A 72,089-nucleotide genomic window follows, 5' to 3' on the forward strand; every position below is an offset into this window, starting at 1 on the left:
GTGTATAACTAAATATGGGCATGTGATCACTTATCGGGTATGTTATAATACTAGACAAGAAATATTATTAAAATCATTTACAAAAATATTGTCTAACAAAGTAGAAGTTTCGATCGTGACTCTGGTGGGTTTACTAATAACAGGTGTAAATGCATATGAACTCATAAATTGTAGAAGTTCAGATGACTGTAACGAATCGTGTAAAAAATGATCAATGTTAAAATCTCCCATTATGTAACAGGATTTGTTTTCATTAACAATTTGAAAAAGCATTGGTTCAATATATTCTTTAAAAGAAAGTATTGACTGAGATGGTGGTCTATAAATAATGCCCACAATAACATTGTGTTTATTAAACTTCAGTTCAATAAATAATGTTTCAACTTCGTTAACAAATAAATTTAAGTCAGTACGTATTTTATAATTCAATGTATCATTAATGAAAAAACCAACACCACCACCAGTTCGATCCTTTCTTCCTTTGTTCACAAAATTATAACCATTTAAACTGAACACTGGTAATAAATTTTCATTATCTTTTAACCATGTTTCACTTATCCCTATAACAGAGAAATTAGTATTTATATTTGTTACACATGCATGGAGTTTATCAATATTCTTCTTAAGACTTCTTATGTTACAATGCATAAAGGATAAAGATGAAGTATTGCACAAAGGTAAGTCTTTTAATTCATAATATGATGAATCTAAGCATTTAATAGGGACATCGTCCATCAAGAATATGTATAGGTAATTGTACAAAGCTCAACCTTGCCTGGCTCACAAAAAAGCTGTGACCTATAATAACAGTTTGTATAGAAATGTACATTGAATTGCCTGTCGAGTAAAATGAATAATAAAGATGCATTAAATATGGCAAAATACAATAAAAAATGGGGAATTTGAATGTAACTCTAGATACAAAGAAGTAAATAACAAAAACAAAAACAAAACTTTTAAAATCCAAGATAAATGTATGAACACTAGGGTAAATGAGTATTGGTTGAAACAGTATGGTGAATATGCCATCTGAACAGTTTTTCTTGCTAGATGAAAACAGTTTGTAAATTGCACTGACCCCTGATACATGTAGATTATAATTTCAGCAAATCTTCTTTACAATGTATGAAGTGCTTGGCTGTACTGCCATTACTCTTTGTAGTCAGTGCAAATATGTGGCCATCGGATGACCATGCAGCTTGAATTTTATCACAGGTCTGTGTTGCGTGTAGAAGATCAAAGTTCTTTGATGTCAAGTCTTCATATACTGCGATTCCTGTACCTTTGAGTCGACTTCGGCTTTTTATCAGCATTTGACGAACACGATAAGAGCAGAGCTTCGCAATGATTCCATGATTCTTCTTTTTGTCTTGATGACGCTTACCAACGCGATGTGAACGATCGATCTGCTCAAGGCGAAGGTCAATACCCATCTTGTTAGCGATAGAAATCACAATGTCATCGGTAACTTCATTCTGCTTTTCCTTAACACCAAAGATGCGAATGGAAGTTCTTCGCGAATACTGCTCCAAATCGTTGACATCATGTTGCAGTCGGTTGATGGTGTTGGATTTTAACTCTAGTTGACTCTCAAGTGCAGCTAGTTTTTGGGCGTTGGAATCGGATAGATTCTTGACATCCATCATCAGCGATTCAAGCTTCTCATTCAGGTTTGAAGATTTGCGATCGAGATCTGATTTCATATCCCGCAGAAGCTTTTCAGATCTTCTCGAAGTTGCTTCAAGATCAGACATGTTGCTTTCTGATTTGCAAAGTCTATCCAGAGTTGGTTTCAACTGGTTCTCCACAGCTTCCGCAATGGCAGTGAGGAATTCCTCACTTGACAATATATCCTTAAGCATTTTGGTAAAGTTTTTAGTGCCAGCCATGATAAAGTAGCTAAATTCAGAGTGATAATGATGTAAATCAGATTAACAAGTAATGTAGGCTACCGTCTGACTACACTAAAGTGTAGACATAGAGTCTAGGCATTGATAGCCTACAATGTGCACATACGGTACATGTACGTGTGCAGTTTGCTTGTACTCGTTCTCCGCGCTCTGTGCACTGTTGTATTATCTGGGTTCTAGGCGGGACAAACCATATGGGCCACATCATGGGTTTTACATGGTACATATGGGCCCCAGTAGGCCCACATGATTCCCATATGGGCCCCAGATACTTTGCTATCTGGGATAACTCCAATTATCGGGTTTTGAAAATATACTTTCTTGTAAATGCTTTCACCGGCCTCGCACCGAGACCGTGACGTCATGTAGTGTTAGAAGTGGTGTAATATTCCAAGAAAATTTGTTATTTTCCAATTTCAGATTACGCATTTTATTTTTCGCTCCTATCACATAGAGATAACATAAATATCTTTTTCTGCAAGCTTTAATTGATGAAATCTACCGCTTTTGACAAGTTTTCTCGTACCACATGACGTATGTGAATGAAGGATATCGCGTTAGCACAAGAACGATATTTTCCGAAGAGAGTGGTACTGAATCCGCCGGAGTAGAACACGATCCACCGGCGGATTTGGTGCCAAAGAACAGTATCTGCCAGGCGCAGGATCCGCCGGTACACCAGCCGAGTACTATATTAGTGTAGTACTATACCGCTACCGCGTAATTTAAAAGCGATGTAGTGCAGTGCAGTGAGTCCAGTCCAGTTTAATTCAACAATACTTCAACATGGAGCCTAGACATTGTGCTAATGAGCAATGAGGAATTAGACCAGCTTTTGGACAATAAGGATTCTAGATCTAAATATACTAAAAATGTTGTAAAACAGGCGATAGATATATTCAGTTGCTATTGTAGGGCAAAGTCTCTTGACTTTGGAAAAGTGGAGACGGAATACTCGGACTCGGAGCAAGAGTTATGCGAGTGCATTGATCATTCTACGCAAAGGTGCGTGCGGCGGGGCAATGGCCAATGTTACGCAAAGAGTTCCATGATCACAATACGCAATGCCGTCTCCAGAAGCACTTTCTGAAAACAAAGGCAATGGATATTGTTAACAGTGTTGAATCTAGACGTGCAAACGACATGTTTGTTGCAGTCCTCCATAAACTGAAAGCTGAAGGAAAGAGTTCAATAACACGCAAGGATCCTATACCTATTTAGTAAGGACGACTTAAAAAAAAATAATGAATTCGCTAGCCTTGCGGACCATTCTACGTACTCCGAGAGATCTCCAGAAATGCTGTGTTTGTGAATCTAATGTTACACCTGTGTAACAGAGGCAGGGAGAATCTAAGTTAAGCCAAGGATCTAAGGACAGACTATTGATACAGTCATACAGATTCTAGCAACAGGATATATGTTTTATTTGCGAAGGTGCGAAGGATAAGTTGACAAAAAATCACAGAGGAGACAGAGATGATGACTCAAGGAGCCAATAAGGTCGGATGTATGAGACGAAGAATGAAAATTGTCCCGTTAAGTCGTTCTGTGAATACGGTATGTTTCGCATCTGAATTGTTATTTTCCGTTTTTTTTTGGCAACGACCAAAATCAAGTGCGCCTCAAGAAAATGTCAAACTTGGAAGTGGTCCAGGACCAGCTAGGTCAGTAGATCAAGACCAACAAATGTGCCATGGTATGCAGGGGCCGCGGAAGCAGGGGGGGGGGGCTTCAGCCCCCCACTTTTTTCCAAAACCATGTACAAAAACGTAAAAATGACCATACGATTGTGATTTTTTGCATGGTCAGCCCCCCCCCACTTTTGGCTCAGCCCCCCACTTTGAAAACCGTTCCGCGGCCCCTGGTATGATAATCAGGTGTTGGTAAGAATGCATTTGGGAACAAAATGAAAAGCATTTAAGCATTGAAGCTAACACGTGAAGGCCCTACACGAACCAATGCATTCGAGTCACAACTATCACTACGTTGGATGAGCAAACTAGGATTTTGAAGCCAGGCATATATCATGACGATTTCAGCAATTAAAAGTGAGAGCAGTCTTAAAAATTACTCTCGAGTTGACGAAGGACACAAACGACAAATGAGCTTGTGCTTGTCAGAGAAAGGTCAGTTGAAGGTTAGACTTTCTAGTCCAAGTAGAACAATTAGGTCTAAAGTTAGTGCTAGATTTGGTCCTGGATCTGGTTCAGCAAAAGAAAGATAAGGACCACCATGTACAGTCAGCAGGTCACCACCTAGTCCTGTTTCATCTCATCCACCACCAGAATCTGCACCTGAGAGATCCACATTGGGTCCTGGACCAATTAAGTCCTGGTTCGACAACAGAGAGATCACTGTCTCAGGAAAACCTTGCACAATTAGTAGGCCGCCATCTAGTCATGTTATAACTTATATTTCATTCCCAATTTTGTGCATCTGATGTTACGGCTCAGAATCAACATAGATCTCGGTCAGCCCTGTGTCCTGGACCTGACTCACAGTCCTCACCTCAAATAAAATTTGTATCAAACAAATTGGGATGTGGACCAGAAAAGGGTCGAAAAGTACCACTTCTATTAGTGTACTGTGAACATAATAAACAAGTAAAGACAATGCTTCGTCGTACCCTATATGTTGCGTTCGTGTTTGTTGTTATAACGTTGAACAGTTGGAATGTAGACTACCCCTAGGACTGTTTTCCTTATTGTTGCTTTTGGCTTTATCTCTGTTGGAATTGGAATCTTTGCAAGGAATGGATCCGGTAAGTACATGTACATTGTATATTTTGTTAGTTCTATGTAAATCTAGATCTAGTTTAATCTAGGCCTAGTTCTAGTTTCTCTACAAATTAGAGACAAGATTAAAAATCTCCATCATTTCAGGCTATCTAATATAACAGATATTAACTGATTTGGTGTGTAAAATAAACATTCTTTGGACCGCCTAAAGGATTTACATTTTCCCTCAGCGCTGCGCGCTTTGGGAAAATAGAAATTCGGCGGTCCAAAGAATGTTTATATTACACACTCCATCAGTCAATATCTGTATAATATGCTGTGCAAGAACTGTTTGTTTTTTAATATTGTTATACTACTTATTATTAGACTCTATTTATCATTATTATGAAATTCAAATCGACTTCCATAATCTATTTCGTTAGATTACCTCAGCATTGTCAATCATGTTGCTTTCTTGGCAAGTAATGTGTAATCCCCCAGAGCGCCATCTCACTAAAAAATACTTTCCTGTGGTAGCCGCCTTGTACCCCTCCTCAATCTAAGAAAAATGATACACATCAAGAAAATAATCATCAAATCTCCCATTTAGACTCCATAACCTTTGACCCTATTTATACACGTACTCTTCTTCAGCATATAATTACCATGATTACTAAGCTGAGAGCAAAGAGAAATCAGATAAACTCAATATTAAAGTATCTATTTCAGCCTTCATTAGTTTTTTTTACAGGTAGTGTGGAGGGTTAAGACATTTACACGAAAGTAAATTTTTGTAGTGATGATGTAAGTAACACATATATAGAGCAAGGGAATCGATCTTTTCCTATATTAAACTAAAATAGCAAAACAGACGACTGAACTATAGTTAACTTATAATTAAAAAAATCCTGCATGTAGGAAAATGAATAAAATATATGAATACTGTAAGAAAAGTAAAATTAGGAGAGACCAACCTCCCTTTTTCTGAAGTTTTCGTCCCGAACATGCATATACAAGACATGCTTTGCATTCTTTGGAGTTGACACCGGAATATACGGAGTGCAAATAACTCGTTTTCCAATGAATGCCCATGTGAAGAGGGCAACAATCCAGGATTCCGAGAAGTGGTTTAGGTAGATATCTAGGTCTCGTCGTCTAACGATGCATTGCAGACTCCCGTTGGTGGAGGGAATTGCCACAAAACTTTCTGAAGCTTTTATTCCAAATATGATGATGAAAATGTCAATGAATGAACAAAAAATGAAATTATTTTCAGGAACTCTTTATGAACCAATATTTTGTTGGCTATGTGGAAATTTAGGCCCCTGTCCCATTTTTTTTTTCGATCAGTTATGCCAATCGTAGTTACATTTTGTCGAATTTCAGACGTCTATGATGCCCATTGTGGGAAAACTTTGAAGACATCCAGTTGTCATGGTTCTAAAGTTGGGGCGGTTATTAATTGAATTGCAGTTATTTGAACTAATATTGAGTGAATACTAATTCTCATTACAAACAAAAAGAATTCATGTTAACGCTTAATAAAGATTTAAAAGTAATTAAATGGTATTTAACGGGGTACTCCATGCTGAATATAAAATGATTTGAAAAGATAAAGAAAAATCAAACAAACAAAACACTGAAAATTTGTTCAAAATTGGGCAAGGAATAGCAAAACTACGGTATTTTAAAGATTTACCTTATTCCGGTGAAACTGTTCTAGACATGTCTTCATAAATATTCAGTGAGTAAACTGATAATGTCATATTCCCACTTGTTCTTTTGTATTTTATTACATGAAATTAGGTTTATTCAAAATTTACCTCCAAGAACCAGATAAAAATGGACTGACAACTAATTTAGTGCATTCAATATTCATTGCTACAACTTATTTCATTATAAGAGAAACATAACTTTTTCACATGTATGAAAAAAATGAAACAATTGTGATTTCATGTAATAACATAAGAATAAGGGGAGTGGTGATGTGACATCATCAGCCCACCTAATGAATATCCATAAAGACGTGCATATAACTGTTTTCACAATATATTGCTTAACATTAGAATTCCATAATTTCATTATTTGTTATCAGATTCTTATGAAATTTTCAACATTTTGCTCTGTGAATTTTACGCTATTTAGTTAGATATCATATTTTTAGCCCGGAGTACCCCTTTAATAGGCATAACCTATTTGCGTGTTCTCTGTATCATTATCATAATAAGTATTGTCATATTTCAGTCTGAGTATGATGATTGTGCTTATTGATTGATTATATTTACATAATATTTGCCTCTCCCCCCCCAAAAAAAAAAAGAAAATCCACAGAAACATTTCAATTCAGTTCTTTATTTCATACATAACATAAATCAGATACAACACAACACCATATGAATAAATATGAAGAAGAGCCATCAAGGGGCCGTTTCATAAAGAGATACAACAGTTGCAACTTGCAATTATGGCAACTACCATGGTAACCTTTATTTTGATTAGCTGCTGAGCCCTGACTCCATGGTAGATGCCATAATGGCAAAAGTGCATCTGTTGTAACTCTTTATGAAACGGACCCAAGGTTTTGTGTATTTAGATCTCAGGTATACAAGTATGTCATATGAAATGAAATGATATTGTTTGATTTAATTGGCTTTGATATTTTCATTTAAACTGAAAGAAAATTTGAAAGGACCTTACCATTTTTGCGATAATAGGTGACGATTTGAGCAGATTCTGGTTTTTGGAACACACCACAATGTGGCATTGTCACTTTTACTGGTCTCTCAAAGGATGCATCAGAAGGCGACATCTTCAAACCAACGGTTATGATAGCTTCAGTTTCCTTCAGTACTGTTAGCAACTCGAGTGGAACCTTCTCAATCACATCGACAGTAATGTCCTCAGCACTGTAGGCTTCACCCGGTGGAATTTGAACTTCAATACCATATTCCTCAAGCCGAATAATGCCGATATCATCAGTGACATTCACCCGACTGTCAAAGCCTTGAACTGGGACTTCATCATGATGACCGCTCATTGACGAGATACGACCTTTCTGGTCATCTAAAGGCATTGCGGCTGACCGGTCCGGTTGTGAATCCGCTGGTTTTACCTCCCCAGATTCCATCCATTCAACTATGTCTTGCTCGGAGTATCCTCGTGTTTGAAATGAATATTGAAAAATATTACTTGTCATTGTATGCTTACTGTCCGATCAAGGATTTAATTTCAAAGGAATGTCCTTGGGATTGCATGATTCCATACTTTCATTTTTGATTCATTAACTATTCTTAAATAGTCCTGCTTCTAGGTATACGATTAAATTGCGTCATAATTATGATTCAAAGTCAACCATTAGCCGTTTCCTTTTTTGGAGGAACTTGTCAGATACAAAAATGAAACGATACTTTGCTAAGTAAGAATTATTAAAGAACATTTACCAAGATAGGAAGCCCATACCATGAATGCTTCCTACAATTTTTTTTTACATTTTTACCCTTTCGTAGGAGGTAGAGTGTCTTCTGCTTTAGTGCTGAGATCTGAAGAAGTTATGAAAAAAAATCTAGCGTATGCCATTTATTTTCTACTTGCATGGGGTTTTACAATAATGCCTTGATTGTTATTTATTTATTTATTCATTAAGATATCTTTATACAGGATAACAAGCTCAGATGACTGTTTTTCAACATGGTCCTGTTAACATAAAATAACAATGTACACATAAAAATGAAAGTGTAACTTGGGTTCTGTACGAGTAATGAGTGAATTCAATAACATTTAAAATCAGAATCATCACTAATACAATATTGTTCAAAGATAACATACACTACCAGTCACAATTCCCAGACTACGCCACTACGGCCTGCCTCAGCCAGAGAACGACAGAATCAGTGGATCAAATCTATTGCTCTCTGTCCGAAACAGGAAATAGTGATTTAAAGAATGGTGACTGGTACTGTATTCATTTTTTTTAATTGATGAAATGAAAAAAATATTATAAAAAATATAAAAATGTATATATATAAATATAAAAAATAGAAAACAAAAAATGCATATAATGAGTACCAGAACCCCAGAAAAGGTACTTTGCTTTACATTAAGATCTTAAAAATGGAATATAAAACTATATCTACCTTCTCCTGTATCACGTTCATGTTGCCTCCGAACACGTGGAAGTCTGAAAAAAAGGAATAATAATACAAGGTAAACTATAAACACGTTATAAGAAAGTTCATCTTTTAACCCTTTGAAATTTACGACCAACACGCCATGCTGCACTGGCACACACGTATGCACCAGCACGCGCAATCCCCACAAACACACACTCTCGCTCTCTCTCTCTCTCTCTCTCACACACCCATACACCCGCACGTGCTCTCACATGCACCCCACACACACCGGCAGAAGTGTAAAAGGGCGCAATTCTACACCATTCCGGACGTAGGACCTTCATATGTGAAAATGTGCCGGCTTCAGACAACAAGCCCTGTAAAATGTGCTCTCATTGATTAAGGTGCAACATATGTATAATACTAATTACAATCAAATAAAAGTATATAATTCACCAAATCAATTTATTTGCCGAAGCTACTCCCATTTGGAAAATATTCTTATATAGATATATGTATGTATTTTTTCGATTTGAATTTGAAACAAACATGTTCATTTTGTCTACTCACTACATTTTATATAACACAGTATCAATGTTTGCATTTCTTTCATTGACTGTATTTCCATCAAAGTTATAAATGTATCATGACTGTGTCTATGTTTAATGTAGTTATGTTGATATTTTTGTTGTTCTTTGTGAGGGATCCCCTTGCTTGACAAGCGTAATCTCTTTGAGGTGCTACCAGTTTTTTTAACCTTGAACATTTTATATTGTAACATCTGAAAAAATGAATTGAATTGTCAATCGGTAAATCACTTTATCATCATTTTGTCAAGCTTCTTTGGAATAAATATGAATAGATACGTATAACACATTGACAGTCAATACGTAACTATCCATAGTTATTCCAAGGAAGCTTACTATAACAGTCACTGTGATATACAACGGGTGACATTAGAGAACATGTATATCACTTACAAAGGAAAGTCAACTAAATGTAACCAAAAAGATTACACCAGAACAAAGAATACCTTGGCCGTCTGTCACGTAGACCTATGGGACTCGAGTATGATGCCACTCTGTGTATACTAAAATAAGCATCAGCTGAAATAAACATATACAAAATTAGATGAACGATATTGGTTCGTGGCTCCAAAATAATTCTTGAACAAACGAAAAATAGCAGAGCTCGAGTCATTCTAACGGACTTTTGGACAATTATTGTCACCTGGAAATTTGAAATAGTAAAGAGATATCCCATTACAAAAGGATTTAAAATGCTTGTTAACCATTTTTATTTCATTCGCAGTAAACTTTGAGAAATCTACACTCTATAAGCATTGCTCTTTCTACCATCGTTATTATTATTGGCTTTATAGGTGGTGGGGGATAAACCTATCTTTATTTGGCAGTAAACTTTGATGAATTCAGACTCTACAAGCATCGCTTTTAGGGATATACCATCAATTTATTTCGCCAATACTGTCATTATACACATAGTCTGGACTACTTAATCTTCATTATTATCATTATTAATATTGTCATTATTTATATCTTTTAACCGTTAAATACTTCACAAATGACAATGTGACATTAGTAAAATAAAAAATTACGAGTCCCTGATTCAATGATGTCACAAAGACGAGTCTAATATTAGACAGTGAGTTTAACCAGGTATTGTAATTTGATCTTTGGTACTAAAATGCCCTTAGCCTACTGACACTCTTTCCGCCAACCAAAAAGGGTGAACTTTAAGCAAGCATTGAAAAAAACAGTCCATGTTTCTTATCATTCAAGTTAGATGACGTTCTACTTTTTTTTCGTTCTATTAATTATATCATTTTTTAAATAATCACTTAAAAACTGAACTATTACAATAATTTCGAAATGGCTATGATAAAAAACCTATGGAAAAATTCCTATAGTTAACCTGGACATTAAAACTAATAATCTCCTCTATTTTGGTACCAGGTATTTCCACTGGCATGTTACGAATATTCCCATTTTTTAATGCAAACATCGGAATTATAAATTATTATTTATTATTGCCTATAAATAATGCATGCAATGATTTCCAAAACTTGTAAGAAGTCATTTGTTTTGCACTATGATCTGAGTCAGGATCGTCTCTCTTGAAATGGAATATAAAAAGATATCTACCTTCTCCTTCATCATGTTCATAATATCTCCGAACGCTTGGAACTCTGAACAAGGAAAAAGAAAATAATACAAGGATTAAAATGTAATAAGAGATGGTTCAACTTTAGAAACGTGCAACCAAATTACCGCACTGGCACACAATTACGCGCACGACTCCAACACACTCGCCCTCTCATTCTTTAACACACACATACCCGCATACTCTCGAACACAATGATGTTGCAATTCTACTATATTCTCGATGAAGAGGACCTAATGCCTCGTTCAGAATAGTAAGATGAACATTACACTTTAAAAAAATGTGCTCTCCTGTGGGCTTTGGCATTGCTATTTGCTAGAGGTGCTAGTTGAATTTTTTTTTTAGGGTATCATTTTTTTCATTTATAATCATAAAGACCAAATCACACGTCTATATAATATACCAAGTCAATTCATTCTCAATCTGTGAATCTCTTTATCCTCATTGTGTAATACGTTACTATTCATTGATTCCAAAGGGAAGTTAACCATAACAGTCATTGTAATACCCATTATACTGATTAGAGAGGGTATACAGCACTCATAAAGGAAAGCAAACCAAATAACTCAACATCTTGGTTCAGAACAATGAATACCTTGGCCTCCTGTCACGTAGGCCTATAAGACTCGAGTATGGTGTCATTCTGCGTATACTGGAATAAGCATCAGCTGAAATAAAAATGTAAAAAATAAGTAAATCATTATTGGTTTGTGGCTCAAAAAATTGTAATAATAAAGAGATATCCCATTTAAATATGATTTACAATTGATCTTGAACTGGATTGTTAACCCCTTTTTCGTACGCAGTAAAGTGTGAGGAATCCAAACTCTACAAGCATTGCTTTTTTGAGAAATACTTTAATTTTATTGTTATTCTACTGTCATTATACAAAAGTCGGGCCTACTTCGTGATATTCAGTTAATGTCCGTATTCGTTTTTATTTTTTGTATCATTATCATTGTTTTTATTATTATTTTTTTTTGGGGGGGTGGGGGTGGGGGATAAACTTTTGATTATTTAACTAGTGATAATATGACTATAGTACGAGACAAACAAACTTACGAGTTCGTGGAATGCCCTCTTCCTGGTCCTCTCGCAACGTGCTGATACTACATGAGAAGGATTTCAAAGCACACACACAATGGTAAAATACTTCTTACTGTAAATCCTAAGAGATCTCCTTCCCCATGGAACTGTTTCTCATACGTTCATATTTTTGTTCTAAATTACTTCAATGCATTGAATTATTCACTCTGTGCTATCTGATTAAAATCGTTCGCGCATAACATGTGAAAAGGCAAAAATAAAAATTAAGAAAATCTCGATTCCTCGCTTCTGACCTGCTTGATGAGTCGCTTCTGATACTAGGAGTTCTACTTCGTTGAAATTGAAATCTTTCCTCCCAAGGACCTCTTGCTTCACGGATGCTCGGGAGAGAAGGGATCTTGAGAATTCAAAGAAAGATATCGTGAAATTTGTCATTACACTTCGATATGTTAAGTAATAATAACAACAATAAAATCAGTACTTTCGAAATTGTTACAGGCATTTAAATATAAAATCAATCTCAGCAGTACAAAAAATTGTACAGAGCACTGTTAAAAAAACCGTGAGTTTACAGAAAAAAAAGATTTTACAGAAAGCAATAACAGAATCATTCTGTAAATTCATAAAACAATATTTTTTCTGCAATTTAACAGAACAGGTCTGTTAAAAAAAAAAAGGAAAAGGGTGTTTTATTTAAGGAAATTTGTAAGATTCCATACACCAAATACCACTTTCCTGGAAGATTACGCAATCTGGTGAGATTACAGGTGTTCTCGAGACTCTGCTGCAAGAACTTCTTTCATTTTAAGGATAAATTTTCCAACAGTGAACCTTAATTGAAGTAAACACACACAGATATCCAGTAACATTGCTAGTAAACGTAATGGGAGAAGGAGAGGGAAAGTAGGTGAGTGTGCGAGTGGGTGTCTATTCGAGTGAGGAAGCGAGTGTGCGTATCCGTGTGTGGATGTTCCAGATAGGTCTATCTACATAACTGTTGTTCGTGCATACGGGAGTGAGGTGTGTCCATTAGTCCGTTTATGGTTCGAGGCGATGTGCGTTTATAAATGAGAAGGTGCCTGTCGATGATCAGTGTAGCTGAGTGTAAAGGAGTAAATAAAGATATGGGCGGTGTGTGGGCGCTCTTCTACGAGTGATCTGATCTGATGAAGATGTGAACATGTGGGCGGTGTGTGGGCACTCTTTTACGAGTGATGAGGTGTGTGTGTGCGTTCTTCTACGAGTGATCTGATCTAATGAAGATGTGAACATGTGGGCGGTGTGTGTGCGCTCTTTGACAATTGATCTAATCTAATGAAGATGTGAACGATCTGTCTAAGAACAAACATGTTGGCAGTGGGTGTCCTACGATCAAATATCTTTAAGATGTCTACGCGTGGGCGATGTGTGTACTTCTTCTTCTCCTCTTTCCTCCTTCTTTTTCTTCTCCTTCCTTTTCTTAAAAAAATATTTTTCTTCTATAAACCATGTCTGAATCCTGATAGTTCTGAATTTTTTTCATTGTTTAAATGCTATGATTTTACCTTTTATTATCATAATTCTATACCTGTCGAGAACCCCACTGGAAAAATGCTTTCAAGCTTTCGTGGATCATCTTGTGCAAGCCCTTTGTTTTAAAATGCTTCTGTATATGCTGTGGTGACTTGCCAAGTAAAATCAATCAATTAAATCAGAGTGTATGTGTTCTTCTACGAGTGGTGTGGTCTTAGATGTACACGTGTCGGTGGTGTGTGCTGTTTTCTCAGATAGTATAGAGAAAACTGACACTTTGACTGACTGCACCCACTTTCCTATTGTTCATCTCACATGGTCTCATCATAGTTCGTCTACATCCATGCTCGTCTACTAGCTCTACATTTTTTTACCAAGGCTATACCCATTTCGGTTGATACCTTCTTGGTCGTGCACGACTTAGTTTATATGATTATATAAACTGTCTATGAACCAAATTTATAGTTTTACAAAGTGGAAAATAATTAGTAGACGAAGTGGAAATTAGGCCATCTAGGCATTGGACTAAATAACGGAGTACCATTCTACCTGCATGGGTAAATGCGTCTCTCTAGTCTCTGAGCTAAAGGTAGCCAGGCTATACCAGCAGACTGTTTAGGGCTAGTGTCAAAGTAGCTATCATCTCATATATACACTTATCCGGCCACTAACAGCTCGTCGATAAGTAAAAACCCTATTTTGCTTTCAAGTGTGGAGCATCATATACATCACAAGTATTTGGCTTTGATGAATCTGTTTCTAACACCCACAAATATTTCAATCACCTTTGTCCCAATGTCATAGAAACCTTCTCTTCGAAGAGGTCTTGCGCCACATGACTTGTCTTCAAAGATCTCTTCCATAGTTGAACCAACTGTTTCGTCTATCCAAAAAAAGAGAAAAAGATAACGTATTGATATCGTGTCTACAATTTATTTCAACAAAGCCTAGCAACACGCGTAATAGGTTTCCAATGATTCATGTTTCGTAGTATAGCAGAGAGAAAATGGGAGATGATTTCACAACGTTAGGTTCTTAATTCTTAGAATTTTAACCTATAATAAAATATTCTCTCTTTTCATGTTTTTTTTTTTCCTTGTCGATTAGAAAAAAATAGTCCAAGTCTCCCTTGACTACGCGAGTCATTTATATTATCACATTATTTTTTGTATGGTACTTCAAACCCTTCAATGGGTAGATATTGCATTTTAAACCATAAAGCGATACGGCGTTTATATAAAATAGCAAACCTAAGCTGCTAGCTTGCTTAACAGGAACGTCCGGCTTTCTTGAATTGGTCACAGATGACCACACCTCTCTCAGATGATCATCTGCTTGGGAGTCGGGATGCTGTAAGTGTTTCCAGTAGCGAATCATGATAATAGCAGCTCGTTGGTTTGAAGTATAAACCCCAGCTTCGACTTTTTGTCCTCTGATACTTGCTTGGATGCTGTCAAGTGTTTCGTAGGACAGACCAAGTGCTATTCCCAGGTGGTAGTATTTATCTGTGTTCATATCCTTCGTGATGACATCCTCAATCCCGGTGTCTTTTTCTCTGCGTTGAAAAATATACACATGGAGAATATTATTATGTAGATTGTGTCATTTCTCTATTCCTTCCGCACAGAAACATTGTTGGTACTAACAGTTGCCCCTGTTACAATCGGTGATGTCGAATAATACCCAATATTGTATCAACTTTTTACATCACAATATGAGAGATGTGAACATGGTGAAAGGCCTATTGGTGTTCTGTTAGCGCTAAGAACGACCAGTACTTGCCTGTAGACCTAATCACCTACAATTGAAATGCTTCGAATGATCAAGATATCTAAAAAGAAAATCCTAATTAAGTTTATATGTTTTATGCTTTAAACATTGAAAACAAATTCAGATTCAGATTCAGTTAGTTTCCCACTTTGAGTTGTTTTATCACAAAATTGGTCAACAACCCAGGGGCGGATCCAGCCTTCGCCAATAGGGGGGGGGGGATTTTCAGCCACATTTTTCCCGATCGACCGCTCGAAGTTGATTTTTGTTTGTTTCCTTGAATGGGTAGTCCTAATAGTCACTTCTAAGCTTATTCTTATAAATCAACAAAATATATAATAATCTCATAAGCCTTATTTAAATAGTGCGAGCGCGAAGCGCGAGCTATTTTTTTAATTTCATGTATTTTGTCCTAAGATTTAAACATTCTGGGCAATGTTTGTTATCCTAAACGAGATGTGTATCCAACTAAATAATTAATGCCAGCGCGAAGCGCGACCAGAAATTTTTAAAATACGTTTTGATCTGATAAAAAAAGGATATGTTAACGGCTGCTTGCAGATAGCCATGATGACGTTACAAATTTCCACAATCAAATAATGCAAGCGCGAGCTAAATATTTTGACATTTCTACCTGAAGTATGGAAATTCTAAGCACTAGTTGTAATCGTCATGAAAAGAAGAAGTATATATCTGAACAATTGATGCGAGCGCGAAGCGCTAGCGGAAAAAAATTGAGATTTACACCTGGAAATTGGACACTCTATTCATGTATTTCATTCATTCAAGTATTTTGCTTTAGAATATATATTGAGATATACATAACTCACCAATTAAATTGCGTGCGCGCAGTGTTAGCTGATACGTTTTGACAATTTTACCTGAATAGGGATATTTTGAGAACTTTATGTCATAAAGAAAAATAATAATTACCTGACAAATCAAATTTTGTGAGCGCGAAGCGCGAGCAGAAAATGTTAATATTCAGACCATAAAACATAAATTTTTACAGGGCACTTTTTAACGAGAGTATCGCTAAGGCGAGCACATAATATGCCCGCCTGTAACGCGGAAAATGGAGTTATTGGTCTAGAAGAAAAGTGGAATGTGGCGACTTCACCTTTGACCTTCTGACCTCAAAATCAATAGAATTCCTGGGATTTATGCTAGCATCATACACACCATATTATATGAGCCTAGGTTAAGTTAAACTGAAGTTAACGCGTTTACAATGACTGCAGAAGGGTAAGATGAAAACATGTCACTGTGACCTTGACCTTTGACCTTAAAATCAGTAGGCTTCTTAGGATCGATGCTAGTATTATACACACCAAATCATATGAGCCTAGGTTAAGTTAAACTGAAGTTATCGCGTTTACAAGGACTGCAGAAGGGTAAGAAGAAAACGTAACATTGTGACCTTTGACCTTTTGACCTCTAAATCAATAGGCTTCCTGGACTCTATGCTAGTATCATACACACTAAATTATGTGAGCCTAGGTTAAGTTAAACTGAAGTTATCGCGTTTACGAGGAAAAGTTAAGCGGACGGACCGACGCACAGTTTGTCATGCCCAGCTGAAAGACAACACTTTGAAGAATACTTCAGCAAAATATTTCATTCTGGAATTTGCATAAAGGTTGTTAATTTCCTACCTCAAATCGTAAAATGTGACATTTTGCGAAATGCCGCGTATATGGCAACTTAGTTGAAAAACAAGCTATTTCACAGGAAGTTTTTCATGTAGGAATCTGAAATGGCACCCACATAATTCTGATATATTCTTTTTTCCTGTGAAAGGGTTCAAAGTAGATAAAAGACACATTTCAGGAGGTTCATAGGATAATTATTCCTCGAAATAGGTGGATAATCCATGTTTTTTGCATTTACATTAGAAACGTTTAGATTTCCGTGGATTTCCGTTTAAATTCTATCATCATCAGTTTGCCAGATGTCTAAGCTTTAAGTCGATACCAAATTTAGCTGCCCGTTTTGGTCCGTTTTCATGTGAGAGCCGACTTTACTTGAAACAACACCTCAAAAACCTGTTTAAAAACGGTCATTTTTATACCGCGCAGTCATCGCAGCGCACCGTGTGGGGTGTACATTGCCGTTCATTTTTGCACGGCGAGGACGATTCCCCTTCCATTCCATGAAAATGACATGAATTCCGGGCTTAATGCAAACAAAATAAAGGTTGATAACGCATATAAGGGCTACCCGCCCCTCTTCCAGAGATAAAAGCTACTTGTAGAATAATTTCAGCTAAAAACCCTCCTCATAGTAAAACATTCGTGGTGTTATATACCCAAGTCTACACCGCTTGATAAAGCACGGTTAATATTTTTCAGATTTCTAAGTATTTTTTTTAAATCTAATGATCATTTTCATGCCATAAAATTATTTTCAGGATCTTATACACACTTTTAGGCATGTGAGAAGCATAAACCAACATTCACTCTGGTCAATCTTAAAGTAACGCATAACCGAAAGTTTATATACTGCACAGTGTTTAGCGTAATTTGTCTTTTCACAGATAGGTTTTAAGTAGCCAATCAAAATTTTGTATCAAAGTGTGGCTGTAGTGAGGTCGACAAACAAAAGACAAGCGTAACAAAGGCCTCTACAGGATTTCGTTGTTTTAATATGTCAATCCGATATCAAATGCGTACAATCAATCCAATCGAATTGGTCTTAAATCTATTAGTGCTTTTAATCCGTTGTTTTAATCCAATTCGTCCTTTTAATCCAGTTTGAACCAATTAGTACGTTTAATCCGTGAAAACTGTGGAGTCAATGATAAAGAAAAAGGAATCATAAATACCAGCAAATTGAAACATCTTAAGTTACCAATAGAGTAACATTAATTCTTTGGAAAACCTGAATAGCCTTGTCTCAACTAAATTCCAATATGTTTACTCATCATAATATAGGTTTGCTTGTTTCAAACTACTAACAGAATTCAGTTTTGTTCTCACTACAATTATAAGAATCAGGTATGAATCAACTATCATTCTTGATATATCATATAATAAATGTAGTACAAAATGTAGATTCATGTAATAACTAATCAGTCTTATTTGATTACAAATGGGTGCAATGAGCCTGCTATAGCTTGTACATACATGCACATACATTATACATACTACATACACATTATCATTTGTCATTATGAACCAAGAAAAAGATCTCTAAAATTTCACTTTATGCTTAGACCATAATCAAAAATACATAACATAAAACATTAAAGGGGAATCCAACCCAAATAAAAACTTGTTTTTATAAGGAAAAGAAAAATCAGACAAGTTGATAGGTGAAAGTTTGAACAATTTTGGACAAACAACAAGAAAGTTATGAATTTTTAAAAGTTGTAAATATTGGTAATCACTATACCCATGGAGACTTCAAATTGGCCGCATATGGGATGTCATAGTGATGTAAGGCAAGGACTACTCTTCCATGTACTCCAATACATATTATGGCTAAAATGTAATTCTTCCCAAAAGTTTTATTTCAAATTATATTTTTCTTTCATGAGGACATAAAACAATATACTACATGGGTTATATTTGGATTACTGCCCCAGGGGAATGGGTACTTAGGAGAAAACCACAAATCCCTGATAATAAAGTACATGGCCTATGGGAAAGTTGTCCTTGCCCCTTGTCATAATTTACTTACCAAGTTGCCAATTTGAAATCTACATAGTATTAGTGATTTCAATTTTAAAGCAGCTATAACTTTTGTATTGCTTGTCCGATTTCTTTCAAAGTTTCACCATTCTGTTTCATTTATTTTTCTCCTTCCACACACAGCATTTTATGGCTAAGGCTGGATTCCCCTTTAACTAACCTCTTTGCTTGCTTTCTCGAGTAAATTAAATGTCTTTTGAGCCAGGATGTTTCTGATTTTGAAGGGCAAAATCCTGGTCCCTCACACAACCCAATGTCCAAAAATCAAATGCACTGTCATGGTGCTATGTAGGTGTACTCATTGACTAAGGGAGTGCTAGATACAAATGTGTTAATCAGGTAGTGCAATAGTGAAAGTATATACAGAAAGTGCTAAATCACTTCTGCGCTAATTTTGGTGTGCTAATTTATAAATTTAGATGTACTTTCATCACACAAAGTGACGTCATATCGGCTTTAAATTATTTTCAGTCGATTCTACGCCCAAAATTACCCATATTCAACATGTTAAAGTAAAAATATAACCCGGAATATAATTTTGGCGCACTTTCAACTCATTCTGGCCCACTGTGCGACGTACAGACGGGCGGACACGTACACTGAGCGTGATATCATAGTACGTCCCGTAGGACCGGCGCATAAAAACAAAATAATGAAAGTTCGATTTCCGAGCTGAAATATGTTTTGTATATTGACTAAAAAATTTGATATTTTAAGCTCCATATGTAAATCACCTAAAAGGCAATGCGAGCGCGAAGCGTGAGCAAAATCTTTATACATGTATAGTGACATGACAATTTCAATTTGCATGATAAGTTTATTTTTCTTCGTATCAAATAATGTTTTATTTATTTCCCATAATATGTTGGTACATGTTATATAATGAAGTGCGATAATTTCTACAACTATCAACTATTTCTCATTTTGTTACCTGCTCTCAGTATCTGAAGCGGTGATTATCTCATCAAGTGTTGATTGCATGTCAGTCGAGAAATCTTAAGAATATAACACAAAATCGTGAGCAAGGTCAATTCCTTAATAACATAAAGATAAGAAAGATGAGGGAAATCTTTAAAGTAAAAAAAAAAGTGTTTAACTCGGTTTTATCAAAATACCTTGGCAGTATACCCCAGTATTGTACTGCTTTGTAAAAAAAATGAAAGAGTAATGCAGGAACCGGTTTATGATAAATATGATACTATATTCTAATTTTTAAACAGCCATATGAAAATTCTATAAATTCTGTTTTAAAAGCCCCCTCACACCTGACCGAATGTAGGCGGACGAAGGGTGACGAATGGGAAAAATGCACAAAATGCATGCAAATTCAACGAATTCAAATAAAATTTCTGTCAAATCATGCGATCAGTAACAATTGTCAAATTTTATCAACGAACGGTAAGCGAAGGATAAAAATGACATGCGAAGGATATCGATTTTTCTGTTCACCTCTTTGAGTAAATTGCAGCCGAAGGCGACCGAAGGGTTGATATAACCCAATAAGACGAACGAATAGTGAGAAATGGTTTGATATGGCGTGCGATTAGAAACGAAGACGAGGGAATAGATCGGGCGTTCTTGTACGTTTGTGTCATCGTGTTGCTTCATTAAGGGTTCTTTCGAGATCGGTTCACTTTGGAAAAAGCGCGATGAAAGACTATGCGCGACAATAACACACGAACGTTAAACGAACGATTACTGCAGACTAAATAAAAGATGCGAATTCAATCAGATGACTAACGATTTTTCAATTCGTCGAGAAATTTTAAATATGTTCAAAATTTCCGCGCAAATTTGAATAATCGCAGCTGTTAGATCAGAAGGTGTATGAACCCCAAACACGACGGGTAAATATGATTTACTATCAGTTACCATTGAAAACGATTTTAAAAAATGCCTTTCGCCAGCCATCGTAAGGCATATTTCACGCAATTCGGTTAGGTGTGAGGAGGCCTTAAGGTTTGGTATATAAATCGTAAGGAATAAGTAAGTTGAAGGAGTGAGAAGATGTATGAACCTGTTCGTATCGCCATGAACGCCATGCTCGTCGTTCGATCTCTATCGTTGGTTGACATTGAGATGTTAATCATTTGCATTCTGGTATTGGGTTCAGTCGTAATGGGCATCGAAACAAGAGTCTCCTGTCGGTTGAATAGCTCTTTAGCAGAGATGCTCTGGAATTTTGAAATCAAGGGGTATATAAAAGATCAGTTTAAATAATCTGGTGAAATTGTAAATATTGATGATAATTAAATTCTAAATGGTTTATCATTTGATTTTTTTCATATAATTTAGATCTAGATCATATTTTAGTACTAAACGCACTCTACAAAACAATGTGATAAGTTTGTAAACCAGTGCTATTCATTCAAAATATATTGGAAGAGACTCCAATAAAAAAAGAAAAGATAATAGCAATCAATGAATTCAATTTAATTTAGTGTGAAGTTCATTTTGCTACATCATAGGTTCTATCGAGTATGAATGAAATTAATGAAAAAATGAAAACAAAATAAACAAACAAATAAAATGAACTAGACATCAAAGAAAGCCAACAATTTCTTGTCCATTTTTTCTCTCTCTAATAGATAATAAAGCATGGGAGACATCAAATTTAATTCTCCTTGGAATTTTCTTTTTAAATAACTTTATTGTTAATATTTTTTAGAGTTGTAGGTCTCCAGTCCAAAGAAATTGCCTAGTATATATTCTATTCATCTACCTGTGTACTGGGATATCAGGCTAGTTGTAGATTATGAATGATTTATTGCTTTAAGCGTTGCTAATTAATATACATTATTTCATGGAATAGAAGGAGATAATGAATAATGAAGTCGTGAATGTAAATTACCATCTTTCTTCCATTGCATTCTATCTGTAGGTCGCTTGATTCAGGTGCAAGATCAAAACATCTTTTAGGATGTACCTGGCGGCTTAACAGTTGTTCCTCTTCTTCCTTTATTTTCTATTTTAAATGATGATTGCAATGGTAGCAGTAAACAAATAACAATAGCAACGAAAAAACTAAATTAGAATGATACCATATAAAAATAATTATAAGAATCATGATAAAATTATACATGTACAGTCTGTGATGATAATGACAATTATAATGAAAACAACAGTAGTTATTATAATAATAAAAATGATAGTAATAAAAATTTGATTAATGAAAACATTTACTGTTCAGGGTAAGTGCAAGTTGGATTACTAGAATTAATCGTGTCATCTGCTATGGCAAGAGTAAGGGGCTTATGACTGGGGTGGATTCCAAAACCTAACGATGATTATTCATGTTATATTTTGGGGTTGATGCGTCGATCGAAAGCACCAATACAGGATTATACGCACAGCAATATCGACGCCATTTTTGCTTTATATTGCATTTACAAAAGGGTTTATGAGGGAGGGGTGTTTCATGAAATAGTGATTTCTACCGATTGATTTGCTCTGGTCAGTCAGATGCAAGGAACGATAGTCAGTCAGTGAAAATTATTGACTATTCGTTTCATGATACGCTCCACAGGACGCGATTTTCTACAAATCATATAGATCATGCGCCCTATTATATTGTGTTGGTAGCGCAACCAAGGATTAAAAATAATCAAGGACCGGGGACCGTCGGGTGTCAGATTTTTTTGTCATCCAAAACTCGCCATTAAGTTGAGACGCAGCAATCTGGAACCTTATCTTCAAATAAGCCAAACATCATCAATTTATTTCATCAATACGGTCTAAATGAGATATGAATATGTTCATCAAATGATTTTTAAAAATAGTTCACAGTCGAGATGTTCTGTTTACCTCAGCAATGTAAGGTATGTCCTCGTGAATGTACATCCTTAGTGTTACATCATTTCCCTGTACCATATCAACGGGAAGGAAAGGGGTGCAAGCCATCAGTTTCCCCGTGGCGTGACGGTGAATATCGAATGGTACCCAAAGCTGTATCCTTCCATTGATCACAGAGTCGGCAGAGATGATGATTTCCATTTCTCTTTCTTTGATGACACATTGTGTATTTTCATTATTAGATGTCTTCACGCGATGGGCTGAATGAACAAATTATTTTTTTTAAACATCTGTAACAGCTGACTGATTTTACTAAACCGACTACGACTACTACAGGGCTAATTATATCCGTCATAATAATAATCTGAACAAGTGATTGGCCTAAATCCCGTCATGATTGTGACCAAAGATAGTCGCAACTAATGTCACGAAATTGGAAAAAATATCATGAATCTCGACATCTTGACGAAATACCTGATGGGAAGGGGGAAGCAACATGCTCCCTTTCAGACTCTGAAAATGGGGATAATAAAACAATAACAACAACTTCTGTTCTTTGGTGATTTTTCAATTTTATTTTCAAATTTCATTATTATTTTTTCATTGATTGATTGATTTTGTTTTTGGTTTTCAGAGTTAGGGAAAATCATTTCTAATATGGTGATGGCCAATGACAAAGTGCTGTTTTTTTTCCTTTTGCTTGTCAGAAGTTCGACGCTGCTGCTACATTGTAGCGTCCATCTTTTTATTTCTTTTTTTTAACATATACTCCAAATTCATCAAGAAAAGTATCAACCAAAAAGTTTAATTTCAAGCAGATATTTGCAAAATGCTAATAGTCTGTCACTTTGCTATCTGTTTGCATCTTGCCTCAGATAATAAATATAACTTAAAATAAAACACACCCACTTTAAATAAACTGCTAAATATATAGCATCCTACAATAAGGTACACTTGAAACATTAAATTAAAGACATAAAAGAATTTTACGTTTGTCAATTCTGCCAGGTGAAGCCGCCCACCCGCATTCAATGGATTTAAACCCCTTGGACTCCTGACTGACTTCTGGCAATAACACTTTATTGTGAAAGCGTAGACATTGACTTTATGTAGACTTACCTGATGTTGATTCAGTATGTTTCCAAATGATGTCAACAAATTCTTTATTTGCCTTCATGTGTGATGCGGCATGGGGGAGAGTTATTGTTATTGGCTGATTTTCTGAGTAGAGCCACAGTCTCGGGATATTGATTTCTACGCCACAACCTGTAAGAAACTCATCCTCTTTGATTGTTGGTGGATCCTCAGTAATCAGAGCAAGAGATACATCGTGACAAGAGCCAGCCTCCAATGATCCTGGTGAAATAACCATTGTGACGTCACAACTATCCAAGTATAGGATTCCACCTTCGTTACCAATACTGCGGTGAGTCTCTGTTGATCTTGGAATCGGTGGATCTTGTTATTAAAAAGGGGGAAATAAAATATAGTAGAACCAAGGGAAATGGTCATTTTGTCAGAGATTCCTGATTTGGGGCGCACGTTGTGGTCTAGTGGTTCTGACTCGCCTTTCAAACAGAGGGTCATGAGTTCGAATCCTAGCCATGGCGTGTTTTCCTTCAGCAAGAAATTTATCCACACTATGCTGCACTCTACCCAGGTGAGGTGAATCGGTACCCGGCATGATTAATTCCTTGAATGCACGAGCGCTGAAAGGCAGCTCGAGCTAAAGCCGGGGTAATGATAATAATAACAATGCGCCTGGGAGTAGATTGTTTCTAGATAGATGGCGATATACAAATGCATATTATCATTATCATTATTTTTTCTATATAATTATACAAAAGGTAGTACCATTTGAATGATTGATCACTAAAATCATTTATTGTTCGTAGTAGCGTCATAGGCTCTGATTTTCATTTGGTATCATTCTCCGAAACGATTTATATAGGGAACCTTTGGCAAGTTTTGCATTGATGACTGTTTAGATTCAATGTTATATAAGACATTTGACTCTCAGGTGAACTACTTACCGCGTGTATCAACATCTCCAAATGACCTGGAAAAGGAAGAAGAGGGAAAAATAGATTGAAACAAATTGTAGTATGGACTAATATATGGTACATTTTTCTCTTTTTATACATTTATTTTAGAAGGGCTGAGACCGAATATTGCTTTAAAAAATCTTATGTAAGTTATTCCTTAGGTTGGATTGACTGTTGTTTTTATAGACCAAAAAAATGTCAGCAAGAAGTACTGGTTTCATGCTATTATGTATTTTAAAGGGCTTTTTCGAAAATTGTGAAATTTTGTCAATTCTAATGGCACAGACCATTCATTCATATTATATTAGCACTTACATAAAACTTACTTCACCTTTGTTCATATACCAGTAATGATTTTGAATGGATTCAAGGTGATTCTGGCTATAAACGAAGATGTGCATGGGCTGGTGAGCGACCAAAAAGGAAATAAGAAGACAATGAATTTCCGCAGGCGATAATTCGGAGATGATTATTATGATAAAGACTCTATATTTTTTGTAATGCATACTTTTGGAAGTGCATGGGTTACTTATTACTTCCCTCACCTTTTGAAAGCCATTTGCTTAATACACTCATCCTTGGCGTACTGTGCTGGAAAATGCCCGTCATTATCCTTGATGCCATTCTTAGATCCCTCATTTATTAGGTATTGTATCAGAGCCTCTGATGGGGATAAGATATCGTCGTTTTCTTGCTGTATCTATTTTGACAAACAAGTGTTTATTCATTTTGGAGAAATCTAGGATATGGCTTTTCTTTTTTTTTATCACTCTAAAGTCCGAATTAATTATATTATGAAACTGTACATTTCACTAGGGTTTTTTTCCATTGATAATAACAAATCTGTACCATCCCAATATGTATATAGAATATATATATATATATAATTATCTGTATGATTATAACCAACTTTTTCCAGTAGCAAATTTCATATATGGAAATTGAATACGCTACCTGGTCCAAAGCTTCTGTCATTTCAACTTGTCTCTTCTTACAGTTACATAGTCTGATAGCAGTATGTAAGGGTGTGTGGCCATCGTTTGATGCCTGGTTTAAATCAGCACCTAAAGAAATCAACTCTTCAATGATTGATGTTAATCCAATTTCAATAGCAAGGTGAAGAGGTGTAACTCCTTTACTGTCGCTCTGGTGTATTACCGATGTGTCCTGTTAAACAGCAGAACAAAAAGTAACATGTTTACAACCCTGACACAATTATCAATGTACGAGTGTTTGGAAATGTAGAATCTTTGCGTGTCTTGTAGCCCTGAAGAAATAGTGCAAGTAGATAATCAACAAAAACTCATCATGCTCAAGTCATGTGCATTGAACAACAAAATGTCAACCTAAAATAATCGAGGGCATATTAGTGATATAAGATACAGGACACCTAAAAATCAGATGTCTAAACAATGGTTGTGAGGAAGCTAAAGGACTCTTTGTAACGACATATCACCATGAACTAGATGTATTAGAAAACTTTCTTTCTCTTTTTAAATTTACATTTGGCCTGGGCGTGCGGTTTTCCAAAAGTTCACGTATATTTTTTTATTGCTAAATAAATTATAAATTTCCCCTCTGTGTACCACAGTTAAAATCCCGACGCACTTGTCAAACAGTAATTAACCAAAATATGTGTAATGTATTACCTTATCAAGAAGAAACCCTGCAGCTCCAGCCATTCCTGATCGCAATGCAACATCTAAAGGTGACTGACCTCTTCTTGAACGTCTTGAACACAATAGGTCTTTCTGATCCAGTAGATAATTCACAACTGTTACATTTCCACTTTTTTTTTTATAAATGAAGAATTAAAATCGGGAAAATTGTATATCCAAAATCTTTGACAAACTTAAACTGAGGGATCACTTTTATAATGGATCTGATTTGATCGATGCATTTTGAGTGGGTTGGCATTAATAAACCAGTACTTGCTAATATGACTTTACCTCGACGACTTAATTTGACTCTACAATCACTAACATAATCTATTCTTAAAATTTTGACGAAGAGTGAAAAAAACAGTTAAGAGTAATAACATGTCGGTTATATCCAGTCGAAATTGTAATTAGTTAAAACATATCAATCCTACATCCATAACAGAAACAGTTTAAACACCTTTACATCAGTTTGATATCCTCTCTATATATGTAGTTTACCTTGCTGCAGCATAATGGAGGACTGTCCACCCTTCATTATCTGTTGTCTCTATGTCTGCGTTGTTATCAAGTAACATACGAACGCACTCGTCATGTCCTCCCCTCGCGGCAAGCATCAGTGGTGTGACACCATTTAACGTCTGTTACATTGTGATACGTAAAAAATGCAAGTTTAACGAGGTCTGTACAAATATACTTTACATGTATGAAAGAGTAATCAACAGGTTTTTTGTTTCTATACATATCAAGTATGGACAAACGGTTACCGCACAGGTGTAACAGGTTGAGTATGTGTTATTTAGTTTAGCTTATATACAATCATATCATATTTATTTATCTTCACTTTTATAACGTGTTATTAAAAAACCCCTGACACCTCATTAATAAAAAATGTAAGGGAAAAATATATCATGAACGCGCATAGTAATTATATATGGCTGGATCAGAGTATCTTCTTCCGAATAATTGAATACAATATTTATGTGGTATATCTTCACGCTTGGCTAATCAGTAGGTATTCTATGCAGTGATGTAAATTTTGATTTGCGCCAAAGTAAGGCAAGACTGCAATGAATGAATTCATATGCCAATTATGTCATAATCCTACATGAGTTAGTAAACGTATTTGCAAATCTCTTGTAAATGAAATTAAATTGAGAATTAATACTAAAAAGTATTAAATAAACTATTTTAATGCAAATTATTGAAAAGGTATTCTGAAATGGATTTTGATTTGACCCTTATAAGTTTATGACATCACTGACTTCTGAATTCATTAATTGCAGCCACGTCTTACTTTGGCGCAAATCACATTTAACATCACTGCAAAGAATACCACCTGATCATCCACGCGTAAATACATACAACATAAGTATGGTACCAAATTATTTCGGAGAAGATACTCTTTTAGGCCATATATAATAATCATATGTTAATGGTCTATTTTTCATTAAATTAATTAGGGATGTGTGAAGTGTTTTTTTTTTACTCACACGGTATATACAACAATGAACGATTGCCTGATTGGAAGAGAATTCTATATGCTAGATCTTTTTTTGCATTTCTAGGGATGAGATCGACACCACATTCTTCCAGTTATGAAACTGCTGATATGTTACAAGGCCATCACTTTTCACTGACTAAATATTCCATAGTAGAGTGTTTATGTAAAAATATTGCCGTCAATTATTGATGACGACATCAGTGAATTGATGACAGGAAGAAGTATCTTTCCAGGATTATACTATTTGAGCAGACTTTTGAGATTTTATTTGCAATATTCTTTTAAAAGAAATTACCAGTAGATACACCCAATCAATGGATCATACATAAGTGGTTTTAAGACTCTTTGTACTGTGGGTTTAGGTAGTTAGGTTTTGAAACGTGCATACACTTACCTGTATATTTGTACCAAAGGGGTTGTGACTATCTTCAACTTCATCGGTAATTCTGTTCCTCAGGAGATATTTCAAGCAGTCTAAGTGACCATTCGCTGCAGCAAAATGAGAAGCTGTCCAGCCGTTATTAACACGCGCCTCTATATCTGCCCCATGCGTAATTAAACATTGCGTGATTTTTAGAAAGCCTCTGTAAGAGACATAATGAAGAGCTGTTTCGCCATCCTTTGTGACTTGGTTAACATCAGCTTTTGCATTCACTAGATATTCAACAAGTTCAAAATGACCGTTCCATGCAGCGATATGTAATGCTGTGACATGGTCGATATCCATTATGCTGATATTTTCTCCATTTTCAATGAGATATCTTACAATATCTGTGTGATTATTCTGTGACGTTACATGAAGAGGTGTCCATCCATTCTCTTTCGATTTATTTACATCTGCCCCTGCATTCACTAGACATTCAACAATATCAAGATGACCGTTCATAGAAGCCAGATACACGGGTGACATCCCCTCATCATTTTCTGCGTTAATGTTTGCACCCTCAGCAATGAGATATTTCACAATATCGATGTGATTATTCTGTGACGCTGCATGAAGAGGTGTCCATCCATCCTTAACTGATTTATTGACATCTGCTCCTGCATTCACTAAGCATTTAACAACTTCATCAAGGTGACCTTTCATAGAAGCTAGACATAAGGGTGTAAAGCCTTCCTTATCCATTACATTCAGGTTTGCCCCCTCAGCAATGAGATATTTTACAATATTTATGTGATTATAGTCTGACCCCGCATGAAGAGGTGTCCATCCATCTTCAGTCGATTTATTGACATCTGCTCCTGCATTTACCAGACATTTAACAATATCAAGATGACCGTTCTTTGAAGCCAGATAGATGGATGAGATCTGATAATTACTTTCTGTGTTAACGTTTGCACCCTCAGCAATGATATATTTTACTATATTTATGTGATTGTTTTCTGACGCCACATGAAGAGGTGTCGATCCATCCTCTGCTGACTTATTGACATCTGCTCCTGCTTTCACTAGGCATTCAAGGATTTCTAAATGACCGTCCATAGAAGCCATGTACACGGGTGACATCTTATCTTCCCCTGCATTGACGTTTGCACCCTCAGCAATGAGATACTTGACAACATCTATGTGACCATTCTCTGAAGATAACTGTATAGAGGCACGACCGAAACAATCGACAGAATTCGGGTCGACTCCTTGTGATATGAGATATTTTACAATATCTATGTGATTATTCTGTGACGCCACATGAAGAGGTGTCCATCCATCTTCATCTGACTTATTGACATCTGCTCCTGCTTTCACTAGGCATTCAAGGATTTCTAAATGACCGTCCATAGAAGCCATGTACACGGGTGACATCTTATCTTCCCCTGCATTGACGTTTGCACCCTCAGCAATGAAATATTTCAAAATATCTATGTGATTATTGTGTGACGCCGCATGAAGAGGTGTCCATCCATGTTCAGTCGACTTATTGACCTCTGCTCCTGCATTCACCAGACATTTAACAATATCAAGATGTCCTCTCTTTGAAGCAAGATAGATGGATGAGATCTGATTATTACTTTCTGCGTTAACGTTTGCACCCTCAGCAATGAGATATTTTACAATATCTATGTGATTGTTTTTTGACGCCACATGAAGAGGTGTCCATCCATACTCATCCGATTTATTGATATCTGCTCCTGCATTCACCAGACATTCTGCTACGTCAAGATGTCCTTGCAGTGAAGCGACAGACAGTGGTGTAGCTCCCTTATTATCTAATGAGTTCAGATCTTCTACCTTGGTGATAAAGTATTTTACAACATCGACATGACCTCCATGCGATGCGTAATGTAACGGTGAAGGGTAATTGCTCTCAACACCATTGACTTTGGCTCCTTTCGAGATTAGGTATTTAATGATGTTTATATGACCTTTATGTGAAGCCTCGTCGAGAGCTGTCCAACTATACTTTCCTTTTTGGTTTACATCTGCTCCTGCATTCACCAGACATTTAACAATATCAAGATGACCGTTCCTTGAAGCCAGAGAGATGGATGAGATCTGATTATTACTTTCTGCGTTAACGTTTGCACCCTCAGCAATGAGATATTTTACAATATCTATGTGATTGTTTTCTGACGCCACATGAAGAGGTGTCCATCCATCCTCTGCTGACTTATTGACATCTGCTCCTGCATTCACCAGACATTTAACAATTTCAAGATGACCTCTCTTTGAAGCAAGATAGATGGATGAGATCTGATTATTACTTTCTGTGTTGACGTTTGCACCCTCAGCAATGAGATATTTTACAATATCTATGTGATTGTTTTCTGACGCCACATGAAGAGGTGTCCGTCCATCTTTAGTCGATTTATTGACCTCTGCTCCTGCATTCACCAGACATTTAACAATATCAAGATGACCGTTCTTTGAAGCCAGATAGATGGATGAGATCTGATAATTACTTTCTGCGTTAACGTTTGCACCCTCAGCAATGAGATATTTTACAATATCTATGTGATTGTTTTTTGACGCCACATGAAGAGGTGTCCATCCATACTCATCCGATTTATTGATATCTGCTCCTGCATTCACCAGACATTCTGCTACGTCAAGATGTCCTTGCAGTGAAGCGACAGACAGTGGTGTAGCTCCCTTATTATCTAATGAGTTCAGATCTTCTACCTTGGTGATAAAGTATTTTACAACATCGACATGACCTCCATGCGATGCGTAATGTAACGGTGAAGGGTAATTGCTCTCAACACCATTGACTTTGGCTCCTTTCGAGATTAGGTATTTAATGATGTTTATATGACCTTTATGTGAAGCCTCGTCGAGAGCTGTCCAACTATACTTTCCTTTTTGGTTTACATCTGCTCCTGCATTCACCAGACATTTAACAATATCAAGATGACCGTTCCTTGAAGCCAGAGAGATGGATGAGATCTGATTATTACTTTCTGCGTTAACGTTTGCACCCTCAGCAATGAGATATTTTACAATATCTATGTGATTATTCTGTGACGCCACATGAAGAGGTGTCCATCCATCTTCATCTGACTTATTGACATCTGCTCCTGCTTTCACTAGGCATTCAAGGATTTCTAAATGACCGTCCATAGAAGCCATGTACACGGGTGACATCTTATCTTCCCCTGCATTGACGTTTGCACCCTCAGCAATGAAATATTTCAAAATATCTATGTGATTATTGTGTGACGCCGCATGAAGAGGTGTCCATCCATGTTCAGTCGACTTATTGACCTCTGCTCCTGCATTCACCAGACATTTAACAATATCAAGATGACCGTTCCTTGAAGCCAGAGAGATGGATGAGATCTGATTATTACTTTCTGCGTTAACGTTTGCACCCTCAGCAATGAGATATTTTACAGTATCTATGTGATTGTTTTCTGACGCCACATGAAGAGGTGTCCGTCCATCTTTAGTCGATTTATTGACCTCTGCTCCTGCATTCACCAGACATTTAACAATATCAAGATGACCGTTCTTTGAAGCCAGATAGATGGATGAGATCTGATTATTACTTTCTGCGTTAACGTTTGCACCCTCAGCAATGAGATATTTTACAGTATCTATGTGATTATACAGTGACGCCGCATGAAGAGGTGTCGATCCATCCTCTGCTGACTTATTGACATCTGCTCCTGCATTCACCAGACATTTAACAATTTCAAGATGACCTCTCTTTGAAGCAAGATAGATGGATGAGATCTGATTATTACTTTCTGTGTTGACGTTTGCACCCTCAGCAATGAGATATTTTACAATATCTATGTGATTGTTTTCTGACGCCACATGAAGAGGTGTCCGTCCATCTTTAGTCGATTTATTGACCTCTGCTCCTGCATTCACCAGACATTTAACAATATCAAGATGACCGTTCTTTGAAGCCAGATAGATGGATGAGATCTGATTATTACTTTCTGCGTTAACGTTTGCACCCTCAGCAATGAAATATTTCAAAATATCTATGTGATTATTGTGTGACGCCGCATGAAGAGGTGTCCATCCATGTTCAGTCGACTTATTGACCTCTGCTCCTGCATTCACCAGACATTTAACAATATCAAGATGTCCTCTCTTTGAAGCAAGATAGATGGATGAGATCTGATTATTACTTTCTGTGTTGACGTTTGCACCCTCAGCAATGAGATATTTTACAATATCTATGTGATTGTTTTCTGACGCCACATGAAGAGGTGTCCGTCCATCTTTAGTCGATTTATTGACCTCTGCTCCTGCATTCACCAGACATTCTGCTACGTCAAGATGTCCTTGCAGTGAAGCGACAGACAGTGGTGTAGCTCCCTTATCATCTAATGAGTTCAGATCTTCTACCTTGGTGATAAAGTATTTTACAACATCGACATGACCTCCATGCGATGCGCAATGTAATGGTGAAGGGTAATTGCTCTCAACACCATTGACTTTGGCTCCTTTCGAGATTAGGTATTTAATGATGTTTATATGACCTTTATGTGAAGCCTCGTCGAGAGCTGTCCAACTATACTTTCCTTTTTGGTTTACATCTGCTCCTGCATTCACCAGACATTTCACGATGTCAAGATGACCTCTCCTTGAAGCCAGAGAGGTGGATGAGATCTGATTATTACTTTCTGCGTTGATATTTGCTCCCTCAGCAATAAAATATTTCACAATATCTATGTGATTATTTTGTGACGCCGCATGAAGAGGTGTCCATCCACCTTTAGTCGATTTATTGACATTTGCTCCTGCATTCACCAGACATTTAACAATATCAAGATGACCTCTCTTTGAAGCAATATAGATGGATGAGATCTGATAATTACTTTCTGTGTTAACGTTTGCACCCTCAGCAATGAGATATTTTACAATATCTATGTGATTGTTTTCTGACGCCACATGAAGAGGTGTCCATCCATCTTTAGTCGATTTATTGACATTTGCTCCTGCGTTCACTAGACATTTAACAATATCAAGATGACCTTCCTGTGCAGCCTTATGTAGTGGTGAAAACCCGTTATTATTTTCTGCGTTAATGTTTGCACCCTCAGCAATGCTATATCTTACAATATCTATGTGATTATAAAGTGACGCCACATGAAGAGGTGTCCATCCACCTTTAGTCGATTTATTGACATTTGCTCCTGTGTTCACCAGACATTTAATGATATCAAGATGACCTCTCTTTGAAGCCAGATAGATGGATGAGATCTGATTTTTACTTTCTGCGTTGATGTTTGCACCCTCAGCAATGAGATATCTTACAATATCTATGTGATTGTTTTCTGACGCCACATGAAGAGGTGTCGATCCATCTTCAGTCGATTTATTGACATCTGTTCCTGCTTTCACCAGGCATTCAACAATATCAAGATGACCGTTCTGACAAGCCAGATAGACAGATGTCGTCTGATCATTAAGTTCTGCGTTGATGTTTGCACCCTCAGCAATGAGATATTTTACAATATCTATGTGGTTATAATATGACGCCACATGAAGAGGTGTCCATCCATATTCTGCTGACTTATTGACATCTGCTCCTGCTTTCACCAGGCATTCAAGGATTTCTAAATGACCGTTCATAGAAGCCACGTATACGGGTGACATCGTATCTTCTCCTGCATTGACGTTAGCACCCTCAGCAATGAGATACTTGACAACATCTATGTGACCATTCTCTGAAGATAACTGTATAGAGGCACGACCGAAACAATCGACAGAATTCGGGTCGACTCCTTGTGATATGAGATATTTTACAATATCTATGTGATTATTCTGTGACGCCACATGAAGAGGTGTCCATCCATCTTCATCTGACTTATTGACATCTGCTCCTGCTTTCACTAGGCATTCAAGGATTTCTAAATGACCGTCCATAGAAGCCATGTACACGGGTGACATCTTATCTTCCCCTGCATTGACGTTTGCACCCTCAGCAATGAAATATTTCAAAATATCTATGTGATTATTGTGTGACGCCGCATGAAGAGGTGTCCATCCATGTTCAGTCGACTTATTGACCTCTGCTCCTGCATTCACCAGACATTTAACAATATCAAGATGACCGTTCCTTGAAGCCAGAGAGATGGATGAGATCTGATTATTACTTTCTGCGTTAACGTTTGCACCCTCAGCAATGAGATATTTTACAGTATCTATGTGATTGTTTTCTGACGCCACATGAAGAGGTGTCCGTCCATCTTTAGTCGATTTATTGACCTCTGCTCCTGCATTCACCAGACATTTAACAATATCAAGATGACCGTTCTTTGAAGCCAGATAGATGGATGAGATCTGATTATTACTTTCTGCGTTAACGTTTGCACCCTCAGCAATGAGATATTTTACAGTATCTATGTGATTATACAGTGACGCCGCATGAAGAGGTGTCGATCCATCCTCTGCTGACTTATTGACATCTGCTCCTGCATTCACCAGACATTTAACAATTTCAAGATGACCTCTCTTTGAAGCAAGATAGATGGATGAGATCTGATTATTACTTTCTGTGTTGACGTTTGCACCCTCAGCAATGAGATATTTTACAATATCTATGTGATTGTTTTCTGACGCCACATGAAGAGGTGTCCGTCCATCTTTAGTCGATTTATTGACCTCTGCTCCTGCATTCACCAGACATTTAACAATATCAAGATGACCGTTCTTTGAAGCCAGATAGATGGATGAGATCTGATTATTACTTTCTGCGTTAACGTTTGCACCCTCAGCAATGAGATATTTTACAATATCTATGTGATTGTTTTCTGACGCCACATGAAGAGGTGTCCATCCATACTCATCCGATTTATTGATATCTGCTCCTGCATTCACCAGACATTCTGCTACGTCAAGATGTCCTTGCAGTGAAGCGACAGACAGTGGTGTAGCTCCCTTATTATCTAATGAGTTCAGATCTTCTACCTTGGTGATAAAGTATTTTACAACATCGACATGACCTCCATGCGATGCGTAATGTAATGGTGAAGGGTAATTGCTCTCAACACCATTGACTTTGGCTCCTTTCGAGATTAGGTATTTAATGATGTTTATATGACCTTTATGTGAAGCCTCGTCGAGAGCTGTCCAACTATACTTTCCTTTTTGGTTTACATCTGCTCCTGCATTCACCAGACATTTAACAATATCAAGATGACCTCTCCTTGAAGCCAGATAGATGGATGAGATCTGATTATTACTTTCTGCGTTGACGTTTGCACCCTCAGCAATGAGATATTTTACAATATCTATGTGATTGTTTTCTGACGCCACATGAAGAGGTGTCCGTCCATCTTTAGTCGATTTATTGACCTCTGCTCCTGCATTCACCAGACATTCTGCTACGTCAAGATGTCCTTGCAGTGAAGCGACAGACAGTGGTGTAGCTCCCTTATTATCTAATGAGTTCAGATCTTCTACCTTGGTGATAAAGTATTTTACAACATCGACATGACCTCCATGCGATGCGTAATGTAATGGTGAAGGGTAATTGCTCTCAACACCATTGACTTTGGCTCCTTTCGAGATTAGGTATTTAATGATGTTTATATGACCTTTATGTGAAGCCTCGTCGAGAGCTGTCCAACTATACTTTCCTTTTTGGTTTACATCTGCTCCTGCATTCACCAGACATTTCACGATATCAAGATGACCTCTCCTTGAAGCCAGAGAGATGGATGAGATCTGATTATTACTTTCTGCGTTGATATTTGCTCCCTCAGCAATAAAATATTTCACAATATCTATGTGATTATTTTGTGACGCCGCATGAAGAGGTGTCCATCCACCTTTAGTCGATTTATTGACATTTGCTCCTGCATTCACCAGACATTTAACAATATCAAGATGACCTCTCTTTGAAGCAATATAGATGGATGAGATCTGATAATTACTTTCTGTGTTAACGTTTGCACCCTCAGCAATGAGATATTTTACAATATCTATGTGATTGTTTTCTGACGCCACATGAAGAGGTGTCCATCCATCTTTAGTCGATTTATTGACATTTGCTCCTGCGTTCACTAGACATTTAACAATATCAAGATGACCTTCCTGTGCAGCCTTATGTAGTGGTGAAAACCCGTTATTATTTTCTGCGTTAATGTTTGCACCCTCAGCAATGCTATATCTTACAATATCTATGTGATTATAAAGTGACGCCACATGAAGAGGTGTCCATCCACCTTCAATCGATTTATTGACATTTGCTCCTGTGTTCACCAGACATTTAATGATATCAAGATGACCTCTCTTTGAAGCCAGATAGATGGATGAGATCTGATTTTTACTTTCTGCGTTGATGTTTGCACCCTCAGCAATGAGATATCTTACAATATCTATGTGATTGTTTTCTGACGCCACATGAAGAGGTGTCGATCCATCTTCAGTCGATTTATTGACATCTGCTCCTGCTTTCACCAGGCATTCAACAATATCAAGATGACCGTTCTGACAAGCCAGATAGACAGATGTCGTCTGATCATTAAGTTCTGCGTTGATGTTTGCACCCTCAGCAATGAGATATTTTACAATATCTATGTGGTTATAATATGACGCCACATGAAGAGGTGTCCATCCATATTCTGCTGACTTATTGACATCTGCTCCTGCTTTCACCAGGCATTCAAGGATTTCTAAATGACCGTTCATAGAAGCCACGTATACGGGTGACATCGTATCTTCTCCTGCATTGACGTTAGCACCCTCAGCAATGAGATACTTGACAACATCTATGTGACCATTCTCTGAAGATAACTGTATAGAGGCACGACCGAAACAATCGACAGAATTCGGGTCGACTCCTTGTGATATGAGATATTTTACAATATCTATGTGATTATTCTGTGACGCCACATGAAGAGGTGTCCATCCATCTTCATCTGATTTATTGACATCTGCTCCTGCTTTCACCAGGCATTCAACAATATCAAGATGAACGTTCTGACAAGCCAGATAGACAGATGTCGTCTGATCATTAAGTTCTGCGTTGATGTTTGCACCCTCAGCAATGAGATATTTTACAATATCTATGTGATTATTCTGTGACGCCACATGAAGAGGTGTCCATCCATCTTCAGTCGATTTATTGACTTCTGCTCCTGCTCTCACTACACATTTAACGATATCAAGATGACCGTTCTTAGAAGCTAAATACACGGGTGACGTTCCCTTATCATTTTCTGGGTTGATGTTTGCGCCCTCGGCCATGAGATATTTCACAATATCTATGTGATTTTTCTCTGACGCCACATGAACAGGTGTCCATTCATCCTCATCCGGTTTATTGACATCTGCTCCTGCAGTTACTAGACATTTAACTACTTCAAAATGACCTTCATGTGAAGCAAGATGTACAGGTGTTCGCCAAACCACATTCTCTGCATTTAAATTTGCCCCTGCATCGATAAGGTTTTGTACAAGATCAATGTGATCATTCTTTGAAGCAAAATGAAGAGGTGTACGGCCATCACCATCGACAGAATTTAGCTTGGCTCCCTGACAAATGAGATATTTCACAATGCCTGCATGTCCCTTGTCTGATGCACAATGTAGAGGTGTTGCTCCACTCTTCCCCGCCTTATTTACATCTGCCCCCGAACTTACGAGACATTCAACCACATCAAGATGGCTGTTAGTTGATGAAATACAAAGGGGTGTATCGCCATCTGATGTTGCTTTGTTTAAATCTGCTCCATGTCTGACTAAACACTCAACCACATCTAAATGACCGAACTTTGAGGCAAGGTAGAGAGGTGTAAAACCATTATTATCACTCTCATTGACATCCAGATATTGAGCGAGATTCCGAAGACGACTCTGAGACTCATCTTGAGGACGATTGCCATCATTCCCGCTCTGCTTAATAAATTTATCCGTCACGTCAATGATGTATTTCACCAACTCGATGTGCCCTTCTTCTGAAGCGATGTGGAGCATTGTCTTCCCATTTGTATCTTCTACCTCTTCCTGGATTATATCAATTTCCTCATCCTCAAGAATAGATCTTGTCTTCACAACATCCCCTTCCTTCAGTGCTGCAATAAGCGCCTTGTTCATGATGTGATCAATTCCGGTCAATATAACTATTGCTATAAAAGAAATAATTAGGTAAGTCCTCAAGGATATCCTTCCTTTACAGCTGTGATAAGCGCGTTGTTCATTAGGTTCCCAATCTTGGTCAACGATTGGAGATGTATACCTTTAATAGCAAAGTATAGTCTTTTCAAGTAAAACAACCAGTTAAAACCATTTGGAGGAGTGTATTGTCAACTAGATCCACTTTCTCTCTCCTCCTGGTTGACACCTATGGCCCCATCTTCAAGAATGGATCGCAAGATCTAGCTCCTTCGCTGCTGGAATAAGCGCCTTGTTCAGGATTGTGATCAATCCCGATCAATGAAGAGATGTAGGTTCATCATCATCATCATCATCATCATCATCATCATCATCCGTTATAGTACAGTCCACCAGGTTGTTGTATCATCGTACTTGTGCGATGGTTGAGAAGCATCAGTTGATATAATCATGAAGTACACATATATATGAAGTTGTTTCATGGAAACTACAATTTAAAGCGATCTGAATGAGTGTCGCCCTTTTAAGAACGACTTTGTCTCTCACTGCATGGTTAACACAAATTTCTTCATCCTCGAGGATACTGTCTTCATAACATCCCCTTCCTATAGCTCTGATAAGCGCTTTATTCATTATTACTTTGTAATCAATCCGGATCGGTCCGGATCAATGATAGTAGGTGTATGACCTGATAACCGAGAAGGTTATATTGTAGGATATTGATGAAGTTTCCAATAACAGCTCTTTCTTTTCCTGGTTGGCACCGATTGCCTCAACCTAAAAAGTAGATCCTGTCTTCAAAACATCTGCCGTCACAGCTTAGATAGGCGTCTTATTCATGACATGAGGAATTCCTGCCAGCAATTCTTTTTTTTTAAGATGAAGGTGTAAAACTTGACAAACAAGAAGCTAATACTTATCCAGGATATTTGAATAAGATAGTTTCACGCAGACTTCAATCTCGAGTGATATGGTGAAAGAAATATTTCATGCACATGCTACCGCCCCAGGATTAATATCTGGTGACCATGATGACTATAATCTGAATACTATAGATTTGACTCCATGCCTGTAACGGTTCAATTTTGTTTAGATCTAATGTCGTCAAAATGGCAGAATCAGGAGAAGGTCTGAGTTCACAAACGTCGGTGATCGTTGTTTTAAAAAGATGTTTGTTCCTTGTAAGATATGGTTCAGTGTCATTAAATGCCTACTATCTTCTGAGTAAAATGTTCACATAACATTAGAAAAAACCCTCTCTGTTCCCAAAGTACTTGTATTATACATCATCCAAACGAAATATATCGACGTTATTATGTTAAACGAGGACGGTCACATTTTCTGACTCAAGATTCCATCGAATGCGTTCACAGTACTCTTCTCAACACGATAAAATATATTCCGTGTACCGGTACCGTATTCCTAATGCAATGTCCGTCGAGAAGATTCAAAAGATTAAGCTTCACACGCATGGGGATATGAGCTAAAAATATGAATCTCCGATTTCTACGAACAGTGCCTAATCGCCGAACAACTCTTCTACTTTTAACTCTCCCGTCCGTAATAGTAACAGAGATCTACATATAATTTCCTTATATATCAATGCTTTTTCATTTTATATTATGTATCTAGTATTCTATCCGAGGTCCAGGGTTCCAAAAGCGAATATCCGATTTAAAGAAATTGTCTCCATGTAGTATCAGAATCTAGATCCTATAATAATCCCGTGCGCTCTGCTCTTCTCACTGACGCCAAAAAACGTACGAAGGCTATTAAATCTTCCTGCAAGCAGTAATATTTGATAAAGTCATGATTTTTTCTCTAGTATTAAAAAAAGGTATTCATGTCCTCTCAACCGAGGAGTGCTTTCACAGATGCGTGTAAATAAAGAACAGACTATTGCTATGCATACAAGGTGCGTCAGAAAATGTCCCATCAGTTTGAACTGAAGTCTGAACATTCAATCCTTGATTAATTGATATATCTTGATATAGTTATTCGCCCTGCAAATGTTTTTTGTACCAATCTCATGGAAATCTTTGCATTACTGCGAGACAATATTAAGGTTGTAAAATCTCATTGCACTAAGTTGCTGAGTGAAAAATCACAGTTTGAAAAAAGTTACAACTTTTGTGCATGCACATCAATCCACACGCACCCTCTCCAAACCCTCACACAACACATCACATCTTTCACACACCACCCACCCCACCCAAACACACACACACTTGTGTGAAGGACTGAACATAACTAACTGCTTCCAAATCAGGCCAGAAATTTTGAAGGTAGGTTTAACAATAGGACAGTTGTCCATTATTGATCAACAAAAAACATGACAAATGAAATGAAGGGAACATTGGAATTGTAAACACTGCTTTATGAAGTGTTTAGGAAGCGTGTGTATGCATGGGTGTCGGAGGGTATATGTTGGTGTGTGTTTGTGCTAGAGATGTGATGTGCGGGGTGGGTATATGGATAGGTGTCTTTCTGTGTGCATACAATCTCAAATGTTTCCACACTTTTTTTTTACTCAGCTCCTTGGAGCTACTGAGATTTTACGACCTTCTAGAGATCGTCTAACAGTGATTCATGCATGCAAAGATCCTTCATGAAAATGGTGCCAAAATATGGGTGACAAGACGTTTGCTCCGAGAGTGCATACGGTTAGAGTTAGGATTGTAATAGAGTTTGGTTCAGAATTATGAAATGATTAGGATTAGGGAGTATTTAGTTTGAGAGGTTATAGGTTTTATGTTTGGCTTAACGTGCAGATTTTTTCATCAGAGCAATTTTTTGTCGGAGCAAATGTCATGGAACGTGCAGGGAGGATACCACTACCGGTAGGAAGTAATTCCTTAAAAAGCTGTGTGCGCTATGAACGCCTAGCAAATTAGGAGCGCCTTGAGCACCTAACAAGGTGGATATGTGCGCAATATAAATACCCTATATTATTATTATTATTATTACCAGGATACATCAATAAATCAATGATTAAAGAACAGGTCCACTCAACAAAAATGTGATTTGATTAAAAAGAGGAAACTTAAACAAGCATAAGCACTGAAAATTCCATCAAAATCAGATATAAAATAATAAATTTATATTATGACACTTAAAAGTTTCACTTAGGCTGCGTTTATGCGACCTCAAGCCAGAATCATGATTTGAATCATGATTCAAAATACAAACATGAATCACGATATCACAGAATCAGCGTTTAGTCGACCTTCATTCCAATGCTGTTTCTCCTCAGATTCGAGCCAATCCAGTGCGCATCACTAGTGCGCAGTTTGACAGAGGACGTTTTTCGCACGTGTTTCGGCTCTCGAAAAATCTTTTGCTTCCAGAAGTCTATACCCAATTTTGTTTACTTCTATCATATAGGGTCCATATGCTTCTATTCATCTTGTTAGTTAATCCAAAATGGTGTTCGGAAGTGAATTTCAGCGTAGATCCAATTTAATATTGACACTCTATACTCAACAACAACTGAGATCATTGTCTGTCCAGTTAATTCATTTACTAGAACTTGAAGTTGAAGACATGACCAAAAAATGAAAAGTAGTGGACGATGCGAAGACCAACACAGAATTTGAACATGACAAGAAATGCATGCAGAGTAATCATGTACATACAATGAGCACATAGAGAGCCTTGAGCTTGGCAAGAGTCAAACCGAAAGCCGTAGCCCGACACAGTGAGGTCATATAATCATGATTCAAATCACGATATCGTTTATTCGAACATTTTCGTACGTGATTCTGCAGAAACGTCTTTCCAAACGCCCCTTTTTTCGTGTTTCATGTTTGTGATTCTAATCATGATTATATTCAATTTCGACTAAACGCAATCGTGATTCTGCAGAATCATGATTTGAATCATGATTCGAATCATGATTATAGGGTAAAAAAGTGGCGGATAAACGCACCCTAAATTTCACAATCATATTCACATGTTGGTTGGTATGAATATGAGGGGACTGATGGCATCAAACACTCACTATTTCTTGTATTTTATTACATGAGATATGTAATTTTTCAATGTCATGTGAAACAAAGTTTTATTCTTCCCCGGAATTACCATTGTTTTAACAATTTGTGGTTTAGTCAAGTTGGTCCTTATTGTCCAATCCGTAAAATTGAAATACTGTACAGTGCGTCCCACAAAAAAACGAAACCGAGATTTAGCAATGATTTATCATAACTTAATTATAAATACAATAGACAAATGACCTACCAATGTAAAGCTTAGAATCTCCTCTTTCATCTGATATTACTTAGATTATTCCTCATTCACGCATGAGTGAGCAAAAACAATTCGAAGAAAGGATGCCAAAAGCTCATTTGGCGGGGGTATCTGAATTTCAAAAAGAAAATCGCGTGACTAAAAAGTTCAATATCTGCTCTTTTATTTGATACCTTAATCACAGAAAATGGTCAAGAAGTAAAAAAGTTATGATCCCTCGAAACAATGCCTGTATTTCCATAATTTCATTAAATAAACGTGTTTTCACCGGTTTCCCACAGAAGCTATCGCGCGGTAACAAAAGACTAAATGCATGGCTGATCGTCAACAAAACGGAGTGTCAAGGAGTTTGAACGCTAGCCTGGAAAACCTCTTTATTTTATGAAATTATTTAAATTCGAGCCTTATTTCAAATAACCAGAACTTTGTTATTTCTTGACCATTTTCTGTAATTGAGGTATCATATTAAATAGCAGATAGGGAACTTTTTAAAAATGTGGTTTTCTTTTTTAAACCCAGATACAGCCCGCCAAGTGACTTTTTGGTATCCCCTTTTTAAATTGTTTTTGCTCACTCATGCGTAATTGAGAAATAATTTAACTAATTTCAGATGAAAGAGGAGATTCTAAGCTTTACAAAGGTGGGTCATTTGTCTATTCTATTTGTGGTTAAGTTATGATAAATCATCGATAAATCTCGGTTTCGTTTTTTGTGGAACGCACTGTATAATTCAAATAATGAAAAAAAAAAGGAATAGGCAGATAATCAACTCTCGTATGCATTCCACCGAGTTGTGCATATAGGTGTTTTGTAAAAATATTAGAAAAAGTTTAAAATGTCATAGCTTTCCCTTTTTACATCCGACTTTTATGAACAATTTTCATTGTAAAGCTGGTTTGATTTTTCTCTATTATTCAAACCAACATTTTTCTAGGGTGGACTTAACCTCTAAGTGTTCGTACTTCAGACAAGACAATTTAAAATTGATGGGACTTTTTTCTGGCTCAGTCTGTAGTTTGATATCGACTAAGGTCCAAAGTCCAAAGACACGCAATCTGTACCTTATAAAAGTACACATGCAATGGCATGTCATTTCATTGTTAGCAGCAGATGAACTTTTAAAAATCGATAGTCTTTTGTTGGAATGCAAGATGCATGACAATTTGGGAGTACATTTATGATAAATAATTCCAAAGCCGTGACACGCCATACAAGTATTGGCAGATCAGAATAGTGGTGTATTCCTCTATAAAGGTTTAGGGAAACTCCACAATAAAGAGTTGTTAAGTTAACAATATTTTACTATATACCCTAATTTGTACTTTAAAAAGGAATGGGCTTTTCGTACATGTAAGTCTGTATATTACTCCCCTCCTCCATGCTATGATAAAAGCTATGATCTGACTGACTTTAGACGTACATGATTAGATACCGTTGACAAAGATCGTATATTTAATTAGAGGAAGGAAATGGCAATCAAAAGTTGATATAATTTTCAGTGATATTTATGAAGTTGCTTCAGGAAAACAAAAATCTTAAGCGACTTGTGTCTTCCCATCTAGGTCGACCCTGTCACTTCCTGCTTTATACGAATTTCTTCATCCTCAACTGAAGAACTGCTGTTTACAGAGCTCTGCGATAATCGCGTTGTTCATTATGTTCCCAATCCCGATCAAACATTGGAAGTGAATACCTGATTCTAAAAGTGTAGTTGATGCATTCGAAACAACCAATTAAAACCATTTTAAGGAGTGTATTGTCAACTAGATCATTTCCCTCTTTCCTCCTGGATGACACCCATTGCCTCATCTTCAAGAATGGATCGCAACATCTCCTTCTTTTAGTGCTGCAATAAGCGCCTTGTTCATGATGTGATCAGTTCCGGTAAAAATAAAGATTGCGAAAGAAATATGTACATGTATGCTGATAGGCCGAAAGGTGAAATAATTGCCTCATCCTCAAGATGTCATCATCTAAGTGTCATCAAATCCGAGAGAGAGACGCATAATCAGAATACATGAACAAGAAGCTAACACTCATGTCTTCCTCACATGGGTATGATTTAGGATTATAAATGCACACAATGGCGTACAAGACTCAAGAACGTGAAAAATGTGGATGTAACCACATACGATGTTCATCATGTAAGTTTCTAGACCTTGCAGATCAGGGTTCAGGTAAAGTCTTTTTAGTCCTATGAAGAAATCTGGTGGTTCAAAAGCAGTGATGTATCACCTGAGAATGCCATTTCATATGGAAGCTTAAAAGTGCCACCAAGATGTTCATATAATCATCTCGTCAGTGTCTACATCTCTTTTAGGGAAAAATGATGAGATGACAAGATCTCGGAATCCGTCACGCCTACATCTTTTTGAAGACATGATCAGATGGCAAGATCTCGGATCTCGTCATGTCTACATCTTGCGGGAGAGATGACAAGATCTCATATCAAAGATCTTACCATCTGTTCATCTCTCCTACTGGATGTAGACATGATGACGAGATCCAGGATATGGTGATCTGATCATCTCTTCCACTGGATGTAGATATGACGAGATCCAAGATCTCGCCATCTAATCATCTCTTCTATAAGATGTAGACATGACGAGATCCAAGATCTTGTCATCTTGTTCATCTCTTCTATAAGATGTAGACATGAGGAAATCCACAATTTTGTCTTCTGATCATGTCTTCTAAAAGATGTAGACATGACGAGATCCAAGATCTTGTCATCTACCTTCGCACCCAAATTTTGCAAAAAATCTAAAATCTAAAATATGTAGACATGACATGGCAGATCCAAGATCTCGCCATCTAATCATCTCTTCTATAAGATGTAGACATGACGAGATCCAAGATCTTGTCATCTGTTCATCTCTTCTATAAGATGTAGACATGAGGAAATCCAAAATTTTGTCTTCTGATCATGTCTTCTAAAAGATGTAGACATGACGAGATCCAAGATCTTGTCATCTACCTTCGCACCCAAATTGTTCAAAAAATCTGTTGAATATTTTCTAAGTTATCATGCGGAAACCAATTCGCATATTTAATGGCCTGTGAACTTTTACCTTTGACCTGTGGACTCCGATTTCAAACTTAGCCTGTATTTTGGTGTCATCTACCCAGACACCAAACATTTTTAATATCTGGTGAATATTTCATATTAAGTTATCATGCAATAACCAACTCACATATTTAAAGGTCAAGTCCACCTCAGAAAGATGTTGATTTGAATCAATCGAGGAAAATCAGACAAGCATAATGCTCAAAATTTCTTCAAAATCGGATGTAAAATAAGAAAGTTATGACATTTTAAAGTTTTGCTTATTTTTCACAAAATAGTTAAATGCACAATTTAGTCACATGCAAATGAGGGAATAGATGATGTCCCTCACTCATTATTTCTTTTGTTTTTTATTGTTTGAATTATATAATGTTGCATTTTTTACATAACTTTCATATTTTACATCCGATTTTGATGAATTTTTCAGTGTTGTGATTGTTGGATTTTTCGCTTATTAAAATCCACTTTTTGTTGGGGTGGACTTGTCCTTTAATAAGCTGTGACCTTTGACCTGCGGACACCGAATTCGAACTTAGCCTGTATTTTGGTGTCATCTACCTGCACACCCAATTTTTTTGTAATCTGTTGAATATTTCATAAGTTATCATGCCGAAACCAACTCGCATGTTTAATCAGGGGCCGCGGAAGCGGGGGGGGGGGGGGGTGGGGGCTGGGGGTCTTCAGCCCCCCACTTTTTCCCAAAACCATGTACAAAAACGTAAGTATGACCATACGATTATGATTTTTGCATGGTCCCCCCCCCCCACGTTGAAAACTGTTCCGCGGCCCATGTTAATGAGCTTTGACCTTTGACATGCGGACTCTGAATTCGAACTAGGCCTGTATTTCGGTGTCATCTGCCTACACACCATTTTTTTTAAAATCGATTAAACATTTTTCGGGTTATTGCACGGAAACCAAGTGGGGGGACGGACGGACCGATGGACAGGGGCAACGCTTAATGCCCCCTCCAGACTTCGTCTGCGGGGGCCTTAAAAAGACTACCTGAGTGGAAATAGATAAATAAGTACATTATATGACCTATGTATTTTATTTTTTTGAATAGCTACTTTGCTATTCTTTTATATCTGTACACTCACACTAGCACGAAGAAATGCAATGAAAATGCCTATTTTCTATGCAATGACCCATTTTAATGTGTTACCCATACATGTTATTTTCACTATATATGGATGTATACAAATCCTACCTGCATATAGCCCAACAGTGAATGCAATGACAATATGGGTCCCTATCAGTTGTAATATAAAGGTGTATGTAAATTCTGTGTAGATATCAGGATACTAGAACTGCCCCAAACATAATTACCAAATATACATGAGATTAGTCTAGATGAGGAAACAATAAAAGAATGAGATACTACTTATTAGTATATTTGCATTTGACCTATTCAAAATCTTCCTAGGGCTGTTGCCTCTCAGATGTAAGAAGGAAGAGATACATAAATAGATAGAGAGAGAGAAAGAAAAATAATTTTATAGATGGCATGGCTTAATAAAGAGGGGGGGGGGCTATACTAAGATTACAGCACACAGCCCCCCCCCCCTCCCTCGTTAGTTGGGCACTATTAGATACCTTACCTTATTCTGTGCCCTTTTCTAAATACCTTCTTGAAGGTACCACTCTAGTTCTCTTCAGTAAAGTTCTCAAAGTTCTATCTCCTCTCTACCTACCCCCTTCCTAAGAACAATTTTAACATGAGCAATTTCTAAAGGTCTTTCTAATGCTAAGTAGGTGATGTACACTAACACAAAACAATGATAAATCAGAACATTAAGACTAAGAGGCCTTGACTCTATACACTGACTAATCTACATACATTCCTAGGCTACACAGACCTACTAACTTTACCTGATGTAGCCCTGCTAGTCATTAAATCCATTTTTTTGCACCACTTGATGACTAAACATATTGATATCAGTGAGAAATTGTTTGCTACTGAAGAGTTTGGCCAGGCATTCCATCCACTACTAGGGATTTCCCATATTACTTACAGGTGTCACGCGCGTAAAACATTCCCCATAGACTTGTGTGTTGAAATGGCACTTTTGAAAAATTCATAAAAAATAAATGTGAAATTAGAGGGTGGAATGTTTACTACCAATGGATAGGATATATATCTGACATTCCAAATCTGACCAGGAAAGGGTACCGTAGCCAGCTCATTTTAAAAATAAATCGCCATTTATGAAGATAACTATGAATCGATCGAATTCATCAACTGAAACAGTAAAATAGCCCTAATTATTCCGCCAGTCAAAAAATAGTTCCAAGTCACTTATTTATCTTCCCAATTTGGGCGAAGTAAGTTCAGTAGTTACCATTTCTAGAATCAGTGTTAGATTTTGAATCACATTCATACATTTTTGTCAATCAGCAATATCAAATTGACAAAAATTCGAATGGGTTGGGTCGAACGAATATCTTTAGCCCTCTTGATGTAATTAGGCTCGTGGGACCTATAATAAGATTTGTATGACGCACACACTCACTTTGCAAGGTGCTCAAAGCGCAACCAACTCTTGCGGTGCGCACAGCCTATTTGAGGAATTACTTCCTGCTGGTAGGGGCTGGTATCCATTTACCTCAACTGGGTTGAGTGCCGCACAATGTAGGTAAAGTTCTTGCTGAAGGAAAACACGCCATGGACTGAAATCAAACCCACGTCCATCAGATTAAAAGACGAGTCTTAACCACTAGACCACAACGCCCCCACATGAAATGAATCAATGATAGAATACTAGCACAAACACTGATGGAAACACAAGAACTCTGTCAACTAAATATTATCATAAGACGAATTTATTGAAAGTTACAAGAAAACTAAAATAAGTTATTATTATCATTGCTAGCTCATTGTAAATTTGTGGTTCGTCTTAGAACATGTAAAACATTTCAAAAATCTAAAATAAAAAAAGCCTTTGCAGACTGAATGTTCCAAACTTATTGTGCAGATAAGCATAAGCTTGTTAAATTTATTTCGGCAAGCCAAGTTCTGCCCACCATGACCAAAAACCATTCTCTTTTAGATATACTCTCATAACCAATATGATGGTGAATCCTGAGTGGGAAATGGTCAACATCATGACCAAAACAAATTAATGTACATTCTAACCAATAAGTTGGCTGCTTTAGACCATTTTCTTTTGGGGGGTGGGGTGTTTTGGGGGTAGACACATATTAACCAAAGCATTGAATATTGTGACAAATGATTTGTACAGTCTAAGAGAGTAGTAATAAATGGGAAGTTCAATATTTTTTAAATAAAAACAGAAATTTAGAAAAAGTATGCTAATGAAAGGTTGATGAATATCAGTTCGTCGGGTCATAAAGCAATTACCATTGCTTTTATTAAATACTGTTTACCAAATAGTTTTTGCCATGAGAGTTGTTTTACAATTCCAGTGTACTCTGGATTACTGAAACTATTTCTTTATTATGTATTAAACTCTAGGTACACTATGTCTTTCCCTCTCCAACCCTATGACAGGGTTGGAGGATAGTAATTAAGGATTTAATCTATAAAATGAAATAATCTTAAAAAATAATAAATGATATTGTCATAATACTTTTTATGGTACAATGATCACCATGTGAAATCTATTTATAATTCATGATTGATATTTGATAATAAAAACAGCATATTACACTCTAAGCAAATCCAGCATAATAATGCTCCTTGACATGAATAGCCAGGCAAGTTTGAGGAAATACAGAAAGGTAAATACCAACATTTTCAAAAGTCCACAAACATTCACTATGCTGATATAAAATGTGACAATTCAAAGAATAATCCTCACTGTAGAAATAAAATAATAAGGTACAAAAACGAATTGTATATATAGTCATGAAATCAACTTTCTTGGTATATAAGCAAAGTCCCTTTCAACCTACAATATTTTGTTATTATCAGGGCGTCATATAATTCAGACAATTACGCATTATCATTATCTCATATTCCAAACAATAATGCAATTAGAAACGTATATATTCAGTGTGAATGCCCATTCAGAATTTATGAGAGGTGTGCTAATATCTTTTTTGCACCAGGTCCACGGATAAACAAACAATACTTAAAGGAGAATGAAACCCTTGAAGCCAGCTGAATCCATATCAAAGAGAAAAATCAAAGAAACATATTGTTGAAAGTTTGAGGAAGATTGAATGAATAATTAGAAAGTTATGAGCATTTGAATATTGAGATCACTAATGCCATGTAGATCCTCCCATTGGCAATGCGACCAAGATCTGTGATGTCACACACGTACAACTCCCTCATTACTTTAGTACTTATTTCACTTATATTCTCACTTTTATAGAGTCTATCACAAGGTGAGGTGTTCTCTTTATGAGAGGACAAGTACAGAGGTTTCACAACATTATATCATTGATGAATCGTTTGTCATTATGATTAGAATGAGCAAAAAGAGATGTTTTGGGGTATATTTTCAGTGTGTCCAAAAGGGGAGAGTTGTTCATCTGTGACATCATAGATCTTGGTCGCATTGCCAACAGGAGGATCTCCATAGCATCAGTGATCTCGACATTCAAATGCTCATAACTCTTCTATTGCTAGTCCTATTTTACTCAAACTTTTGTTGATCTTATTCTTTGATTTTTCTGCTTTCACAAAAGCTAACTTGCTCCAAGAGTTTCATTCTCCTTTAAAGTTACTTGTATCATGACACAGCAAATTGTAATAAAACATAATAAAATCCAGATATACTGTGATTCCCCTGGCTGTGATTATACCAAGAAACGTTCCAAAATAATATCTTTATATACACACATGTAGATTTCTAGGTGAATTACAGCAATAGATTGAAATACTATGAACAGCTTCGTAATAAACTTATCAAGAATTTTCTTAAGAAATTTTACCCCATTAACTCAAAGAAAAAAATAACAAGTGGAATGCCTCTGGCCGTCTCACCTGCATCACGCGATTCAATATAGCAGCACTGCTGATTTTGAAAACTACTATAACTCGCACAAGATGTTCAGTGATACTTGGTTACTCTTATTTCTACGTTTTATGAACTAGACCAATACACTTATAGAGATATGATGGCAATTCAACAAATACCCCCAACGTGGCCAAAGTTCTTGACCTTACATGACCTTTGACCTTGATCATGTGACCTGAAACTCGCACAGGATGTTCAGTGATACTTGATTACTATTATGTCCAAGTTTTATGATTTAGACCAACACACTTTCAAAGTTATGATGGTAATTCAACAAATACCCCAATTTGGCCAAAGTTCATTGACCCTAAATGACCTCTGACCTTGGTCATGTGACGTGAAACTCATGCAGGATGTTCAGTGATACTTGATTAACCTTATGTATAAGTTTCATGAACTAGGTCCATATATTTTCTAAGTTATGATGACATTTCAAAAACTTAACCTTAGGTTAAGATTTTGATGTTGATTCCCCCAACATGGTCTAAGTTCATTGACCCTAAATGACCTTTGACCTTGGTCATGTGACATGAAACTCAGGCAGGATGTTCAGTAATACTTGATTAACCTTATGGTCAAGTTTCATGAACTAGGTCCATATACTTTCTAAGTTATGCTGTCATTTCAAAAACTTAACCTCAGGTTAAGATTTGGTGTTGACGCCGCCGCCGCCGTCGCCGTCGGAAAAGCGGCGCCTATAGTCTCACTCTGCTATGCAGGTGAGACAAAAAGGTGCAAACTTATAAATCTGAAAGAGATATAATTTTTTGGTATGGTTTCAATCAGGCACAAAGATGGAAATTGATAATTGATTTTAATGGTACAAACAGTAATGGAATACATATCTTTAAAAGAAAGATCAGAAATCCCTCTGATCAATATACAGAGGTCATTACACACAAGTAAGCCTGTATGTTGAACGGTAAATTGCCAATTTGTCTATTGCCAACTTATCTACTTATTACATTGTCTATCTTCATTTAGTTTTCACACCCATTTCACAACATTTTGTCTAACAACCATCAGGGGCTGCTTCATAAAGAGTTACAACTGTAACCATGGTAACCTTGATTTTGATTGGCTGCTGAGCTCTGTTGCCATGGTAGTTGCCATAATGGCAAAATCCTTCATGAAACGGGCCCTTGGTCCAATACTCATTTTGTCCAATCATCACTTTTTCTAATTACCAGTTCATCTATGACCATTTCGTCACATAACCAGTTGGTCTAATAGCCACATTATTTTCATTCATTTTGCCTTATTAACACTTAGTCCAATTAGACCAAATGGTATGGACTAAATGGAAATTGGACCAACTGGTTATAATTAGACAAAACGGTGTGTGGACTCAACGGCAGTTAGACCATGTGGATAGTGGATGAAATGATGGTAAACATATGAGATAGTAATTGGACGAATTGGCATTAGACCAATTGGAAATAAACCGTTTGAACTTCAAACTCTGTTCTAAATTAGTGTTTTTGCTATCGAAAACCAAGCGTGTCACTAATACTTGGTCTAAATCACGGCATAACCTTCACTTGTCACATGATTAAAAGCTTGCAAAATTCAGACAAGATAAATCTAATCCTTACCACATTGATTCATGCTTTCCTACCCTTCATAACATCTGACTATAATCATGATAATATCAAGTAGTATACAAACTGGAAGAGACTAATGTTTTGTTTTCACCTACAAGAAATCTTAAAGAAGCATCTTTAACCATAGTTTAGAAAAACTTCCATAAACTATCATTAGTACCAAGGTTTTTATCAAATGTTATGAAAATTACATAAAACCCAACTTAATACAATGATTTGATTTACAAGAGAAAAAAATGAGAACAGAATGGTGAAAGTTTGAAAGAAATTGGACCAGGAGTGAAAAAAGTATTAAAAAAATATTTCAAAAAGTTATGGTTCTATCAACAAAGAGATCATGAAGGCTTTGTAAATCTTTTATTGGTAACTTTGTGAGTATATTGTGACAAGTCTTAGATAATTCTATTTCACCAAAATGCAAATTTTTATCGGTAATTGTTGTTTTTCATATATATTTTATCATATTTTCACTGTTTACCTATGTGTAGCTTAATTTTTCTTTATTCAGCATACAAGCACATATCACTTAAGTCGACAGTCAAAAAGAATGATATTGAGCATTTCAATACATAACAAAAATAGTGTATGGAAACATTTACTGAAATTTTTTTTTTTTTAAGAATACAAATACATTTTTGTTACACTTTTCCTAAAACAAACACAGTTGGAATCACTGTCATTGTTTAATAAAAAAAAAGTTCACATTATACCTGTAAACACATGAAGCATGGTCTTTGACAAGGGATTGCATCTATAAATAAATCTGTGATTTTTATTGAGTTGGTAGAATTAGGTGAGTGACAATGAATGGGTCCCACAGATACACAAATTACACAAATGGTTGCACTAATTAATGGCTGCAATAAAGATATACATGTACATGTATATTATCACCTAATGGGCGATTCCATATGTGTCGTACAGGACATTTTGTCAACAATATCTAGTCTCTTAGCTGATTGCTTGAGCAATGAAAAATTATTTTTGGTCAATAATAATGTTATAGTGGGTAGTCATGTGAAAAACTGATTACCAACTAAAAATATTTCATTATGGCTGAATTAAGTGCGAAAATGTGTCTCGTATACGGGACTCAGAAATTTCCGGTACGACACACCTCTAATTCACCCATGGACAGCATATTTTTGTTGGTTGTCATGTTTTCATATGTCTACCCAGCATTACACTATTATAACCACGAAACAAATTGAAGTTCTTTGTTTGGACAATAGGTTGGAAAATGCAGCGAAAATAGCTCATTTTTCTAGCATGGAAACGCCCTAATGGGTTTCTTCTTAATAACAGACTACTGTTTGCACAGTTGTACTACACAATAAACATAATTTACATACAAAGATTAAACATGCCACAAAGAGACTAGACACAACTAGTTTGTTCTCAGCATACCCTTGAATACAGACTTTAACCTAAGTAATACGTTGCCCTTTGCAACACTGTGCTATTTAGTAACATGTTGTTCCAGAAGCAGTGTAAATCTTTTGCCCTCATGAACAACTACCTCTGATTAAGCTTTAATCAGTGTCCCAAACAACTTGCTTGCAATTTTTATGACAACCCAGGATTTACACAAGTTCACTGAACCAGACATTCAACAAGGCAGACTTCATTTCACAATATAACAACCACACAAATATGAAAAACATGCATTTGGGTGGGCAAAGAATGGAAATGAATATAATACTGTAGTAGCAATAATGATAATAATTCAATTTTTTGTATAGCTCTTACATGTAATACATCAGAACAACAGCTATAAGCGATTAGAAATATCTTTGCCTCGGTCATTAGATCCTGGCTTGCCTGCACGCAATGTACATCTAACCCCCAGAATACAATAAATGGTACACTGTAAAAACTGTGGTGTTAAAACTGACACCAATTGGTGTTAATAGAGGACCACACCCTGAGGTGTTAAAATAACACCCTTGAGATTGATCATAACACCAAAGAGTGTAAATGTAACAACCATAGGTGTTGTAATAACACCTATAGGTGTAAAACTAACACCACCAAATTAACACCGGTGTAAAATAACTGGTGTGGTCCTCTATGTACACCGGTTAACACCACAGTTTTTGCTGTGTATATTTTGAATTTGTCTTATGCCAATTTCGTCATTCAATCTACCATCAGTTCATCCACTATCCACATGGTCTGAGTGGACAAGTTGGCAGCAGACGAATTGGCAATTCACCAATCAACAGTGTATAATTATCTTTAAAATGTCTATATTTTCAGCAGATCTTGAAATTCCATAAAAGACATAAATAAATTCTTAAATTAAATGGTGATTTACTCTAATGGAAAGTACACATACATCTAAATCACCAGCTAAATCAATATCATACTATAATGATCAGGCAGTATGACATTGGGAAATTATATATAAGCATAGTTTGATACATCACAAAATCAAGACATTTTGAATATTAGTACTTGAAATAGAGAAGAAAAAAAATCACAGAGCATATGAACAGGAAAAATAACATGAAGAGCAGATAACAATTAAAGTAAAATTATTTATTAATATTCCTTAGAGAAATTATACTTTTCACAATCTAGTCCATGTACCATTGATATACATACACATATACATGTACAGTCGTGTTCAAAAAGCTAGTGAACCCCACCAGAAAATGAACATATTTAAAGTGTTCAAATTCTGCTAAGTTTTACATATCTACACAGTAAAAACGCTGTTTACGATTGTATACAACGCTGTTTACTTACAGTAGTTGTTTAACAGTTAAAAAAAAAAATCATGTTTAATTTATTGAAGATTAGATATTGAAAATTAAACTTTGTTGTTTAAGATTTCAAACACTTGTTTAAATTGTTAAAATAATTACTGTAAGGTTCATATGGTAAACAGCGTTGTATAAAAATTTCAAACAGCGTTTTTACTGTGTAATTGTGAAGTCAAGTGATAAAGTATTAAACATTAAATAAAGTTTGTTTCTCTGGGCATGCTGAACATTACATCAAAGAGCAGGCCTGTCAAAGAGTGCACTTTGTGGAGGGGTTCATTAACTTTTGAGCACAAATGTATGTATAGGTACACCAATAATCAAGAAACTCTTGGGTGTGCACCATTTCCAATCTTTCAGCTACTTTTATATGAATAGCGCCATCTCAAGTTTCCAGCAGGTAATTCCTGACTGCTCCATGACATATTCTTTTTGCATTCTTTGAAAATGTATTGAAAAAGGTTGACTAATAAGTAGAAGGATATAAATATTTTGTAAGGTTATCAGGCATTGGATATTAATATCAAAACAAATTATGTTTTATTTATGAATTTTAATAGTAACCATCATCTGTGAATCAATGAGACAGTTGATACAATTATAAAGGCCTAATTACATTCAGATTCCATTACATGTACTCTTTAAGAATTAATATTCAAAATAGTGGAAAATATATATTTTCAAACAAAGACAAACATCTGATGCAAAACCAAATAAACCAGATATACAATACATGTATGTAGATGGATATTACCACAGTAAAAAAAAGAATGAATCATTACAAAAAATACCAACATCATTATATAACAAATATACTTATATAATATTGACTGGTCTTGAGGGGAACATCAAATATATTGCCAGCAAAAGAATCATATTGGCCGAGTCTTTAGACGAGGGCAATATGGGTCTTTAAGGGCAACATATTTGATGTTCCCCGAAAAAAGGGCAGTCAATATTTTTATTATCATCCAATTCAGATATCTAGAGCAAAAATCATGATAACAGTGATATCTTTTAAGAATAGAGTTATGTTGTGTCATGATAATATCAGTGTCTAGGCTATGCACTTTACCATTATGACCTACTTGCAAGCGCCCAGATCCAGCGTTGTCTTTATTATGACGTAGATCGTTGGTGCGCGGAACATTATGAAGCGTATCACTTCATTCGCATCCTCAAAGGCCCGGATGTGAGACCAGGGAAAATACAAAGGTATATTTTGCGTCGTCTCTGCATGCAAAGTCAATACGCGCATTGAGACCGAGGAAAATACAAATAATATACCTATCCCTTCCTGATAATAATACAATACAGGGAAATACGGTTTTGTAAATGACCAGCTCAGATGTCTGATACGGGTGATAATAAATTATATTCCCCATTACAAAAATATCACAAAGACAATAAAAGATAAACATGTATGTGTCATTTACATGTATATCAAATGAAAGTGGAATTCACAGATGAAATTAAATAACACAAAAAGGAATATACATGGAATGAATCATACTGTTTGAAGATAAACAAAGAAATGTTCTTTAAATTTTAGTGGTTTCAATTGCAAACAATTTAAATTCTTTCACAACAGAAATGTTAATGTAAAATGGCAACACTTTAATAGCGCTCACATAATTTTTTTTTCCATTCACTCATTTCATCATCATCAGCCATATTCAGGCCTCCTCAAGTTTGGGCCAAAGGTGCTTGTCTTGTGCTGATCTGCAATCCATTTTGTGCCAACGAATTTTGTGAGCTCGTCACTCCATCTCAATATTGTAAGTTTTTATTGTTATTATTATCACCATTATTACTATTATCATTATTGTTATTATTGTTATCATTATTATCATTATCATCATTATCATCATCATTACTATTATTATATTATTGTTATCATTATTATCATTATTATTTTCATCATTATCATTTAAATATTCCTCTTTGTTTGAAATGTGTGAAAAACATTTTCAGACCTATATAAATTTCAGCAGTCTATATCAAGTTAAAGTTGCTGGAAAAGTCAGACTTCTATAAAATGATATTATGAAACATCCAAAAGAAATGTTAGTGATTTTTTAAAGCTAAGAAATAGAGCTATTGCAATGAAACCAACTCCAAACTGACCAATCTTATGTTAGGAATATGTAATGCATAATTTGGTTGGTCTACAGTTGATCTTACTTGTGTAATTGTACTAAAACCATAACTGTTCTGAAAATAGCTTTAAATTGTGCGGTTAATCATTCCTATTATTTGTACATGTATGCTGTTCACTAAACCATGGAAAAAATTCTTTTTATGAAAATGAGAGAGGTCTATTTGTCTTTGTACGGTGAAACACATATGCAGATCTCATTGTATAAGCTCGTGTATAAATTAATGCATGCAAAAAAAAGTCATATGGGCTACATACAGTATGCTTTATTGGTATATACTGTATAATAAATCTGTATGACAACTACAAGCCATGGTCACATTCTTTCATTTCAACAATATCCATAACATACCACCATTTATCACTTTACATCCTTGGCCCAGAAGTGGTATCATGGGGGGGGGGGGGGCAGGAGGGGGTAACTGCCCCCATCATTTTTCAAGTAAGGTTACGTACATGCATGTAAAAACAACACGGAAAATATGATGAAAAAGGGAGTATTTGTTTTTCACCCTTAAAATGAAATAAACATCCTCATGTGCCACCCCCCCCCCTTATCAATATATCCCGGCTTTGCCCATATAACTGGTAATATGTTTTTTATGTGATGATGAGCTTACATACACATATAAAATTTATTAAAATAAAACCAGCATTCACATTCAACCACGTAATAAAGTTAAGTTTGAACTTGTATTGGAGAAAAGGTTGAAATGATCGGCCAATTTATGTGAGGCTAGGGCTGTGATATATAAAAAAAAAACTATTCATAGAAATATGGGACAATGAGATTGGGGATATGTTTCATATCTTTGTTAACATAAATCATAGCACTCGAATGCAATCCTATTGGCTTTGGTTTTCATAAAAATGAAAATGGGAAATTACAAAGTCAGCTTCTTACTTCAAACACAATTATTTTTTTGCCCTGCAATAAATTCCAAATAGAATAGTGAATTGGAGTCCCGTTCACACATGGAATGACAACTCTTGTAAGTGAAGCACAACACATGCAAAAATCGATGGGATATGACACAAAAAATAAGGCGGAAATCATATCATAAAGGCTTTATACATGTAAATCAATTTAAAAAAATCTGCTACTTGATATATAACTGCTACATGCAACAAAATAGGATCGTTAATATCCTTATACAGAGTACAGTATCGTTTACTGATATACTCAAATGTAATATGAAAGTTCCATGAATAAAGCCTAAACACAATTATCCTTATGACAAATCAACATGCGTCAAGGAGCTTGCTGTATTAACTCTTGAAATAATTTTTCATTGATATGTATAAACATAATTACAAAATTTTTGTTAAATAACTTTCACTATAACGATTTGAAATATGGGGGCTTACATCCTACGCAAATGAAATACATGGTATTAGTATCATCATAGTTTTTTGGAATATTTATCAGTGTACAGTATCAGGCAGTATGTCATTGCTTCAAAATATCTACCATCCAGTATTTACTCACCAACCCTGTATAACATATTCAAGGACAAAAAGGAAGGATAACACATCATAACAAATTCATAAATCACCATGCATGTGCGCAATTTACCCGGTGGGGGGGGGGGGACCAGTCAAATATATTGCTGTACACACGTGTGACCAAAAAAACGCGTTGAAAGGGGTATTTTTTCAGTTTTGGGCGCAGGCTGCGGTGCACTCGTAAAGGGTATAAAAAACACTGATTTTTTCTTTAAAAGGTGGTTTTGAAAGACTGGTCAAATTCTCAATCACGGGGTCAAACGTATTTAGGGTATGTTTTTTCCCTGGAGTCATATTCTGCCGACAACTTGTTTAGGGGCCAAAATGTGTAAATGAAACCCGCGAAAAACTTGTTTAGGGGGTTATTTTGCAAACAGAGAAAAACCTGTTTAGGGGGTGTTTAGAAATTACTTGGTCACGCGTGTGTACAGCAATATATTTGACTCCCCCCCCCCCCCCGGGGCAATGTACCTTTGTAAATACTGTTCTCACAACTTCAATCTAATGATAAATACAATTCAGTCTCTCAAATTCACAATAAATAACAGTATATCACAAGGCATCTTCATGATTACCATATTAATGTTCAAAATTCATCCATGAACTCGAGATAATCAAACAAAACAACAAAATCAATAAAACCATAAATCATCATCAGAATGATTAAATATTAAGCAAGAAAGAAAAATATGATACGGACCCATATTTAGCTATTGCACATGAGTTGAATTTGAGCGATGTCTACTGAGATTAATAACCATAACTGTTATATTGTCCATAGAACCGCGATAGAATGACTGAAGGACGATACTTTTGGCGCCAAAATGTGGCTCCCCTAGTCGCTCTTTAATATACTGGACGGCTTCTTCGTTACTAAATGTATCCCACAATCCATCGCTGGCAAGGATCAGGAATTGTGGGTTGTGTTCGTCAAGGTCAAAGGTCAAGATGTCGGGGTCGGCAACGACAAACTTGTGATCCTTGAGCGGGTAGTCCCCGATGGCACGTGATGTGGCGAGGATTCCAGCGACGCGCCACACGCCATTGAAAGCAATGAAACCTCCTGCTTTCTTGATGCGTTTACGCTCCTGAGGATGGTGGGGTTTGTGGTCGTACGAAAGTGGGACGGCTTTTCCAGACCAGTCGCACATCACGCCACGGGAATCCCCAACGTTTGCGACGATCACATCTGACTCTGTTATTAAGGCTACCAGAGCAGTTGACCCTACAATACACACAACAAAAATACAAATGGGAAAAAATTTCTGAATAAATTAAAGAACTATGAAACATAATCTCAACAAATTCCTTTTCTGACTTCTATCACACCTTAATGTATGGTAGACATACAATGTAACATAATGGCTGACTATTAAATATTCTTAAAGAAGTTCACCCTGACAAAAAGTTGATTTGAATAAAAAGAGAAAAATCCAACAAGCAAAACACTGAAAATTTCATCAAAATCGGATGTAAATTAAGAAAGTTATGACATTTTAAAGTTTTGCTTAATTTCACAAAACAGTTATATTCACATCCTTGTTGGTATGCAAATGAGGAAACTGATGACATCACTCACTCACTATTTTTTTAAATCTTATTATATGAAATATAAAATAATCCAATTTTCTCCATGTTGTTGTGTGAAACAACAATTAATTCCTACATGTGGGATTCAATCAAGTTGGTCCTTATTGTCAAATCTGTAAAAAATGAAGTATTGTATAATTCAAACAATAAAAATCAAAAGAAATAGTGAGGGACATCATCGACTGTCTCATTTACATGTCACTGAGGTGTGCATATCACTGTTTTGTGAAAAATAAGCGAAACTTTAAAATGTCATAAATTTTTTATTTTTCATGAAATTTTCAGTGTTTATTTGAATCATCATTTTTCTGGGGTGGACTTGACCTTTAAAGAAGTTCACCCTGACAAAACTTTTTGTGCAAAAATAGCAGAAAAGTAAAAAATATTGGTCAAGATTTGAGGAAAATCTTTCAAACTATTTAAGGGAGGTTAGAAGTCAAGGTTATTAGTTTGTCTAGCTTGACTCCTAGCTGACCAGGCTCCCATTGGGGATGACAACCCTAGCTTGCGTCCGTCCGTACGGGCTGTGAAGGGGGAAACCCTGTTTCAGTCCCAGGAACAAGTGGCTTCAGCGCCTGGCTATATTTGATTTGGGTTGACTGCCCATTCCATCTAATTACTATTGTCACATTATTTAATTATGGTTTATTATGTGGCAATCCTAACCACTTTCCATAATTTCTTATAGCAACATCAGGCCAAAAGAACAATCTAAAAAAAGTTATTAGAGCTTTAATTTTTTGATTTGTGATGTCACATGTGAGCGGCTTCACCTGTATCATGTATTTGAGAAATCAATGAAATGAAATGAAAAAATGAAAATGGTTTTATTGTACCTTTAGTATATCAACAGACAATTTATTTCACACCAGCTCCTGCAAGAATAATATGGGGGGCCACTTACATTGATGAGAGGATACCATGCACGACCATAAAAAACATGTAAAAAGGATGTCTTTTTCAAGATAGGGCATGTTACGTACGTAACGTAATAAGGATTTAAAAAACACTGAAATAATGAAAAAAAGGGTATCTATTTCACTAGGAAATCTACATGTTTAGGGTCAAATTTGCAAGGGTATAAAAAAATTAAGAAGAAAATGTTTTATAAAGGATGTACTTTTTACCAACAGTCAACACTACATGTTTATTAGAGTACGATTTGCATGAGGTGTAGGAGGTGGGGTCGTACTAAACCCAATGATGTAGGTAAAGGTAAAACAGATGACCGACGTCCGTGACATAACAATTAAAATATCGCTGTACTTGTTTAGGGGTTTAATTGATTCAGGGAAATACTTGCCAAGAGTATCGTTTTATTTCCAATACTTGTTAAGGGTAGGGTTTCACACGCCAATACTTGTTGAGGGGTGCATTTCAGAATATGGATAATACTTGTTTAAGGTGCTTAGGGCGCATGGTATCCACTTGTCAATGGAAGTGCCCCCCCCCCCTGGCACAAATCAAAACCTAAAATTCTAATAACTTTCTTAATCTTTCAGTGATTTTCCTCAAACCTTAACCAATATCTTTTATCATTTTTCCCATTTTTTTTACAATAACGTTTGTGTCAGGGTGAACTTCCCCTTGAAGCTTTGTGACTGGTAGAGAATTTAGATGTAAATGCATGAAGAGACCCCTCATTCATCATGTACACACTGTACCAGTATCACTAAATGCAACAGACATATGAAAGGGGGTGTGTAATCTAAAAAAAAAATATGAAGAGACCCTTTCAGTCATATTCAAATTAAATTTGAAAAACACAAGGATATCTCGTTCTGGTTATTCTCCAAGATGTAGTTGCAGAAGGAGTTGGGTGGAGTTTTTTTTTAAAGCAACTCAAAAAAAGTGAAGAGCAAGTTCCTTTTCAAATGTGCTTGTTTCAATTGGTTGAAGATCAAGTCAACTTCGATTGCAACTATTTCTGCAATGGCCTCTGAACTTTTGAAATAATCTCATGAAGATAAATGTGTCCAGGTTAGTGCAAATGTTATCTTTTTCATCTGGCACAGAGATAACAGATTGACGGATTATTATTGTGAATACATTACAATCACCATACAAGTAAAGGTAAGAACTCCAAAACATACTGGCTGCGCTAATCTACTGCATATAAATACCAGATAGGTACACAGAGAGGTCATTGGTCTATATCTTATTATTACTGTCATCAACACACAATGCTTGGCACATTACGAGTGGAGGATTGATTAATTAAAAATGACCTTATAATATGTGGGGATACCTAGGGTGGATAGTGTAAGCGAGTAAGGGGCATGAAACACTCTTTCACACTGCAAAAAACAATAGTAAATATTTGAAACAGAAATGTTTAATCGGTTTGGACTACATCATGAATTTATAATTATGATATGGGCCAGACATGCTTCCATTTTTGGGACCCACTGACCCCCCCCCCCCTCCCCCGTTGCAATTCAATGACTGTAATGTATGTGGATAAGCTAATTTGGGAATGGAACAGGAAAGAAAACTTGTCATCACTGGCACATACAATGGCCATGGGCATACTCAACTGTGTTACAGTGGAATGAGAACAGTAACTCCTTGACCGAATAAAAAATATCTTATATCATAGGAGATTTCCACATACATGTAGACCACAAAGTTAGCATGTAGGATGCTTTAATATGAAATATCCCCAACCCAGCCCCCCCCCCCCTTGTATGTATAAAACAAAAGCATTTATGAAAAGTGCAATAAATAATGCACTGCATACATCAGTGCAATGAGCCAAAAGTTCTGAGGGGACCAGAAATGGTGTATGGAGTCAAATTTCTGAAAAGGTGCGAGCGAGCAGAAATTTTGACATTTTTGATTTAAAAAATATGATTTTGTGATAGATTTGACATATTGGGAAAATGATATCATAAGTCACCTTTTTCTTTGTTTTGCTTTATTTTTCTTGATCATGAAAATTTGGGGGATCATGCATGGCCCCTCAAGACCCCCCATCTGTACGCCAGTGCTACATGACTGTACATGTACACATAGAAAGAGACCCCGTTCTCATTACACTTTCTAAAACTAGTTTACTGGAAACCGGTTCAGGAAACCAGTTTCGAAGATCGCTTTGCTAGCGTTCCCATTTGACCACCCAAAAGTGGTTTTCAAAATCACTACACGTAAAGCAATCTTGTTGCTACGGGAACGCTCACAGTGGGGTGACATGTTTCGCACAAAATTTGAGTCTGCAGCATCTATAGGCATTCTACATACAGTGTGTGCAGTAGTAATGTAATGTGCAAAGATCGCTTCCTGAAGAACGGTTGTGTCCTTACTTACGCTAAAACCAGTTTAACGAGGCAAAGTGATCTTGAAAACTACATCGCGAGGTGGTTTTATGAACCGGTTCAGAAGATCGCTTCGACCGTTCTCATTACACGTTAAACTAGTTTCCACTAAACTAGTTTTACTTTTAGGTAGGTAGTGAGAACGGTGTCAGAGATTCCTGAAAAGCAAAGTGATGGATTGGTTGTTGTATTCATGGTAGAATGCAACACAAACTAACAATACTGATGGCATGCCTATTGATGCACACAGTCAACACTAGTAGACTGAATGACATCTCATACGTACGTCACAATGGTTTGGACTAACGTCATATGAAAGGATGTGTATAATCATTCATTTTCTTCAGCTAATAGTTAAAATGATCATTCTGCTAATCATATGAAAATCAAAGTATTTCAATGTCATTAAAAAGTTGAAAAAACTTGTCATGCCAATAAACATCCCCCCTAAAAAATACAAAACTTTGCCTCATAAAAGACATGACGTGTTATCAAACCAACTTGATCAAAATGCTTGGCTTAACTTTGAAGGGATGGTCCAGGCTGGAGATATTTATATCTCAGCAAATAGGGTAAAATTCACAAAGCAAAATGCTGAAAATTAATGTTAACAAATAACGAAGTTATTGAATTTTAAAGATTTGCATTATTCCGGTGAAACAGTTCTAGGCATGTCTTTATGAATATTCATTAGGTGGGCTGATGATGTCATATCCCCACTTGCTCTTTTGTATTTCATTATATGAAATTAGGTTTATTCAAAAGTTTTCTAACAAGAACTAAAACGATTGGATTGACAACTGATTTAGTGCATTTTAAGTTATTTATTGCTGCAACTTAATAATGGAGACACATCATTTACACATGGATGAAAAAATGAAACATTTATTATTTCATGTAATAACATAAGAAAAAGGAAAGTGGGGATGTGACATCATCAGCCCACCTAATGAATATTCATGACGATGTGCATATAACTGTTTTCACAAAATATTGATAAACTTAAAAATTCAATAACTCTTATTTGTTATCCGATTTTGATGAAATTTTCAGCATTTTGCTCTGTGAATTCTACTTTATTTATTTAGATATAAATATTTTCAGCCCGGAGCATCCCTTTAATACAAGAAATTGTTGACGTTTCATTTTGTGCATTCATATCCACCTATAGGTATATAAACTTGATTTTGATGAAATTTTCAATGTTAAGCTTGTTCAATCTTTCTCTTCCTTGGAATTTTTCGTTGTGGCAGACTTGCCCTTTAAAATTAAAAACCTGGCATTTCCAATAACACATGTAAATCATAAAATGACAAATTAAAAATATTCACGTGTACACGATCCTCTCACCTCCCCCCCCCCCCATCTGTAGGGTCCATGGTTGAATTGTCACTAATGTCACTACGTTAATTTGCACTACGTTAATTTGTTGAACTTTACATTCATTGAACCAAATGATCTCAGGATGTATACTTTCACATCAGAACACATGGTATAAGGGTTTTCATTAATAGGATCTAATCCGGGACATGGACGAGGTAGGAACTTGCTAATTGATGTTGATCTGGTATAAGAACACCATCATTAGGTGCTTTTATACCCATCAAATCACCAAAATTCCTATATATTACAAGAACTCGTTCAGGCGTCAGAATGCCTGATAATTGTATTTCAAGCATTCAAACCCACAAGAAGAAGATAAAGTTCCCTTAAAGTGCTTTTAGACCAACTCAATCACCGAATTACCCATAAATTCATGAGTACTTGTTCAGTTCTCAAAATCGCTAGCATTATTTACCATTTATACCAATCCGAGCCACACCTGAGTAAGTTCAGTCTAGGTAACAGACAATACACATATTTAAAGCACCCTATGGCGCCTGCGCCAAGCACATGAGATGCTGTGATGAAAAAAGTTTCCGTAATATGATACAACAAAGCAAAGAATACCCATGACCTTGGAAAATCACTGCGAAAGTTCTTGTAATTATTACAAGCCTACAAACAATAAATGTATGGTATTATTAGTACTGAGTTATGCTGAAATGTCACAATTTCCGCCCCAACTTCATGGAAAGACCCAATTTTGAAAAGTAATAAAGGGTATTTCATTTTGGGAATATATTTACAAGCTAATCGCATTATTGGGTAGATCGGGGTAGATTCCCTCATCAGAGATTACCCAACCATTCTCAGTATTTGAGTCGGACTTAAATCACCAACATTGAGCCAGCAAAAAGCAAGCCTCTTCATTAAATTCCTATACACACTGTAAAAATCTCTGTGACTTTGGAGAAATCTCAGCAAAGGAGCCAAAAGTTAATTTTTTAAAGCACACTATCAACTTAATACTATGGGTATTTTCTCTCTGCAAGTTGCTTACACACCAGTTGGCTAAAAAAAATGTATTTTTTGTCATCAGGTTGGTATGAAAGCAGCCTATAGCGTCAGTGTACATTAGATCATCCTATTTTAAATCATGGTAAGGAAAATTGCATTCACAGATTCACAACATGGTGTACATGTGTGTTTTATTCAACATAATTTCAGGAATGTCCCATGTATGAAGTATTTTTTTATTTTTATTTTAGGGGCTATTTTGTCCGCATTGGGGGGTTTGCTGAATTGATTTCTTTAATTTCATGCTGGAAAGTATATACTGTATGTAAAATATTAACATTTCTAATTGTTCTTGAATATAGTTTGTTGATGATCTTGGAATGAAATTAGAAAAGATGGTCCCACCAAAACATTCTATTTTGAGAAATTTCAGGGTAATTTTTGCTCTGAGGTTGAAGCTTTTGTAACAAAATAGTACAAATATTAATGATAATATGGACATTTTTAATGTACCGATATCCATCATGAAAATATGCTCATTGTGCAGTAACTTAAAGGAGAATGAAACCCTTGAAACCAGCTGAATTCATATCAAAGAGAAAAATCAAAGAAACATATTGTTGAAAGTTTGAGGAAGATTGAATGAATAATAAGAAAGTTATGAGCATTTGAATATTGAGATCACTAATGCCATGTAGTTCCTCCCATTGGCAATGCGACCAAGATCTGTGATGTCACACACGTACAACTCCCTCATTACTCTAGTACTTATTTTCTCTTATATTCTCACTTTTATAGAGTCTATCACAAGGTGAGGTGTTCTCTTTATGAGAGGACAAGTACAGAGGTTTCACAACATTATATCATTGATGAATCATTTGTCATATTATTAGAATGAGCAAAAAGAGATGTTTTGGGGTATATTTTCAGTGTCCAAAAGGGGAGAGTTGTTCATCTGTGACATCATAGATCTTGGTCGCATTGCCAATAGGAGGATCTCCATAGCATTAGTAATCTTGACATTCAAATGCTCATAACTCTTCTATTGCTAGTCCTATTTTACTCAGACTTTTGTTGATCTTATTCTTTGATTTTTCTGCTTTCACAAAAGTTAACTTGCTCCAAGAGTTTCATTCTCCTTTAAAGAAAAGAAATACCTACAAGTACATGTATTAAAAGAGGGGAAAAGCTTGCATGAATAACTACATGTAGGTTTTTAATGAAGTTTTGAGGAAGGTTAAAGACAATATCATAAGTCTTTTGGAGGTTTGTTCCATAGGGGCAGAAATATTATAACACCAGTGCTGCAAGGTGAACAGTATGGTAATTATTGAAAATATTATATATGATCAATAATTATAATCAATAATTATAAAATAATCTGCAGTTGTCATCAGATTCTTGAGTCAAAGTAAAAAAAATAACCCCAAAACCAACAAAAAGCGTAAAACTTCTGGGGGTTCTGCCCCATGAGCAAATCCCCATTATAAAATATTTCTTGTTCTCGATTGGATATTCCTTCAAAGTACATATGTAGGTACATGTATAGGTACCGGTATATTTTTACTAGTCTCTTTCTTGTTCTTTGGCACATTAATTTTATATTTCGAAAGACTTTACTTATGGAATTGCAGAGTCTCATAATCATGAGATTATATCACAAAATAAAAATCTGAATATCAAAATCTAGAACAGAATTTGAGTTAATGTTGTTGTTGGATGAACAAGTGTTTACCAAAATCTTTAAAAATGTATGTATAATACAACCAATACAGGAATTTGATACAAGTGACTGATAAGGTAATGTGAAGAACATGAAGTATTGCTATCTGCCTCACAATCATGTCGATGAAACAGGTCCTCGTGATGAAGACTTCCTCTCTTAATGATAACAGAACTCTCCCTAATGTTTGCTCCATTCAACTCTCATGTATTGCAATTCAAACAACCACACAGTGACTCCACAAACATTTATCTTTGTTACCATGGTTTCAATCATTCTACCCCCTCCCCCCCATTTAGCTTAAATTATTTCAATTTCATGTGATGGAAGCTTGGTATGTTTTGCCACAGTACAGACTCATGATAACCACATGTGGTATCAGAAAAGATTTGATAGTTTGAAATTGAATCAAGAAAACTAATTTAGGGTGTACCACAAGGGAAAAAGCTACAAATTGATACAGAGGGCAGAAGTTCAAATAGTGATGTGTGTGACATCATCAGTTCCTTCATTTGCATACTGACCACGATGTGCACATAACTCTTTTTTTGTGAAACGAATAATAAGTCATAATGTAATTTTTCTTTCTTACATCCAATTTTAATGATTTGTCAGTACCATGCTTGTTTGATTTTTTTCTACCTGTAGTTATTAAAAATTATATTTTTGTTGGGGATGGTCTTGGCCTTTACATGTCGTAACCGACATATAATGATATCTGAGTAGTAAACATCTGTACATACGTATTCTAATCTATACAAAAAGGCAGTGTTTGCACAAGGGTTTCCACATAGCCCAACAGGCCTGACATTATTTCGCCATCACTCCCATCAGCCCTAATTTCCCCCAAATATCCAATTACCGTTGATGCGAAATGGCACCGCACCTGTACAAACGGAGCGGCCACATACTCAGGACCTCAAATTAAATTCAAACAAGCTGACAACATCTGGTTAATTTCATATGCATTTCCATGGCAACCATTCATTTCCAGATGCCCTGGCCTCATGAATATTTGGGGAAAGCTAAACATGGCTAAGGACCAGAGCTAGCTCCCCCGCATGAATAATTGGCCATTCCCCTTGTTTCACATGCAGAGTGTACGTCTGAATTGCCGTCAAGCTAAACTGCATCCTGCTATGATAAAAGGAGCATGCTGGGAAATCATTTCTAGATTCTGTGGTTACAGATCAGGTGAGCCATTCCTGATCATATGAAGTTTGAGTGGTTCCATTGCTTAATATCAACACTTTCCAAAGATAGATCAATGCAAGATATACATGTAGAAGATATTCTGGTGCCGTGTAAAAACTGGGGAGTTAAATCTTGCACCAGTTGGTGTCATTAGCGGCCCTCATACTGAGGGTATTAAAATAACACCAAAGAGTGTAAGAGTAACAACCAAAGGTGTTGTTAGTAATGCCCATGGGTGTTGAACAGACACTAAAACTAATACTATAACACCAGAAAAAATAACTGGTGTGATCCTCTATACTGGCCCAAACTACAGTACAGTGTTGAAAAGATACTTAGGGCAGCACTGTTTTGGTGCATGAAATACATGCAGAATTGGGACTACACTGTACACATTAAAAAAAAATGTTTGAAGCAACCATTTCAGACAGGACTTGGCATTTTAAAGGTCAAGTCCACCCCAGGAAAATGTTTATTTGAATAAACAGAGAAAAATCCAACTACAAAAATGCTGAAAATTTCATCAAAATCGGATGTAAAATAAGAAAGTTATGACATTTTAAAGTTTCGCTTATTTTTTCACAAAACAGTTATATACACAACTCAGTGACATGCAAATGAGACAGTCGATGATGTCCCTCACTCACTATTTCTTTTGTTTTTTATAGTTTGGATTATACAATATTTCATTCTTTCAAAATTTGACGATAAGGACCAACTTGACTGAACCATAGAGTATTAGAACAATGCTAATTACACATGTTCAGGAAGGAATCAATCATTGATTCACCTGACAATGAGGAGAAAATTAAAATGTTTCATATTTCATGTAATGAAATACAAAAGAAATAGTGAGTGGATGATGTCATCAGTCTCCTCATTTGCATACTGCCAAGGATGTGCATATAACTATTTTTGTAAAATTAAGCGGAACTTAAAAATGTCATAACTTTCTTATTTTACATCCGATTTTGATGAAATTTTCAGTGTTATGCTTGTTGGATTTTTTTTTTCATTTAAATCAACCTTTTGTTGGGGTGGACTTGTCCTTTAAAAGCCATGGTTCGTGGTGGACAATATTTGATACATAGTACTGTACTGCCTTTATAATACTTATTTCATTTCATTATGGGACACTCTGAACAACCCTGAAGCGACGATTGAAACATGTACAGTCCCACTGGAACAATGATCAAAAGTTCACTAACAAATATCTCAGGGCTTCAATAATCTCACTATGTAGGTGGTAAAATTCTCCTCTATGATGAATTTTTGATGCAATGACCTGATATGAAAGTTCATACTTTCCCAACCAAAAAAAAAACCTCCTGTTTTCACCCTTTCCCTTATAAAGGGATATTCAAATGTACTCTGACTTGATACTGATACAATGTATAGCGGATTTGGTATGAATTTAGTACACTGAATTTATGGCATTTTAAAATTTTGCATTCTTCTTTGAAAGTTGAAACAATACATTAGTACTGAACTATAATAGCCCCGTCTTGCCCCATTTTTTTTTTTTTTTTTACATCATCTGGGATCTTCATTTGTTTACTTCATTCTTAAATTCTTCTTTTTCATAAATGTACAGTACAGTATAATAATAATAATAATATTCCGCATTTATATAGCGCTTAACACATCGAAACGACGTCTCTAAGCGCTTTACAGATCATATATTATTACCCCAGTCATCGGATCCTTGCATGCCTGCATACAATGTATGCACCTTCTCCACTCCTTGGGGAGCATTCCAACAAGAGTTCCAAGACTCGATTGCTAGGCATACTACATAGGTTTTCGCATCCTACCGGGTACCCATTTAACACCTGGGTGGAGAGTGGCAAATTGTGGATTGATGCCTTGCCAAAGGACGCTAGGCCATGGCGGGATTCGAACACATGACCCTCGGATTACAAGGCGAGAGTCAGAACCGCTACACCACGGCGCTTCCACCTAGAGTATAACACATATAGGTCCTTTAGAAACTACTTGAATTAATCGTGTTCATTATAATGGAGAGAAAAAAATAAAAATTGACATTTTGTACCTTTAAATATAAGATCATGTTTCAACTTTCATCCAAAAAAAACTACATCACTTCACAATCGAAATAATACATGTGTTTTGGACTAAATAACCTTACATTTTGGGTAAAAACTTGTTTTTTCTTACTATTTTTGGTCTTTTGAGATGGAGAAAACTACATCACTTCACAATCGAAAAAATACATGTGTTTTGGACTAAATAACCTTACATTTTGGGTAAAAAACTTTTTTTTCTTTTTGTCAAATTTTCCAGGCCCTTGTCCCCCCTACCTTCGGGGACAGATTTCCGCCCATGGTGAGTGGATGACGTCATCAGTCTCCTCATTTGCATACCGACCAGGAAGTGCATACATGTATAACTGTTTTGTGAATTTAAGCAAAACTTTAAAATGTCATAACTTTCTTATTTTACATCCGATTTTGATAAAATTTTCAAGTTTATGCTTGTTGGATTTTTCTCTTTTTATTCAAATCAACTTGTTTGTAGCCTGAGAGGACTTGTCCTCTAAGTATTATAATTTTTTCTAACTTAATTTCAGGCAGAGTGCATGTAGGCCTAGCTCCCCCTTAAAATGAGAAAATAAACACATGTATGTATAATGTAGCCTTGTATAAAAGCAGGAAAACTATTGTTATATTCTCACAAGGGTAGACAATTCTATGCCATATTCACTAAATTATTACCACCTTACTGGTTCTACACAAAAGAATAGGATTGGGCCCCATTAGGCCTATCCATGAAATTAACTATGAAATCATCTGAGGGCAATGAGTTGGAGCAAGGCACACGTTTGTTTTGTTCTGGTGATATGGCCAGAACAAGAGATTTGAGGTGCTCAAACTTACCTTGAGAAATCAACCACTATAGGTGGTTTCAGACCGCCTCGAAGTTCGCCAGTTCCAGGTATTCTCTGATCGGGAAATTTACCCCAGGTATTTTGGCGGTGTGAAAGCAAACTACGCGTAATATCCCCGAAAGAAAATACCCGATAAATAGTAGGTACTTGGCGAAATTACGAGAACTTTCGCGGGGATTTTTCCAAGGTCGTGGGTATTTTGGCGGTCTGAAAGCAAATTACGGGAACTTT

At 36.2% G+C, this 72,089-nt stretch overlaps 2 protein-coding genes across 2 annotated transcripts; both read right to left on the reverse strand.

The window, feature by feature from the left end:
• Nucleotides 1-5,601: 5,601 nt before the first annotated feature.
• Nucleotides 5,602-40,197, reverse strand: LOC129279499 (uncharacterized). The gene is made up of 21 exons (XM_064111480.1): nt 28,332-40,197; nt 26,935-27,074; nt 26,425-26,563; nt 25,730-25,942; nt 25,321-25,475; nt 24,764-24,789; nt 23,850-24,188; nt 22,743-22,990; nt 21,790-21,903; nt 20,956-21,112; nt 19,870-19,933; nt 14,727-15,031; nt 14,262-14,359; nt 12,258-12,361; nt 11,980-12,020; nt 11,513-11,585; nt 10,899-10,942; nt 9,770-9,842; nt 8,680-8,804; nt 7,325-8,238; nt 5,602-5,840 (listed from the first exon to the last, which is right to left on the reverse strand). Exons 1-19 carry the CDS (start codon nt 38,433-38,435, stop codon nt 8,732-8,734), a joined length of 12,510 nt encoding a protein of 4,169 aa, XP_063967550.1. The 5' UTR covers nt 38,436-40,197; the 3' UTR covers nt 5,602-5,840; nt 7,325-8,238; nt 8,680-8,731.
• A 12,905-nt stretch (nt 40,198-53,102) lies between these two features.
• On the reverse strand, nt 53,103-62,909 carry LOC129279474 (protein phosphatase 1L-like). The gene is made up of 2 exons (XM_064110975.1): nt 62,895-62,909; nt 53,103-60,054 (listed from the first exon to the last, which is right to left on the reverse strand). Exons 1-2 carry the CDS (start codon nt 62,907-62,909, stop codon nt 59,500-59,502), a joined length of 570 nt encoding a protein of 189 aa, XP_063967045.1. The 3' UTR covers nt 53,103-59,499.
• Nucleotides 62,910-72,089: the final 9,180 nt, after the last annotated feature.

Source organism: Lytechinus pictus, chromosome 16, assembly GCF_037042905.1.
Source record: "Lytechinus pictus isolate F3 Inbred chromosome 16, Lp3.0, whole genome shotgun sequence".
Classification (NCBI taxonomy): Eukaryota; Metazoa; Echinodermata; class Echinoidea; order Temnopleuroida; family Toxopneustidae; genus Lytechinus; species Lytechinus pictus.

Bases quoted from the DNA above. Each gene is read 5' to 3' on its own strand.
- LOC129279499 (XM_064111480.1), bottom strand. From the start codon at position 38,435: ATGAACAAGGCGCTTATTGCAGCACTGAAGGAAGGGGATGTTGTGAAG. The intron at 21,904-22,742 runs GTAAACAGAACA...CATTTAAAATAG, and splicing joins ACATACCTTACATTGCTGAG to AAAATAAAGGAAGAAGAGGA. The intron at 11,586-11,979 runs GTAAGTTTGTTT...TTTTTATTTCAG, and splicing joins AGAGGGCATTCCACGAACTC to CTGATGCTTATTCCAGTATA.